At 41.8% G+C, this 55,248-nt stretch overlaps 12 non-coding genes across 12 annotated transcripts; 11 read left to right on the top strand and 1 right to left on the bottom strand.

Annotated features, from left to right (window-relative positions):
• Positions 1–10,045: 10,045 nt before the first annotated feature.
• Positions 10,046–10,117, bottom strand: trnaq-cug (transfer RNA glutamine (anticodon CUG)). The gene has a single exon. It is a non-coding gene; the product is annotated as a tRNA-Gln (tRNA).
• Positions 10,118–10,474: 357 nt separating this feature from the next.
• trnas-uga (transfer RNA serine (anticodon UGA)) lies at positions 10,475–10,556 on the top strand. The gene has a single exon. It is a non-coding gene; the product is annotated as a tRNA-Ser (tRNA).
• Positions 10,557–14,262: 3,706 nt separating this feature from the next.
• Positions 14,263–14,344, top strand: trnal-aag (transfer RNA leucine (anticodon AAG)). The gene has a single exon. It is a non-coding gene; the product is annotated as a tRNA-Leu (tRNA).
• A 14,903-nt stretch (positions 14,345–29,247) lies between these two features.
• Positions 29,248–29,319, top strand: trnae-cuc (transfer RNA glutamic acid (anticodon CUC)). The gene has a single exon. It is a non-coding gene; the product is annotated as a tRNA-Glu (tRNA).
• Positions 29,320–31,733: 2,414 nt separating this feature from the next.
• Positions 31,734–31,815, top strand: trnas-uga (transfer RNA serine (anticodon UGA)). Its single transcript has one exon. It is a non-coding gene; the product is annotated as a tRNA-Ser (tRNA).
• A 3,902-nt stretch (positions 31,816–35,717) lies between these two features.
• Positions 35,718–35,790, top strand: trnat-ugu (transfer RNA threonine (anticodon UGU)). The gene has a single exon. It is a non-coding gene; the product is annotated as a tRNA-Thr (tRNA).
• Positions 35,791–37,122: 1,332 nt separating this feature from the next.
• On the top strand, positions 37,123–37,204 carry trnas-uga (transfer RNA serine (anticodon UGA)). The gene has a single exon. It is a non-coding gene; the product is annotated as a tRNA-Ser (tRNA).
• Positions 37,205–43,461: 6,257 nt separating this feature from the next.
• trnaa-agc (transfer RNA alanine (anticodon AGC)) lies at positions 43,462–43,534 on the top strand. The gene has a single exon. It is a non-coding gene; the product is annotated as a tRNA-Ala (tRNA).
• A 575-nt stretch (positions 43,535–44,109) lies between these two features.
• On the top strand, positions 44,110–44,182 carry trnaa-agc (transfer RNA alanine (anticodon AGC)). The gene has a single exon. It is a non-coding gene; the product is annotated as a tRNA-Ala (tRNA).
• Positions 44,183–44,772: 590 nt separating this feature from the next.
• trnaa-agc (transfer RNA alanine (anticodon AGC)) lies at positions 44,773–44,845 on the top strand. The gene has a single exon. It is a non-coding gene; the product is annotated as a tRNA-Ala (tRNA).
• A 2,359-nt stretch (positions 44,846–47,204) lies between these two features.
• On the top strand, positions 47,205–47,277 carry trnam-cau (transfer RNA methionine (anticodon CAU)). The gene has a single exon. It is a non-coding gene; the product is annotated as a tRNA-Met (tRNA).
• A 2,362-nt stretch (positions 47,278–49,639) lies between these two features.
• Positions 49,640–49,711, top strand: trnaq-cug (transfer RNA glutamine (anticodon CUG)). The gene has a single exon. It is a non-coding gene; the product is annotated as a tRNA-Gln (tRNA).
• Positions 49,712–55,248: the final 5,537 nt, after the last annotated feature.

Raw genomic sequence — 55,248 nt, 5'->3', positions numbered from 1 at the left:
TTCTTGTGAATGCAATATCCTGAACGCCTAGAGGGAAGCACTTTAATTTGGCATACATAACAAAGGCGTCGCGGGTTATGAAACGGATTTCGATTTGGAGGTCAAAGGTCAAGGTTACGTTTCATTTCATTTCTCCTGACCTGGTGAGCTTTGGAGATGTAAAGTTGTGGGTTCAAGTCCATCTGGGGTGATTTCAGCAGATTGGCACAATGGAGGTCCTGGGCCTCTGACCTAGAGGTTGATGGATTGAAACATCCTCTGCTAACGCTGATTTCCATGGTAGGTGAATCATGATATAAATGCTGGAAAGTTGTTGACAGCCCCATAAAAAGTGGCAAGTCATGTTCTGGCAGATTAAAAAATTGACATCCACTACCCTGTCAGGATCCTGTAGTAATGCTGACTTTCAGTGATGTGGTTGGGCTGTTTACAGGTTTGATAATATCCATCGGTTGCTGGATGGGACATCAATACCCCGGTTCTATCAATGATCGCTGGTCTTGTCTTTGTCGATCAACGACTATTTGGGTCACACCTTACACACCTGAAGCATCTCAGCCTAAAATCACGCTGCACCTCAAAGGACTCTCAAGCACTCCCAGCTGTGCTTTTGCAGAAGAGTGCCTTGTTTTCTTTTTAGCTTGGGAAAAGGCTTTAGCTTATGACAAGGTAAACAGATTGCACCATTGTGCTACTCATTAGTGGGTCCACTTCAGTTATGTATTGAAGCACATCCTTAGAGCTAATGGCCCTCATTTATTAACCTGAGTACGACAGGCTTCACGTGAGATCAGAAACGTTCTGTAATGGGAAAATTACATGTAACAATGATTTCATATAATTATTCATAATAATATCTTCAATGCCTCTCAGAGTATTTGGTTCCTGTATCTGTCCTCAGTGTGATCTCTTTGTAGGAGACAAATGGATATGTTATGACTTTGCATTTTCCCACCAAGGATAGATGACGTGGAGCCTGACAAAACAGTGCCTAGAACGGTGTTTATCATAGCAGGTCCCAGGTCGAGACCAGAGCCTATCCAAGAGACAAGATGTCCTTTTTTAGCTAAGATAGAATGACCGGTCAAGACACTTGGACACACGAGGGACAGATTCAGAAATACGTAAGAGCTCCAACTGTCTGCCTGAGGTCCATGATTGTTATGTTTGAGATTAAACTGGTTTCCAAACAAGGGTTGGTTTTCCTCTGGGGGCACTGCATATAAAGAAGTGTATTACTGATTGTATTTACCAGAATGTGTGGTGTCCTTGTTACTCTGTTTCATTGTGAACTGCCATTCTCGTCATTTTGTTTGATTGTTCTCTCGAGAAAATAATTAAACTCTTTCACCGAATATCCAAACTTTAATCCAGTCTCAGCCTGTCTTTATTTTTGTTTCAACAAGGTCTCTTCTTCATTTACAAATTCCTCCCTCGCTGAACAGAACTTCCATAACAAACTTGGCGTTGTCGGCAGGATTTCAAGGAGGGATCAGAACGGGACTCCGCTGGTGACTGATGACAGCTAGCACCCAGGGATCTGAGGATCACCTGCCTCTAAACCTCGCCAAAACATCTTTGAGAGACAGAGGGTCAGAACCGCGGAGGGCTCGCTGATTCCACTCTGAAATCCAAACGAAAAGGAAGCAATTTCAAACAGCGGGGGTAAGTTAGAATTTCAATTTTAACAATTTGAATTGGATACCGAGACACCGTGTGAGACAAAGACTGACCAAGGTTTTCACTGGGATTATTTGGTGAAAGTTTTATCTTGTTTTGGGAAATTTTAGGTTTTTACAAAAACAAGAGAAAAAGGGTTTATTCGTGGGTTTAAACATCCAGGTTGTGAACAGAATAAACCACTAATTGACATCATCTCATCAAACAAGGGAGTAGGACGGGGTGAAGGATAGATTTTGAAATCATACAGAAACAGTCATCGTAGCTGCCTATCTGGATTTCATCGAGCTAAAATCTATCACAGATAAACAGTCATTGTAGCTTAAATTAAGTTACAGCTGTTTCAGGTTTTTCGCAAAGTTTACCGAGAGACTAAACTGGGCCGTATAGTGACGATTATACGAAAAAGAAGTACTTCAATTAGCCTGCTCATTTCATATTTAGACATGGGCAATAAAGGCACAAAATCACACGTTCCTTCAGGCCCGTTGGTTGATGAGATGGTGAAACGATATGGTCCACAAACCTTAGATTGTTTTGCTTATTGGACCACTAAGCATGGCTTCCCTGAGAATGGCTCTTTGAGCACAGGGAAGCTTAGGATGCTAAAGCAAGATTAGAAGAAGAAGAAAAATTATTGAGAGGGGGAAAACACCTCCACCCATTAACAATAAGCACCCAGGATTAATTCAAATAGAGAAAAAACAAGAATGTTTTAGTCAGTGGATGGAAGAAGCCATTGTAGGGAAAGAAAACAGATGAAAAAACTAGTAACTAAGGAGGGAACAGATAATGCTGTTGAAACACAGAGAGGAGAAATGAACACTGTCACTAATGCATTTTCCCTCTATCCGAGTCTTAAAGATGGCGATCAGCTGCTCAAACCACCACCCTACCCTCCTCCAGCACCCAGGCCGAAGGGAGAAACACCGTCCGTGTCTCCCCCAGAAGCAAGCACCAGGAGCGGACCAGATCCCACACAGCCCCCACCTCGCTGCAAGCTCTCTCTCTCTACAAGCAGCCACGGCCTCTCCACCTACATCTGACAATAACAGCAGCATGGGTACCGTCATCCAATGCTACAAATCAGCGGAGCAGGCTGACAAGAAGAGAAACAGAAGAAAAATAACTTTGACAGTGTCAACGTTGGCTGAACAGGGGGGGGGGCAGAAGCAGAGGCAAAGCGAGAGGAAGAGGCAGAAGACGAAGTGGAGGGCAGGGGCCAGCAGTGGACCGACACATGTTTCAACTGCGGAGGAAGAGGTCACTGGGCAGACAAATGCCCATCCCGAAATACAGAAGGGAGACGACAACCGAGGGGTCCCCCAGCTGGGGACCGCACCTACAGCCAGCAACGGGTGGATGAAAGGGAGGAGGGGAACGGGAGTGGTGGAGAGTCTGAGCCAGTCTGCACGGATAAGGGAAGTAAAAATGCAAAACACACTAATAATCTGCTTGCAAAGAAGTAAATGCTTTCACACGCTACAGCCCATAAACATCACACTCTTCCTCACACGATAGGGAGAATTCTAGACGCAATATTGTCACCTAGAACAAAAAAACATTTAGAAGGTATTCCTACTTATGTAATGTTTTATCTGAGGTGTATAAATTGGCTGCTACAATTTTAAAAGGTGCATGGAAGGGATGTAGAGTTGGTTAGAGGCATAGACTGTGGGTTGGGTTTGTGTTTAGAGTGTATGTAGTTGGGTTTTTAGGTGCAACAAATATGTGCTTCAAAATCTTTATTTTGAATCAAAAGTTTCTGGTGGAATTGTTCTGTGCAAGAGTGCAAGTGGAGCAGTTGTCCCAGAAAGATTTTCAACCTCATGATGTGTGTACATAGGGATCTAAATGATTCGGAGCAGGAGAGAAGGGCAACATGTTCGGTTTTGCTCTCTCCTGTGTCCTGTGAATTTGTTAGGTAGAGATCTAATGTTCGGCAGAGGAGTTATCTCAAACTCCTACAGGTCTCAAGGTTGTGAGATTAGAAGTCACAGCCAGCCTGACTCATTGTTTTCACACACACACATCTCAGCTGATTTTTTCAGTGGTGAATCTCTCTCTGGGTCATGCTGCAAGCTGCTGCATGAGGCCAGAGACGTGGTTTAACCCCTTGCTGACTTCATGTCAGAACTAAACCTACATGGCACTTATTTGTCTTATCAGGAAAAGATGACATGTTTGTTGAAGATTTTTTTTTTTTCAAAGAAGATACAGATGAGCTTGAGTGTGCTTATATACTGGCATGAATATAGATGTGCAGTAGAAGTAACCTTGATAAGAAGAGAATGTTTTCAGAATCCAGCACTCATAAGCTCATATCTCTCTTTGTCCAAATCTCACACAGATCAGTGGAGAAACTTGGGACCATGTGTCCTAGACTGTGACCAGCTGACTGACGGACTGAAAGTTTATCCAAACTCCTGTCACACGATGTGACAGCTACGCGCAGTGTGTTCCAGCAGAAAGAAGCTGACACACACACACACAACATTTTGAATAATGTGTGACCGTCTCTCCCTCAGATATCTCTCCGTTGCTGTCCCAAGTGCCGAATCACCTGTGGGCAGCGCATAAGTATGACGTGGGGCTCATAAAAATTGTCAGCTGTCGTCATCACTCCTCGCTCAGACTTCAGGCCCAAAAAACCTCAGTACCCACTGAAACAAGAAGCAATCAATGGAATCAGGCCGGTTTTAACTCTCTTTTAAAAGCAGGAGTTATTGTTCCATGTCCTGATTCACCCGTTCGCACGCCTATTTCCCTGTCAAGAAAATTCGTGATAAGGGAAAACCGGTCGATGGCGTTTTGTTCAGGACCTCAAAGCAGTAAATGCAGCGGTCCACGCACGTGCTCCCAATGTGCCAAACTACACTAAATTCAAGGAATTCCAGTGTGGGGGGGGGGGAGGGCACAATATTTTCCTGTTGTTTATTTGTCTAACGTTTTTTTTCAGTTGTCCAGTGAACAAAGACAGCCTTTCTGGGTTGCCTTCTTATGTGATGGTAAGACCTACACATTCACACGTTTAGGATAAGGATTTTTTATTGACAGCCCAACTGTCTACAACAAAGCACTGAGAGAGAGCCTTGAAAGATTAACTATACACTATTGCACTGTTGTGCCACCTGGCAGCAGAAGGGCACAGAGCTAGTTTAGCCAAACTGCAATTTGTGAAAAAAGAAGTGCATTTTTTTTTGGGTCATGACATTCAGCGTCAGGGAAACATTGTCCTCATCTCGAATTGAGAAATAGTTTTCTCCCAAAACTTGAAACAAAGAAACTAATTATGTCATTTCTATGAATGTGTTCCTATTGTTATGTTTCATCCCAAATTATGCTCAGTTAGTTCAGCTGACATAATACATGGTAACAACTTGTCTTCAGATGACCAAGGGGGACTAGGCGTTTGTAAGTCTTAAAAAAGCTTTTCAAAGCCCTCCAACCTTAGGTTTGCCAAACCCTGAACTTCCATTCACTCAGACAGTGGGTGAACATTTGGCTGCATGACGTTTGTTCTCTTGCAGCCTCACGGTGACAGGCTGGCCTGTTGCCTATTTAGCTCCATTAACATTGTTAGTGCCACATGTATTCTCTGATCCTATTGGAGCAACGACCTTCACATTATCTGCAGCACGTTATCTATGGTTACACAGTGTCTGCTTGAAATGCCTAATGTCACTGTTAAACATTTTACAGTGCTAACCCTGCTTCTCTTATGCCTGTGCCAGGAAAGGGAAAGCCGCATGACTGTTTGGCTGAGTTGCAACACACCTGTGCTCCGCGCCCAGATCTGACTGACACACGGTGCCAAACTCAGATCTGGTTTGTATGTGGATGGGTCAGCCTCACGCTGCCCTGACACCGGACAGGGACAGGTAGGGTTTGCTGTAGTATCAGATTCAGAAACCTTAATTGCTAAACCTCTTCCCAAACACTTCTCTATGCAGGCGGCTGGACTCATTGCTCTCACTGAAGCATGTAAACTGGCTGAAGGTTCGTCTGTTACAACCTACACAGACTCCAGGTACGCCTTTTGAGTTGTACATGATTTTGGGGCATTGTGGAAACACCGAAACTTCCTAAAGTCTTATGATAAGCCCATTTTGCATCACCAATTGATCAGTGATTTTATTTCCATCTTAGCTAGGCTAATAAAAATGCTCTGCACACACACAGTGCAGCTGACTGATCTTTCACTTGCAGAATCAGTAGCTGACGAATACAGTGGAAAAGGGCAGAGTGCACCTTTAAAGAGGATGTCTGGCCGGGGCCGGATTCAACACCTTGCCTTCCACACCATTTGTTCACACATTTTGCAAAGTTGACACATGGGCCCATGGGACCATGTGTCAAAGGGGCGAGTGCCATTATTGTTAACAACAACATGGTACACAAAGGGCTTCACATCATTTGCAGAAAAGGAAAATTTTGTAAAGCGGGCATTTGAACATATCATGATGAAATTTGTAGATCTCACACCGTCACAGGTGAAAAAGTTTTGTTTGATGATGGTTGGTCAAAATGGGTGGAGGTGTTTCCCGCTTCAAAACAAAACTGCTTCAGTGTTAGCAAAAGCTCTAAATGACAGAAATTATTATTATTATATATATAATTAAATTATATATAAGTCGGTTGTCAAGTGATAACGGCATGTTAAGAACAAAACTATGTACATGTGAATGAGGGTAAGAACGCGCAGTAACCTCAGTCCTTTTGAAATTCTCTTTGGCAGACCACCCAGTGTGGGGGTTAGAAGCTTCTAGAGCACCCCTTCCCTCATCAGCTCTGTGCGAGCATGATATGTTAGGGTAGGTGTACAACTGTCTTCTGCTCTCTCTGCCATAAGAATCCAGGTTTCTGCTGCCCTGCCCAGCAGCTGAAGGACCGCTCCACACGCTGCAGCCAGGAGATTTCGTGGTCGTAACAAAACTACAGGAGGAAAAACTGGCAATCCAAACGCTGGCAAGGTCCCTTCCAGGTTCTTCTGGTCACCCACAGCAGTGAAGGTTGCTGAGAGGGGCACGTGGATCCACGCACCACACTGCAGGAGGGTTCCAGGACCAGGGGACAAGCCAGTCCCGCCAGACGCCCGGAAGTCCGTGGCCTGACAGACTAAGTTCTGTGCCACCAACGCTGCAACACAACTCACCAGAAACGAGGCAGTGGTAAAGACTGACTCCGACGGTGTGTCACGTGCTGGTGGACGAACCTCTGACACCAGAAGAAATCCACGGCACCAGAAGCAAGACCGCCTGATCTACAGGCTGGTACTGCATTGACCAGCCACCCACACACACACAGCACACCCTGAAGGGCACAGCAGACTCGCTGTGACGATGGAAGAACACGGGAAGAGAAAAACATGGTGTATGACACAAATGTATCCTTGTTCTCTGTTTTCTGTCTGTGTTTATGGGGGTAGCATTTTTGTTGTTAGACAGATATGATAAGAGATAAATCTGACATCATTTATTCTAACACCACTTCTTCTCCCATTAAATGTTACTACTGATGCACGGTAAACTCGCACACTCAGTTTTCAGTCATCAAATAAAGGGGTAAAATGAGTAGAGCGCTCTTCACCTTTCTCTAGACAGTATTGGAAACCGGGGTACGAGAAATATAAACAAAGCTATAACCTTAAGACAACAGACTTCATGGTAGTAGCTAATGCATCAACTACCTTTCTGTTGCAACCATGCGATTACTTTCAGTCCGAAAATGACAAAATCAACTCAAATGATTAACATTGTGCAAAATAAATGAGTTCTTTCTTCTGACAAAGACAACGCATTCATATTCCAACGTATGACTAGGTTCAATCAGCAAATTTACACGCGATGTAGGGATCAATGATTAATGTTGATTAATGATTAATTGTTTCCCCACTCACAGAAACGGGCTTCACCCATAAAACCACTCGTGCTAAACCTAATTAACTATTTGTGCACTGACTGCACTCTACTTTAAGAGCTTAATGTAAAATGATGAGTTACAGTAGCAAATTTGTCTCAGGAATTCTTCCTTGGTAGGGTTTAGTTAATAACGCACATGATATTGATAAGATACATAAAAGTTTGGAAAATCTGACCGCCGTCATGTTTGCGGGGTTCAGCGATTTTCCTAAAGCCTTGTGAGCTATGCGTAACATGTTACTTCAGCACCAGATGGGTCTAGATTTACTGTTAGCAGCTCAGGGGGGGGCCACTGCCATGTATTAGGTGATCAATGCTGCGCATTAATCCCAGACATTGAAGGTAACCTCACTGACACCGTCCATCAGCTAAACCACCTCGCCACTAGTCTTAGGGCTCAAAATGTCCCTCACACTGTTTTTAGGTGTCTGGGGCGCTTGGATATTTGGGGAGGGGTGGAAGGCTTGGATGGGGAATATTGTGGTTCCAGTAATCTCTGTGATCTGTTTCTGTTTTGAAGCATTTGTTGTATTATCCCATTAATATGAATGATTATTTTCTTTGTTTACTTTTGAAAGGGTTCAGTATCAGGCAGTGCAAGTAAATGATGATGATCTTGGTCTGTTTGATCTGCCCACCTACAAAGACGACGAATTTAACTCAGACTCAGCTTCCAAATTTCAGTAGTTCCTGATTCATAAATTCCATTTTACTTCTCATCTTTCTTTTAGACTAAGATGTAGTGGTAGCTTAAACTAAGAGGTTAAAGTCATCACAAAAAACATTTTTTTTGTCTTTTCAGTAATTTTCAATTGTGTTGTGATTAGTATGTAATCAAAAGGGGGGAATGTAATGGGAAAATTACATGTAACCAATGATTTTCGTATTAATTATTCATAATAACATCTTCAATGCCTCTCAGAGATTTGGTTCCTGTATCTGTCCTCAGTGTGATCTCTTTGTAGGAGACAACTGGATATGTTCTGATTTGCATTTTCTCACCAAGGATAGATGACGTGGAGCCTGACAGAAACAGTTGCCTAGAACGGTTGTTTATCATAGCAGGTCCCAGGTCGAGACCAGAGCCTATCCAAGAGACAAGATGTCCTTTTTTAACTAAGATAGAATGACCGGTCAAGACACTTGGACACACAGGGACAGATTCAGAAATACGTAGAGCTCCAACTGTCTTGAGGTCCACTGATTGTTATGTTTGAGATTAAACTGGTTTCCAAACAAGGGTTGGTTTTCCTCTGGGGGCACTGCATATAAAGAAGTGTATACTGATTGTATTTGCCAGAATGTGGTGTCACTTGTTACTCTGTTTCATTGTGAACTGCCATTCTCGTCATTTGTTTGATTGTTCTCTCGAGAAAATAATTAAACTCTTTCACCGAATATCCAAACTTTTAATCCAGTCTCTAGCCTGTCCTTATTTTTGTTTCAACAAGGTCTCTTCTTCATTTTACAAATTCCTCCCTCGCTGAACAGAAACTTCCACAACAAAAGTCACCATTGTGGCAATGTGCTTGACAATGGCATGGCATTGCGCGTGATGTGAAGGGAATGTGCAATACAGGCCAAATCCTATGGTGAGAATCAAGATCCACCAATGTTTCTGTCAACAATGTCCACCTGAATCCAGAAATGTCCCTGCCAGATGGGAAATAGACTGACAATTGGGTCAACATTGTGCAATTATCTTCAAAATGTCCAACTGAGTCCACAAATAAACCTGCCAGATGGGAAATAAACTGATAACTGTCTTCATGGTCCAAACGTGTCATATATTGCCGTACAATTCCACAATGAGTCCAGATGTGTCCGTTTTGGTTCTTGATCCATGCTATTACCCCAAAAGTGCACAACTAGGCCAAGGGACATTGGACTTGGTAAAAGTCCTCCGCAGAAGTTTTGTCTCTCATCCAAGAGACTTCTTTAGTTTTTTACACAGAAAGGGTTGACACAGTGCCCACTCCCCACCCATATGACAGTTGAAAGCTGTGGGGAAAGGGGGGTTCCAAAGCTAATAGACCATTCAACAAGCAATTATGATGCTCTATACTGGCCCATTCAGGATGAACACTGTATACTCGACTGCAGAGTATACAAGTTCAAATTTCAATGATAGCTTATTTTTATGGTGATTATGAGACTGAATACAAAGTGTGTATCCCTGTATACTCTGACTGCAGAGTATACAAGTTCAAATTTCAATGATAGCTTATTTTTATGGTGATTATGAGACTGAATACAAAGTGTGTATCCCCCATGCAACTCAAAGCCTATCACTTCCAGTCAAAACTGTCAAGTTTGTAGCTCCTTCTGATTACATTAACAACCAGGTGACTCCTCAACATGCCCCCACCAACATAAGCTTACTTTAAACTAGATGTGGAAAGTTGAAAGGTTGAATGTTTTCACCTATGCTGTGGCTTAAAAACAGGTTCCACCGAGATTTGAACTCAGATCGCTGGATTCAGAGTCCAGAGTGCTAACCATTACACCATGGAACCTTCAATAGAGTTTGTTAGGCAGTTTCTTTCATTATATCCACATGTGTGATATTAAAGGCACACAACAATCACAACAATTAAAATATCACGCCCCAATATATTCTCGGTTTTGAGTCCTCGCCCCTACTATTTACGACATGGCCAGACGTAATCCGGCTAAGAAGCAGCACTTTTCACAGGTGGAGATTGAAACCCCGACATCTCAGTTTAATTTGCAGTAAAGTATACACTTAAATGTACCCATATTTAAATAAACACACGGTAGCAAAGTTTATGCAGTGTTTTTTAATTTTACTCGTGTTTTTTTCGTGAGTCAGTGTAAATATTAGTGCAAATCAGTATTACATTACTTTTCAGGTTGTTGTGGCCGAGTGGTTAAGGCGATGGACTTGAAATTTATTGGGGTCTCCCCTCGCAGGTTCGAATCCTGCCAACAACAAGAGGCTCTCTTTAATTGTGGTCACACATCTCATTATAACAAATGGCAGATGTGCCTTCATGGACAATACTATAATATGAAATAGTTACTGGAAGCCACTGATGTATCTCTGAGCAATTTATTTTCATTGTCAATGCCCAGATGTGTTGCAGTTGATATGGCTTTGGTTCCCAGCCAGTAACTTTCTTTGAGTGACGTTACTTGCTTTATTCGTCAAGAAGTAACCAGAAAAGTTACTCTCCCAACCTGGTTATTTAAAACATTAGATCTCTGTTATATCGCACAAATAAGGGAACGTAACAATCAATCAAGCTGCCTCCATGAGGATCTACAGACATAGACATGTTCCACCACCCGCAATTAAGCCTGTCTCCTCAGCTTCTAGACGCCGCTGCATCACCTCGCGTCTGCGTTTGTGACAGTTTCTCACAGTTAGCAAAGCTCACATAAAGCAAAAACTTGTGGCTTAAAGATCGAGCTCCCTGGAGTGATCCAACTCTGGGATTTATCCTTCTGCAGAAGACCATAGAGGCAGCTTCTCCAATTTCTGAGTAACAGGAAAATAGCCTGATAAGCATACATGTGCAGCACGACCTCAAAAGGCCATAAAGCAAATGCTTGTGGCTTAAAGATCAAGTTGGCGCTCATAATACATCAGCCAGGCGAAGTCTCTGTGGCGCAATAGGTCAGCGCAGTCGGCTGTTAACTGAAAGGATGGTGGTTCAAGTCCACCCAGAGACGATTGTTGCTTAAATAACCTGGAGTTAGCCAACTCTAGGATCTATGAGCTCAAAGATAATCCAAGTGGCCTTATATCAGAAGGTACAGTTCTGCAAGCCATGTACATATTCATCTTTGCAGTCATTGGTATGCAGGTCACTTGATGTAATACAAGCAAATACATAAGCCCCACCCAACAGTTTAGTGATAGGTGGCGGCAACTGTATGTCAATGATCAAGCTGGTTGCTGTGACCAAGAAACCACCAGCAAAACGACTGATACATCATCAGTTCCAGAACTTTCTTGGATGCCAAATATTTGAATTCAAAGTCAATTCAATTGACATGTAAGAAAAGGGCAATGCACGTCCAGCTTCTACATTTCAGCATGAGTCAGCTTCCCCAATTTCTGAGTAACAGGAAAATAGCCTGATAAGCATACATGTGCAGCTCAACCTCAAAAGCCATAAAGCAAATGTTTGTGGCTTAAAGATCGAACTCCCCGCTCATAAACATCAGACATATGCAGTCTCTGTGGCGCAATAGGTCAGCGCAGTCGGCTGTTAACCGAAAGGATGGTGGTTCAAGTCCACCCAGGGAAGTTTGTTGCTTAAATATCTGTAGTGAGCCAACTCTGGGATTTATCCTTCTGCAGAAGACCATAGAGCAGCCCAAAGATAACCCAAGTGGCCTTACCTCTATTAGAAGGTACAGTTCTGCAAACCATGTACATATTAATCTTTACGGTCATCAGAGATGGGAAGTAACAAAACACAAATACTTTATTACTGTACTCCAATTGAATTTTCAGGTATTTTTACTTTACTATTTATTTTTTGGGCGACGTTTTACTTCTACTCGAATATCGGTACTTTCTACTCCCTACATTTTACAAAATTGGCTTGTTACTTTAGTTTTGTACTAAACGTCGTCTATCAGGTGTGATTTGGAGTCCATGTCGGAGAATAGCGCGGGCACCCGCCTCACGCCGCGAGCGGGCGCACACGCCACACGGAGAAAAAAGTGAAAAAAAAAAAAAGAGACTAGCTGTCCGGAGGATTATCAGCTGAGAATGTGTGTGTCTTTGAGAACTGTAAGTCATATAACTGATGATGTCAGTTCATGTAAGCCTGTTGTATTGGTCTATAAATCTGGTACATTTAAAAGTTACCTTGTTTACATTCTTCTCCTGTTACCTAGGTTTCACCTGGCTGTTGATTCGATATAATGATGATTGTTAAATGTCCTTGCTCATTAAGATAATGTAATTAATAGTGGGTTCATTGTTATTATTTACTAGCATATATGATTCCTTGTTATTTATTTATTTTATTACCACACACACAGCCATAGCAAGCTACCCCCCCCCCCCCCCCCATGTTTATCCTGATGCTTGATTGTAATAAAGCATCAACAGAGAGAAGTTGTCTCCATCTGTGTTTTAACAGACACACCTGGGGCCAAATTGGAAACCAGAATCAGCTTTAAATCCAGTCCTAATCTAGTCCTCAATAAATTTTAAATAATTTCACTGGAGTTAGTTATTATTTTTGCATCATCAATACCAAATGAATCTAATTGAATGGCAATATTCACGGAATTCTCACAAAATCACAACTGAATTCATATCTTGATACTTGCGTGAGAATCTTATTAACCTGGAGTCCCAGTCTCTGTCATGCTGACTACCTGAAATAAAACAAGGCCACATGCTGATTATTGGGGACTTGATTTGATGGATTTATTCTTCCTGTTTTGTCTCTATTTAAACTCCTAATTTAAAGGTAAAGTCAGCGTCCACTAAAGGTTGTGTTGTTGCTGCTGACAGACTAAGATTATTATTCTAAGTGTGTGACAACATTATGGGATGGATCCCTATAGAGATAGACCTTTTAGTTAAAGAGGAACATCCTTTTAGTTTAGATCCTTTAGTTTCCAACCAGACCAAAGTGGTGATTGTAGGAACAGTGGAAAGATGAACCAAGACGGCTTTTCATATATATATTTTCTTTTTCTATTGACTATAGTTGTGTTTGTTATTAACAGAAATCAACCTGTCAACATTTCTATTCGTCATAAAGTTCCAACGTTAAGTTTTTTACCGCCAGTTCAAAATGGAGCTGAACCCGGAGGAGGATTCCTCCCTAACGGCCGCTCTGCTCTGCTCCGTGCCCCCGCTGTCCGGTAATAGTTAAAGCAGATAAAAACCTAAATAACACTCAAAAGCTTCAAGATAAAACTTACTTAAGAAGCTTCTTCATTCACGTTCAAGAGAAGGCCTGTTTCCAGCCAGACTATGAATTGATTCATGAAGTCCCTGTTATTAGTATGTGGTCAGTCCCATATGGTCTAGTGGTTAGGATTCCTGGTTTTCACCCAGGTGCCCTGGGTTCAGCTCCCGGTATGGGGATTAGTATTTAGGTGGTGAAGGTCTACAGAAAGATCTGTACAATCTCTGACATTGGCCTGTATTGAATCAGAGCTGTAGTTAGGTAATCTAAGTTATATGTGTTTCATGATTGTCCTTTTGTTTTTGAATGGTACATGAACAACTGTGCTCGAATTTCTAATCAAAAAACATGAACTTTCCCATTTTGACAAACTGTTTTGATCCCTTGAGGTATTTCATTGAAGTCTTTGGTCTTGGACAGTTACTTTGCAATCTAAAACTGTATCCTATTGTCTCTAGAACAATAGTTGGCAGTTGGAGGGGTAATGGATCTTTACAGTGAATATGCAAAAGAAGATGTTCACATATTCAGCCCAGGTAAATGTTCAGCCCATATTCACACAGACCTAACCCTACTCATTGGTTACAATATTCTAAAATCAACAATGCCAGAGAAAAATGACAAAGAGTGATAACATTTTTTAGAATGTAAGTATTGGCTTTTCCCTTGCAAACGTTTTGTTCCAATAACATTGACAAGCATACCGTTAGTTACGTTCCTTGTGTTTGTCACGATTTGGGGAAGTGATATTTGCAGGTAGTGTGGCCGAGCGGTCTAAGGCGCTGGATTAAGGCTCCAGTCTCTCTGGAGGCGTGGGTTCAAATCCCTCCGCTGCCAACTGCTGAAATATTACATACATTGGTACACTCCTCGCTGAGGATTGGCTAAACTTGACTTTCCAGCGCCTTGGAGTAGAGTTTACCAAGGAGCCTGAGCATAGTGATACTCCTGTAATGGGCAGATGCCATTCTTCTTGAAGAGGGGAGCAACCCCCCTGGTCTGCCACTCCTTAGGCACTGCCACAGACCTCCACGCAATGTTAAAGAGGTATGTCAACCAAGACAGCCTCTCCTTACAATATTTCTCAACGAATTTAATCAATCCCTGGGGCTTTGCCACTGTGGAGTTCTTTAAACAGTAAAACCAAGGATATTTTTACTACTGTAAAACTAAGTTACAGTAAGGGTATTATACTGTAAAAAAACATGTACAGTTATGATACTGTAATCAGGAAGTTACAGCACGTTGCCAGTAAGTTAACGCAAATTTACAAAAAAAAGTCTAACAGTGTTCAGACAAACATCACTGACTTTCTTTCTTGTAAAAAACACAACTTCCTGGACTTTCTTTACAATATAGTCTGTACATGTCCCTTGCTTCCAAATTCCCATTTTTCATGGGCTGAATCTCAACTATCACTGACTCTGCAGAGAGAGCCAATCAGAGCTGATCAGCAACAGCTGTACTACCTGCATGATGGGTTTTTACCTGGCATGTAGCACAGGAACCAGTTTCTCTTGGTGACTGGAGTGATGGCAGCTGTTTGGGTCTTTGTTGTTTGTGTGCTGACTGTTTGGATTAACAAAGGTTGTTACGTTTCTTCTGTTTCAAGCTTGTATTCAAATATGTAGTGGAGTATAACAAATGTAAAGAGTAGGGTAAATTACACAATTACTGAAGTAAAATTTAGCTGGAACAAGTTCATGATATGTGGTGTCAAACAGCAGAAACATTTCATTAACAACAGTTGCATTGTCCTTAGGCTTGAGTTTGCCAGTTGGCGGCACAAATGAAAGACATGATGATGAGCTGCAGAGGAGAATGATTAGAGGTAAGAACGTTAGTGACAGAATCTTTCAAGAGCTTCTTACGGATACTAACTGAATTTATTTTCTGCCACAGATGTGTCTCCCAATGATCTCTCCATGAAGAGGGCCTTCGCACTTCTCCAGTCAATGGAGTCCAAGTTGATCCAAGCTGCTAAAGAAGGTGAGGAGGTTCTGTGAAACCATATTGGGAAAATGCCGCAACTGTGTTTACAGCTGAAGTTCTTTGTGGCACAATGTAGTAAATAAGGTTAAGTTGTCTGGCTTTTGGAATGGGGATTCCAACCCATGTTTAAACTATTTTGACCATACAATGTGGGTATAAAGCTGGCTTAATTAATCAGACATTCATATATTTATTGAATACAACAATTGGTGCTTACTCAACCTCGGCCTATAGCCACATCTCTCACACCGTATTGTCTAATTTTGCAAGTGTCCAACAGTTACATGAAAAATAAATTAAGATTAAACTCTTTTTATATTGTGTGGCTATTTGCTCTCAAAAGCAACAGAATAGCTAAGGTAGCTTTGTATAGATCGTGGAATTTCCCAAACCAAGTGAATGCAGCACATGAACACAACTGCTGTGCTAGCTTAATCTCAATTCAGATTCTGTAATGTTGTAAGCAAACTTAACTGGCCTAATTACCAATGAAGTCTTTTGGGGCTATAAAGTCTTAAAAGGGAAGTCTTAATACTTGCTTTGCTTTTTAATAAAAAACGAAGAAGCCTTAATGGTCAATTCTTTACAGTATTATTGTCAAGGGTAGTTGGGACTTAACGATTTCTTCATATTTTCAGCACAACTGGAAACCATGAAGTGGAAGCTGAGGCAGCTATTCAAAAACTTGCAGATGTTCAATTGCCCCTGAACGGACCCAACGGCTCGAAACCAACCAGACGCTGGGCGACCAGGCTGCCAACCAGACGCTGGGCGACCAGGCTGCCAACCAGACGCTGGGCGACCAGGCTGCCAACCAGACGCTGGGCGACCAGGCTGCCAACCAGACGCTGGGCGACCAGGCTGCCAACCAGACGCTGGGCGACCAGGCTGCCAACCAGACGCTGGGCGACCAGGCTGCCAACCAGACGCTGGGCGACCAGGCTGCCAACCAGACGCTGGGCGACCAGGCTGCCAACCAGACGCTGGGCGACCAGGCTGCCAACCAGACGCTGGGCGACCAGGCTGCCAACCAGACGCTGGGCGACCAGGCTGCCAACCAGACGCTGGGCGACCAGGCTGCCAACCAGACGCTGGGCGACCAGGCTGCCAACCAGACGCTGGGCGACCAGGCTGCCAACCAGACGCTGGGCGACCAGGCTGCCAACCAGACGCTGGGCGACCAGGCTGCCAACCAGACGCTGGGCGACCAGGCTGCCAACCAGACGCTGGGCGACCAGGCTGCCAACCAGACGCTGGGCGACCAGGCTGCCAACCAGACGCTGGGCGACCAGGCTGCCAACCAGACGCTGGGCGACCAGGCTGCCAACCAGACGCTGGGCGACCAGGCTGCCAACCAGACGCTGGGCGACCAGGCTGCCAACCAGACGCTGGGCGACCAGGCTGCCAACCAGACGCTGGGCGACCAGGCTGCCAACCAGACGCTGGGCGACCAGGCTGCCAACCAGACGCTGGGCGACCAGGCTGCCAACCAGACGCTGGGCGACCAGGCTGCCAACCAGACGCTGGGCGACCAGGCTGCCAACCAGACGCTGGGCGACCAGGCTGCCAACCAGACGCTGGGCGACCAGGCTGCCAACCAGACGCTGGGCGACCAGGCTGCCAACCAGACGCTGGGCGACCAGGCTGCCAACCAGACGCTGGGCGACCAGGCTGCCAACCAGACGCTGGGCGACCAGGCTGCCAACCAGACGCTGGGCGACCAGGCTGCCAACCAGACGCTGGGCGACCAGGCTGCCAACCAGACGCTGGGCGACCAGGCTGCCAACCAGACGCTGGGCGACCAGGCCGCCAACCAGACGCTGGGCGACCAGGCCGCCAACCAGACGCTGGGCGACCAGGCCGCCAACCAGACGCTGGGCGACCAGGCCGCCAACCAGACGCTGGGCGACCAGGCCGCCAACCAGCGCTGGGCGACCAGGCCGCCAACCAGACGCTGGGCGACCAGGCCGCCAACCAGACGCTGGGCGACCAGGCCGCCAACCAGACGCTGGGCGACCAGGCCGCCAACCAGACGCTGGGCGACCAGGCCGCCAACCAGACGCTGGGCGACCAGGCCGCCAACCAGACGCTGGGCGACCAGGCTGCCAACCAGACGCTGGGCGACCAGGCTGCCAACCAGACGCTGGGCGACCAGGCTGCCAACCAGACGCTGGGCGACCAGGCCGCCAACCAGACGCTGGGCGACCAGGCGCCAACCAGACGCTGGGCGACCAGGCCGCCAACCAGACGCTGGGCGACCAGGCTGCCAACCAGACGCTGGGCGACCAGGCGCCAACCAGACGCTGGGCGACCAGGCCGCCAACCAGACGCTGGGCGACCAGGCCGCCAACCAGACGCTGGGCGACCAGGCCGCCAACCAGACGCTGGGCGACCAGGCCGCCAACCAGACGCTGGGCGACCAGGCCGCCAACCAGACGCTGGGCGACCAGGCCGCCAACCAGACGCTGGGCGACCAGGCCGCCAACCAGACGCTGGGCGACCAGGCCGCCAACCAGACGCTGGGCGACCAGGCCGCCAACCTGACGCTGGGCGACCAGGCCAGACGCTGGGCGACCAGGCCGCCAACCAGACGCTGGGCGACCAGGCCGCCAACCTGACGCTGGGCGACCAGGCCGCCAACCTGACGCTGGGCGACCAGGCCGCCAACCTGACGCTGGGCGACCAGGCCGCCAACCTGACGCTGGGCGACCAGGCCGCCAACCTGACGCTGGGCGACCAGGCCGCCAACCTGACGCCTGTTACCTTGTCAACCTGATGTGCCTTTGACATGTTTCTGCATGTACCTACTTATATCTGTGGTGATATTAAACTGAACCAATTTTACCATACTTCTCTGATAAATTCTAAGCTATGAATGATTTAATCTGCCTGGAAGCACAACTGTTTCTTTTTGCCATTACTTTATGCATGCCTCCAAACTAAAACAATTGCACAAAAAGGTGATCACTTTGGGATCAATACTTCAAATTTTACATGTTAAGTTTCTTTATCAGAAATGAGTTTCTATTACAAAAATAACTGGGTTTAAAATTTTATGATTTAAATTTATGAATTTTAGTTTTTTTTTTTTTTTTTTTTTTTTATATAATTATATTTATTGGTTTTCAACGTTTTGACAAACAAACAAATACAAGACAAGAACAAGAGAACATTCCAGCTCTTAAAGTTACATACCTATATACGAGCATATGCGTATAGACACACATACATACCTACCAAAGAGAAAAGAAGGGAAAAAAAAGACAGCAATGGAAAACAAATGGTCTATACCAAAACATTTCAGATGTTTACAATTCGGTCATCCCTCAAATTACAAATCCTCTCCGAAGAAGAACCGAAGTTTCAAAACCTACATAAGAAGTAAAAGGTTCCCAAACTTTATAAATTATTTTCTTTATCGTGCAGTTTGCTCGTCAAGTAGTCCAGAGATATATAGTCCAGTACTATATTTAGCCATTGTGATTTACTTGGTACTTTGTCAGAAATCCAATTCAATATCACACATTTTCTTGCACAAAAAGTAAGCATTCTGTAGAGTTGACGCTGATATTTAGCAGTAATACCGGCGTCTGTTAAACCAAGTAGTAAATACAATGGGTTAAATTGTGTGCAAACAGAGAAAATCTTATCTAATTCACATTTTATTATATGCCAAAAATGTTGAATTTCCCTGCAGGACCAGTAACAATGTGTAAGACTACCAATATCCACTTTACATTTTAGACAAAATGGTGAGAGGCTTGCATTGAATTTACTTCGCTGAGAAGGAGAAATGTGCGCACGGTGTAAAATTTTAAATTGTATGGACTTAACCCGATTGCAAATACTTAAAGACTTTACATTCTTCCAAACCTCATCCCATCCCTCCTGATTTATTGCCCACTGCAATTCCTTTTCCCAAACTTCTTTTAGGTGAAATGTATTTGGTAAGGGGTGCTCTTTCAGCAAGTTGTAAAAGACTTTGAAGTTTTTACCCTGGGGGAAAAAAGCTGTTTTTCACACACTGAAATTGTTTGGTCCACATCGAGTGCGGTTTTTTTCTGTATGAAATCTCTAATTTGCAAATAACGAAAGAAATCCTGCCTCCCAATATCATATTTATCCAATAGTTGGGAGAATGATAATAATGTGTTTCCTTCCATCAAGTCAGAAAGCGTACGAATTCCCTTTATTGACCATATTTTGAAGCCAGAGTCCATGGCGCCAGGTAGAAACATCGGGTTATCACAAATAGGTGTAAGAGGAGATATAATTTGGAACCTGTCCTCAAGTTTTTGGACCATTTGCCATGCCCTCACAGTGTTAATAGTAATGGGGTTACTGCAGTACGTTTTTATAGTATAGTTTTTTCCCAAAAAAAGTAAGTTTTTTAAAGGGAACCTGGACATAGAGCTTTCTATATCAAGCCACAGAGAAGCAGGCCCCCCTGTCCAATCAGCAGCAGCACGCATGTGAGCACTGATCTGATACTTTCGTATGTCCGGGAGATCAAGGCCTCCACTCGTGGACGGGAGGCACAGTGTAGAAATTTTTAAGCGTGGTTTCCTTCCTGCCCATATAAAAGAACTTAGCCACCCATTTAGAGCCTTAATTGTTTTACGGAGAAAAAGAACTGGAATCATTTGTATGGGATATAGAAGTCTGGGCAAGACATTCATTTTTAGAAGAGACACGCGGCCCAACCACGAGAGAGGCAGCGCTCTCCATCTTTCAAGGTCCAACCGAATCCGTTCAAATAAGGGGATGAAATTGGCCTTATACATTTTGTCAAATGAGGGGGTAATTCTTATTCCCAGGTATGAAAATCCTTCTGGGGACCAAGTGAAAGGAAATGGAGCAGGTATAGATGGTTGACGTTTTAATGTGCCTAGTGGCATGACCTCAGATTTGTTGAAATTGATTTTATAGCCCGAAAAGTCCCCAAACCTGTTAATGGTCTCTATGAGATGCGGGATAGAGTCCTCAGGCTGAGATAGAAATATGAGCACGTCGTCAGCATATAAAGTAATCTTGTGTTGTCTCTCCCCAATGGTCAGACCACATATCCCCCCATGGGTCCGCACCGCCTCTGCCAGAGGCTCCATAACCAGAGCAAAAAGCAGGGGCGATAGGGGGCAGCCTTGGCGTGTTCCCCTTTGCACCCGGAAATTTGGCGATCGTAAACCATTAGTAATAACAGCTGAGCAAGGCTCGCTGTAAAGTATTCTGATCCAATTAACAAAATTTTCCCCAGGCCAAACTTTCTCATAGTGTAGAAAAGATATGACCACTCAACGCGATCAAATGCCTTTTCGGCGTCTAGGGAAACAACTAGACCAGGCATTGCACTTTGATTGAAGAGCTGGATCACGTTGAGCAACCTACGCATGTTATTAAAGGAGCAACGTCCCTTAATGAAGCCAGTTTGATCCTCATTGATAAGTGTTGGGAGTAGGATCTCCAAACATTTCGCTAATATTTTTGAAAGGATCTTTAAGTCTACATTTAATAAGGAAATTGGCCTGTACGAGGCACAATCTTCCGGTGGTTTATTTTTTTTTAAGTATTAGAGATATGATGGCTTCCCTCAATGACATGGGCAAGTGACCTTTCGGAAAGAGTCGTTAAACATGTGTAGCAGCGGTTCAACCAGTAGGGTGATGAACTCCTTGTAAAATTCTACAGTAAGAGAGTCAGGCCCTGCTGTTTTTCCAGACTGCAGACCTCCAATGGCTTCCGTGACTTCCTTAATGGTTATAGGACTGTCTAATGTTGATTTTTGGATTTCTGTCAAACAAGGAAGGTTAAAGTTGGAAAAAAAGGTGTCCATTAGCTCTGTAGTGTCATTAGAGATCTGAGACTCGTAGAGATTTTCGTAAAATCTTTTGAAGGTGTTGTTAATATCATCTGAGTCAAAGAGTTGTTTGCCATTCCTGTCGTTAATGAATGCTATATTTTGAGAGTCTGATTTCTTTTTGATCACGTATGACAAATATTTCCCAGGCTTGTCACCGTGTTCATATGGTTTTTGTTTGGCAAATCTCATTTTTTTCTCTGCTTCATTTGTTAGCAGGCAGTTTAGCGCAGAGCGGAGAGTCTGGATTTCTTTGAGTTTCTCCGTGGAGGGTCTAACTTGATAGACTTGCTCAGCCTTCTTCAATTTGGCTTCCAAAATTAATCTTTGTTCTGCTTGCCTGCGTCTTTTACCATTTGTAAAAGTAGTAATGAGGCCTCTGCAATAAGCTTTGGAGGTCTCCCACAGTAATGATGGATCATCGGTGGATGCTGCATTAACTGAGAGAAAATGCTTGAATTCCTCTGCAAAATAAGTTTTAAATTTTCCATCATACAAAATAGAGGAGTCAAAGTGCCACCGTCTTGATCGACTGGCCACAGTTCCAACGTTACATTTAATGTACACAGGCGCATGGTCTGATATTATTATGTTACCGATTGAGCTAGAAATGACTGACGGTAGGAACTGCCTGGGGACAAAAAAATAATCAATTCTTGTATAACAAGAATGTACTTTGGAGAAGAATGTGAATTCCTTATCTGTTAAATGTTGTGTTCTCCACACATCAATATATGCCAACTCCTCACACAAAGTCAAAACCAATTGGGCCTGAGATGAAATACGACATTTGCCAGATGGGGATTTATCAACCAAGGGGGAGAGATGACAGTTAAAATCTCCACCCACAATTGTATTCTTGATGTTCAATTCCACCAGTTTTGTAAAAGCAGACATTAGAAATTTGCCTGGTTGACCAGGGGGGAAGTAGACGTTCATAAAGGCGATCTCCTCCCCAAACAGAATACCCTTCACAATAATATATCTCCCACCGGTATCTTTTATGCAATCCATAAGTTTAAATGGTACATTTTTCCGGATCAGAATGATAACACCTCTGCTTCTAGATGTACAGGAGGAAAAGAAGGCCTGATTGAAAACACCCTGTTGCAATTTTGCATGTTCTTTCGCATCCAAATGGGTTTCTTGTAAAAAAGCTACTTGAACCTGTGCCCTCTCAAGATATGTTAAGACCTTTCTCCGTTTAAGAGGTGTGTGAATTAACATTCCATGTACAAATATTAAGTGCTGACATAATAGCATTTAGCTATAAAAACAAGGCGCGTGGACTCTGACATAGTTTCTTTGGTATAATGAGGTCGAACATTTTTCTCTCCTCCCTCCCCCTCCATACTTCAAAAAGAGCTGGAATAACATGTAACAAACAGTAAAACTAGCTAACTGCCAACAAACATTGCCTAACATTGGCATAACAGATACACTATTTCTCCTCCAAACGGTGAAGAGCAAGTGTGTAGGTCTTCTGACAACAAACAGTCACCTGTTTAGCTAATTCAAGAGCAACAACCAAAAAAAGAAAAAAAAGAAAAGGGGGGGCCGGCGCTTGGATAATAAGAACCATTATTTACCCATTTTACAAAAAGTAATATATAACGACAAGCATAATGTCTCTGCATAAGAATACTATTCATCACAATAATTGAATTCACATAGGTGTATAAAACAGTAAAACGAAGTACCTATGTGTCCCATGGCGCTGACAGCGGGGCTTATTTAAGCATATCCAGAAATCGTTCAACTTCAGCTGGGGTCTGATACACCCTTGTAGTACCACGGTGAGTGACTTTAAGCTTGGCGGGGTAGAGGAGCCTGTAGCTGGCATCCACGGTTTTCAGACGTTTCTTAACGCCATCAAAGCCTTTACGCTTCTGTGCAACAGCCGCTGAGAAATCCTGAAAAATCATCACAGAGGCACCGTCGTGCTCCAGGGGTTGCCCATTCTTGCCCTTTTCCAAAGACGCACGCATGATCCTCTCCTTGTCGCGGTAGTTGTGCAGCCTAACCAGGACTGGACGTGGCCTTTGGCCAGCGGCGGGGACTGGACCTCCGGTGCGATGAGCTCTGTCCACTTTTAGCTTCCCGGTTTCCGTTTGGATGTTCAGCACTTTTGGGAGCCACTTCTCAAAGAATAAAGCGGGATCATTCCCTTCCGCGTATTCCGCAGACTCTCTGAGCCCAATTATGCGTATGTTTCGTCTCCTACCCCTATTTTCCATGTCATCAATGTGATCCGTGAGCTCTTTCACCTGTCTCTCCAGTGACTTCAGCTTGTTAACGACAGGGGCTGTTTCGTCTTCCACGGTGGAGATACGGGACTCTGCCTCTGCGATGCGCCTCTCGTGTTCTTGAAGCTGCTCTCGGTAATCATGCATAAATCTCGATATCGGGTCAAGTTGGTCCCTTAATTTGTCTTCGAAAACCTTCGTAAGGTTGTCGGTTACCGCACGAATCACCTCCTGAAAAGCTGGGTCCATCCTCTCAGAGTCGCAAACCTTTTCGCTAGCCAAACCGCCAGTAGCCTCATTAGCTTCTCCGCTCGATTCCCCTGTCGTCTCCGTCACAACGTTTTTCCTTTGTGGCATGTTCTCAGACGGTCTTAAAAAATAATCACTAATACTCATCGCAAGTTTAGCCGACGAGAAGAGACTGCCTTGTCGCTTTTTGCAGAGTATAAACTGGAGAAATAGGCAAAAATAAGCGCCAGCGCCCCTCGTCCCGACTGTCCCTTAAGCCGCCATCTTGAAAACCCCGCTATAGGCTTTTTTAATAAGTCAATGTGAGGTATGGACTTCTGTGTAGTACGTATTTATTTTATTTCTAGATTTATGGCTGTTGTCTTGTATAACCTGTGTGTTATTTATGTTACATGCTGCTGCACAACAAATTGCCCCCCGGGGATAATAAAGACTCCTTGAACCTTGAAGGGCAACAGAACTTGGTAAAAAGGTCCTCCGCAGAAGTTTTGTCTCTCATCCAAGAGACTTCTTTAGTGGTTTTTTTTACACAGAAAGGGTTGGACACAGTGCCCACTCCCCCACCCATATCTGACAATTGAAAGCTGTGGGGAAAGGGGGTTCCAAAGCTAATAGACCATTCAACAAGCAATTCTGATGCACTATACTGGCCCATTCAGGATGAGCACTGTATACTCTGACTGCAGCAACACAAGTTCAAATTTCAGTGATACCTAATTTTTATGGTGACTAAATGCAAAGTGTGTATCCCCCATGTAACTCAAAGCCTATCACTTCCAGTCAATACTGTCAAATGTGGAGCTCCTTCACATTAACAACCAGGTGACTCCTCAACATGCCTCCACCAATGTACTGTTTTCAGTCTAAATGGCCAAGGACATTAAACCTGTAAGCTTACTTTAAACTAAATGTGTAAAGTTGAAAGGTTGATTTTTTTCACTTATACTGTGGCTTAAAACACATTCCACTGAGATTTGAGTCCAAAGTGCTAACCATTACACCATGGAACCTTTAAAAGTGTTGCAAGTGTTTGCTTGACAGTTTCTTTCATAATATCCACATAATATTGATATGATATGATATTGAAGGCACACAGCAGACTAATTAGGTGGCCAGTTAGCTTTTGTTGAAGGAAATAGATTGAATGCTAGGCACATCAGTTACCTGTGACTCATATTTGCACTTACTGAGCAGACAACCTTACAACTGTATGTTTTTGGCCTTGCTACAAAAGACGTGGAAAGCAGAGCTGTAGAGATTGAGACTTGTTTTGCGCTAATGGCCAATTTGTGCATAAGAAAGGTGGATACAGATGCTCTTGGGCGTAGGGTTTGGCGATTTTAGTACCCCTAAAGTGTCTGCCGGTGCTTAGCATTTTTAGCACCACACGCAAACAATCTGAGCTAACCGGCCTGCTTTTTAACTGTTTAAAAAGAACAGATGTCCAGAAACAATTAAGGCCAAATTGAGCAAAATTGTCCGAGTTCTGGATGAGCTGGATGAGTTGTACACATTGCCAATTCTGAACACTTTCAGACACTGTTGTATCATGTAAGTAAACTGCACAAGTCTTTAAAAAGAAATGTGGCTGTTTTTCATGCAGGTTTGCATCATAACAATGTGGGTGCTATCTCTAAATGAACAATGGCCAACCTACATCCATCTTGTTAGCACCCAAATCTCTGTACTGATCTCCCTGCTTGGATGGCAAGTCATCTGGTGGATTTTTCCCGTCAACAGGAAGCGGATCAAGAGGGAGAGTTGTTTTATTGTACTCACCAGCAATAAAGTTTATTTGTCCACAAATTGCAATAGGTTATCAACCTTTTCAGCGACAAAGAATACCACAGCTCAAGTCCCTGGTAAGGCAACAGCTTGATTGTGTGATATGTAGGAAGTGCTCGCTAACATCATCTGTCATGCTGGTTTGCAGGATGTTCACAGTCTGCTAGTGGCCATGATGAGTTGTGACTTTGAGCTTTTTAACCGTTTTGGTCAATTTAGCCAATTTTCAACCAGTTTGTGCAATAACATTTGGTGTTCTCAGGCATTGTGCAAATTATGGTCTACCCTCCTGCTGTCCAGAAGACCATGATCATGGCAACAGCTTAATGGTCTTCATTTACTTAAACTTCAATCTGTCGTTCAGGAGATTATTTTTTCCACAGCCAGTAGCTTCAGAAGCCTGGGTAGCTCAGTCGGTAGAGCATCAGACTTTTAATCTGTGGGTCCAGGGTTCAAGTCCCTGTTCAGGTGTAGAGTTGACGTTCTTGAACACTTCAGATACTGCCATATCGTTTGTGTTCCATCCATAAGTCTTTAAAAAGAATTGTGGCTGTTTTTCAAGCAGGTTTGCATCATAACAATGTTGCTGGTAAGTCTAAATGTACAATAGGCAACCTACGTCCATCTTGCTAGCTCCCAAATCTCTGTACTAATCTCCCTGCTTGGATAGAAGGTCATCTGCTGCATTTTTCCTGTCACGAGGGCTAAGTGTTGTGGTCTGGTGCATTCCCCAACCTGTGTCGTGTCTTCCCTTTCTTCTGTGTGTCTTGTCTGTCTTGCCGTGAGGGCGTTCCAGGGGATCTAGAGGCGTGGCTTTCCATCTACGTTCCGTCATCCACTCAGCTGTTCCTCATCACTCATCACCCACTGCAATACATAAACCCGGGCTGACCGCCTCTTCAACGCCAGATCATTACATGCACAATTGAGGTAACTGGGCTCCTAGTCATTTGCGCCTGTGTTGTTGTTTGTTGTTGTATTCTAGTACTAACTCTGCCTCTCCTTAGATCCAATCCGTTGTCCCTCCGAGCTGCCTTCCTCCCTCACGCCGACCAGCCACCTGTCTACACCGGTGTTTGAACCCCTCCGCACTCATTAAACTACCTGAACCTTATTCTGTCTGCGTGCATTTTGTATCTCTATGGTTCTGGGTCTTACTAACCGTAACACTAAGAGTATAGAAGCGGAACAAGAGGGAGAGTTGTTTTTTTGCACCCACCAGCAATAAAGTTTACTTGTCTGAAGCTGTGTTGTTTGAATTAGGTTATCAATGTTTTAAGTGAAAAAGAATACCACAGCTCAAGTCCTCGGTAAGGCCACAGCTTTATTGTGGGATATGTATGAAGTGCTGATCTCTATGCTTTGATGGCAAGTCATCTGGTGGATTTTTCCTTCCATGGCAACAGCTTAATCTTCTTCATTTACTTGCACCTCAATTTATAGTTCAGGAGATTGTTTTTTCCACAGACCTCTGTTTTCGAAGCATGGGTAGCTCAATGTTGGTGGTACGTCTAAATGAACAATGGCCAACCTACATCCATCTTGCTAGCACCCAAATCTCTGTGCTGATCTCTCTGCTTGGATGACAAGTCATCTGGTGGATTTTTCCTGTCACGAGGGCTTTTGATCAAACTACGTATAGTGCTTCCGCATGAGGACACTAAGAGTATAGAAGCGGAACCAGAGGGAGAGTTGTTTTATTGTATCCACTAGCAGTAAAGTTTATTGTCTGTAGCCATTAAATTGCATTAGGTTATCAACGTTTTGAGCGAAAAAGAATACCACAGCTCAAGTCCCTGGTAAGGCAACAGCTTGATTGTGTGATATGTATGAAGTGCTCGCTATTGTTATCTGTCATGCAGGTTTGCAGGATGTTCACAGTCTGCAAGTGGCCATGATGAGTTGTGACTTTGAGCTTTTTAACCGTTTTGGCCAATTTAGCCAATTTTCAACCAGTTTGTGCAATAACATTTGGTGTTGTCAGGCATTGTGCAAATCGTGGTCTACCCTCCTGCTGTCCAGAAGACCGTGATCATGGCAACAGCTTTTTGGTCTTCATTTACTTGAACTTTAATTTGTAGTTCAGGAGATTGTTTTTCCCACAGTCCTCTGCTTTAGAAGCCTGGGTAGCTCAGTGGTTGCACATTCTGCTAGATGAGTTGTCCATTTGACATGCCTGTATGGACAAGGACAAATTCAGACACTATCATATCATGTATGTTCCATGCACAAGTCTTTAAAAAGAATTGTGACTGTTTTTCAAGCAGGTTTGTATCATAACAATGTTGCTGGTAAGTCTAAATGAACAATGGGCAACCTACATCCGTCTTGCTAGCACCCAAATCTCTGTACTCATCTCCCTGCTTGGATAGTATGTCCAAGGACATACCACATATGTTCTATAAGCCTTTTCATTGGTTTGCTACCACTCTTAAATAATTCCTTTCATTGTATCAATCTCAGAAATAACCAAAGAATGACAAATTCCATTCATTTGCTTGTGCCAGTGTTCTACCATCTCTCGCTGTATTTTCAGCAGCAGTAGTGTTTTTTAAAACACCTGCGCCGTGTGAGGGTTGAACTCACGACCTTCAGATTATGAGACTGACGCGCTGCCTACTGCGCCAACGAGGCTATGAAAGGCAATGTAATGGTTTGCAAAATTTCAGAAAAACTAACAATTTGGTCGTCAATCTTCACAAAAACAATGTATCTGGAAACCTATGTACTCACACAAAGGCTAAAATTGACCCTAGATGCTTTGTCATGACCCCATGAAAAGGTCAGGACAAAAGACTGTGTGCAAAGGTTGAAGGAAATGTGAGAATATGACCACAACAAAAGAAATGATAATTCAATGATGGTGGTAGTCAGTTTAGTCAGTGGTGAATGTATATGCATGGATGAGTGTGAGGTATGGTGTCAGCGATTTATGCTGGACAGTGTAAAACTAACAAAGATGTGCGGGAGAGGTGCTGGACTGAGAGCACCTCTAGGGCAATCACAGATGCACAACCAATAATAAAACACTACTGAGTGAATGCGTTCAGAAAATGAAGAACATTGTTCAGAAAGCTTAATGAAGCTTCATTTGACCATAACTATTAACCACCTGAACCTGGTAAAAGATATGAGGTACTCCTGCATAGCTAGCCAGTGATTTACCTACTGTAGATGGTGGTCGGCATGCCAACGAGGCTTGGAAATTTGCAGATGGTGATTCAGAGGAGATGTAACAGTTTAAAGTGTAAAGTAACTTAATTTTCTAAATTGTCTGCCTGCAGTGCCTACGAGAGCTCTTCTCTAATATTAACAGGTATGCAACAGCTATTCAACTTCGGAAGGTATTGTTGATCTCAGAAACAACGATAGACGACACCATGGTATCACAATGTCCATGCTTGTGTCTTTGTTATGCAAATACTCTGGAAGTCTACTTTTTAAGAGTATGCGTTCCTCTTTTTCCCTATTGATTTTAAAACACCTGCCTGAGATTTTTGATCTCAGAAATAACAATAGAATCCAGGAGCCATTCCTCACCTAAAACAATATGAGTCATTCTAGTAAGTGAAAAGGAAACTCACATCTACAAAGATAAATTTGATAGCTGCGACTCCCTGATGGTCTAGTGGCTAGGATTCAGCGTTCTCACCGCTGTGGCCCGGGTTCAATTCCCGGTCAGGGAATTATCTGGACTTGACACACAATAAAAAAATCTGTAACTTTACATACACCAATACATCACAAAAAATATACTGTGAATTTAAGGGACATCTAGCATGTGTGAAACCACCTGTGGGAGTGGAACATGGATGTGTAGAGATGGGCTTTCAAACAATGCACATTTTGACATGTCACAGTAGGAAAAGCAAAGGTATGAATAAAAATAAATTATGGCTCAACTCAATTCACATTTTTACAGTTGACATAAGGCATTACAAAGTCAAGAAGCTACAGTGAGGAAAATAAGTAATTGAACACCCTGCTATTTTGCAAGTTCTCCCACTTAGAAATCATGGAGGGGTCTGAAATTGTCATCGTAGGTGCTTGTCCACTGTGAGAGACATAATCTATAAAAAAAATCCAGTCAGCTTCCCCAATTTCTGAGTAACAGGAAAATAGCCTGATAAGCATACATGTGCAGCTCAACCTCAAAAAGCCATAAAGCAAATGCTTGTGGCTTAAAGATCGAGCTCCCGCTCATTGTCAAACGTATCACTTTATAGAGGCGCAATCATGGTCACACAATGCTCATACACGGCATTGGAATGTCTACACATTACAATTCTGAATAGTGATGAATAACCATTGAGTCAAACGTATCACTATTTGGAATTTTAATGTTCAGACAGAAGCTACATGCAAATGACTGAGTGTAATATCGCAACGGTTCAGGAATAAGTTAAACATGTTCTGAATGTATTCTAACAATGATAGCAGACTGCTGAAACACACCACTTTATCTCGAGCGAATACTTACCTGAAAACCATGGATATGCTATTAATGGCGCTGGTTTGAATGAACTTTTGGGTGCCCTGTCCTCCATCTTGACGCAGACAACATGGTGTATACGGAAGTCAGGCAGTTCAGGGACACCTTAAAACAGATGCGTCCCCTACTGGCGGGGGTGTGAAACGATTGTTTGTACACTGATCAAACCACTTGAAGAAATGTGAAATGAATTAAGTTCTGCAAAAATCTTTTTATTTATAAATTCTTATTTTATGTATTTTCATCAAATACAACTAACAAAACAAAATAAAGAATTTAGCAATCAAACTTTTTTTTAAAATTTTAGAAAGCCAATAATTTTAGAGTGAATCTAAATGTATACTTCAAAAAGTCAGAACAATCAAAAACAACCAAACGGGAACGTTGTGTGAAGGTTCAGCGCAACCGCAGGGTAACGTTAAAGTTGGTTGGTTCTCTTAACGTTTAGGGAATGTTCCCTAAACGTTAGTTTTTGGTTTGGTTTGAACTGACCTTTAGAGAACCAAAAACTAACGTTCCCTAATGTTCCCTAATTGTTCTGTATCAGTGGGGCTCAAACTAGTAACACAACGTAAAATAGCTGTTACTGTTACTGTCATTAGAAAAATCCTGAGATTCAGTTGTCAGAAAAACAACCCCATAGATTAGCACTAACTAAAATCAATCCAATGCCAATGCTTGAGTTAGACCAACGTCAAAGTCTTACAGTAAGCAACCTTCTTTCCTCATGATCTTCTCCATAGTACCGATGTTTCTTCTGGCATCTTCTGTGTTGTGATATAGAAGCAGTGGAAGTGGTTCCTTACACAGATGTGCCATCTTAAATACTGAATGCAGCCATTTCCACTCAACTCCACCTTCTTTTTGATCAGGTGTCAGTGGTCTTGTCTATTGTAAGTAATGAATGGCTTCATGAATAGACAACCATCATCCCAATGTATGCCATTAACAGTCTATGAGTGGTCAATTAGAGTCCAATAACTTTCTTTGGGGCAACTCCTTTTTCCTCCAGATAGAGCTCATTCAGCATTAGAAAGTACCAGTTAGTGCTAAATATCTATTCCAAAACTCACATTCTTTTATTTATTTAAGTAGCGGTGGACAAGTGCTGAAATGTACTGCCTCTGCATTTGTAAATTTCTGATGATGAACTCACAACCAAGACAACCCTAAAGATAAGCACTTATGAACACAATAATCATCAGGGTCTCCATTTGAGAGGATCTGAATGTGATTACAATGGCATCCAATGATTTTACTGATCGCTGGGGGAAAAAGAACAAAAGGACTTTTGGGGAATGACTCGCCAGAACCAGGTTAGTAACAAGCACTTCTGGGACATGGAATCACACAAATGGAAAGATAAAGGAGAGAGGAGCTCAGTGTGTCAAAGGAAGTTAGTTGATCATTTCTTTAATGTTTAATTTCAAATACTGCACTGTAACTTTTATTCTTGTGTTTTATCTATTTTTTATTTTTTAACTGTTTTTGTGTAAAGCACTTTGAACTGCCCTGTTGTTGATAGGTGTTGTACAAATAAAGCAGCCTTGCTTTGCCTTGAATAGGTTATCAATATTAGCGCAAATCAGTATTGGACTGGTTTTTCAGGTTGTCGTGGCCGAGTGGTTAAGGCGATGGACTTGAAATCCATTGGGGTCTCCCTGCGCAGGTTCAAATCCTGCCGGCAACGAAAGCCGTCGTTCAATGGTGGTCACACATCGCATTATACCATAAGGCAGATGTGCATGCATACATAACATACAGACATAAGGCAGATGTTCCTTCATGGACAATGTAAAAATATCAAATAGGTACTGGAAGCATCTCTGAGCATTTATTTTCAGTCTCAATGACCACATGTGTTGCAAGATTTGCAGTGAACGTTATATTGTCCAGCAATGGTGGTATAGTGGTGAGCATAGCTGCCTTCCAAGCAGTTGATATGGCTTTGATTCCCAGCCAGTAACTTTCTTCGAGTGATGATACTTGCTTTGTTTGTCAAAAAGTAACCAGAAAGGTTACTCTCCCAACCAGGTTTGATTAAAAATTAGATCTCAGTTATATCGCACAAATAAGGGAGCATAACAATCAATCAAGCTGCCTCCATGAGGATCCACAGACATAGACATGTTCCACCTCCTTCTTTTAAGCCTGTCTCCTCAGCTTCTAGGCGCCGCTGCATCACCTCCTCTTCAGCTGGAGAGTTCGCATCTACTTTTGTGATAGTTTCTCACAGTTATCAAAGCTCACATAAAGCAAATGCTTGTGGCATAAAGATTGAGCTCCCTGGAGTGAGCCAACTCCCCAATTTCTGAGTAACATGAAAATACCCTGATAAGCATCCATGTGCAGCTCAACCTCAAAAAGCCATAAATTAAATGCTAGTGGCTTAAAGATCAAGCTGGCGCTCATAAAACATCAGCAAGGTGCAATCTCTGTGGCGCAATAGGTCAGCGCAGTCAGCTGTTAACTGAAAGGATGGTGGTTCAAGTCCACCGAGGGACGTTTGTTGCTTAAATAACCTGGAGAGAGCCATCTCTAGGATATATGAGCTCAAAGATAACCCAAGTGGCCTTATATTAGAAGGTACAGTTCTGCAAACCATGTACATATTAATCTTTGCAGTCATTGGTATGCAGGTCGCTTGATGAAATACAAGCAAATACATAAGGCCCCACCCAACAGTTTTGTGATATGTGGCAGGCAACTGTATGTCAATGATCAAGCTTGTTGCTGTGACTAATAACCACCAGCAAAATAACTGATACATCATCAGTTCCGAAAATTTCTTGGATGCCAAATATTTGAATTCAAAGTCAGAATCCAATTGACCTGTAAGAACATTACAATGCACGTCCAGCTTCTACATTTCCGCATGAGTCAGCTTCCCCAATTTCTGAGTCACAGGAAATAGCCTGATAAGCATACATGTGCAGTTTTTATTATTTCTTTATTATTGTAAAGTTTGTTGCTCACAGGCTTTGTAATTACTGCAAAGTTAAATTTCTTATAACCGGAGTACCAGTCTGAAATGTCACCTTGACAGTTGATACCAGCAAATCATTCAACAAAACACACAGTGGCGCGAGGCTTCGGCAGGCTACGTTAGATGCAGCGTGTGGGTAAGTATAGATAAACAAAGGCAAGAGAAGCTAACAAATGCCATAGCAACGTGGATAGCTACAGACTGCAGGCCCATTAGGGTGGTGGAGGACATCGGTCTGAGAATCGCAACAACGACGGCAGGTACGAGATTCCCTCAAGACGCACCATCACAAGAAGAATACACGAAGTTGAAGTTGCACAGCAGTGGAATGTGTCAAATAAAGTCACCGCAGTTAGCACAGATACTACGAATAGATATGAAATATGATCGCTGCTGCGAGCCTTCTGCCTTTTAAACATGTACCCTGCTTTGTGCATGGTCTCCAGCGTTCTGTCACAGTGTCTCTGCTTTACAGCGCGTTTGACAGTGTCCTTGCAAAGTACAGAGAAGTTGTGGGGCACTCTAAACACAGTCCAGCAAGGGCTGCAGAGTTAAAGCAACAACAGATGAACGTGGACAGAAGGAGTCGCTTATGCAACACGTTCCAACCAGATGGAATTCAACTCTGGACATGATATATACATTGTTTATGTACACTAAATATTTTAAAAAACTGCTACTTTATAAACAAAATGCTGGTAAGTTTTTGCAGAACTAATGTTACAGCACTTTCGTTCATATGGCAGAACATTTAAAATAAAATTGCACTATATACACTACTTTTGAATTCATTATTTCATTTTGCGATTAATCGCGAGTAATCAGGGAAATTATGCGATTAATCGCGATTAAAACTTTTAATCGCTGCCCAGCTCTAATATATATATTATTGTGCTTTTATTGTGTTATCTATTTATTCTGTATCATCCTTTTGTGCTATATAAATAAAGTGGATTGGATTGGCTTGGATAATGTCAGATGATCGAACCTGGTGTGGAGTGCCGACTAAGATGGCTTCAGTCTTGGAGCTGTTTAGCTGCAGAAAGTTTGGCTTCATCCACACCTTTACCTCCTCCAGGCAGGTGGTCAGAGTGGAGGATGGCAGGGCAGCAGAGGGGGTTTGGTTTGTCCTGAGGTAGAGTTGAGTGTCATCAGCATAGCAGTGGAATGAGATTCCATGCCGGCTGATGACATGGCGAAGAGGGAACATGTAGAGGATAAACAGGGTGAGGCTGAGCACTGAGCCTTGAGGGACACCACAGGTGACGTTGTGCGTCAGGGACTTAGCCTCTCCCAAGGCGACATGTTAAGTTCTTTCGGTGAGGTAGGATGAGACCCACTCATGGACAGAGTTAGAAACACTAATAAGGTAATTAAGACAATGGAGGAGGATGTTGTGGTCCACAGTGACGAATGCTGCAGTTAAGTCTAGGAGGTTGAGAAGAGATGGGGAGCCATCATCTGCAGTCATCAGCAGGTCATTTGTGACCCTGACCAGGGCAGTTTCTGGGTTGTGGCCAGGGTGAAAACCAGACTGATATTTTTCAAAAAGATTGTTTTGTTTGAGATGATCCTGAAGCTGTGCAGCAACTACTTTTTTCAGCACCCTGGAAAGGAATGGAAGGTTGGAGATCGGCCTGTAGTTGGTAAAGACATCTAAGTCTAGGGTGTTTTTTTTTTTAGAAATGGCCTGACAACAGCTGTTTTCAGTGTTGATGGAACATGGCCTGCCTGGAGTGGTTAATGACCTTTGTGATGAGGGGACTTATGGCATGGAGGTTGGTTTTTACCAGGGCTGTGGGGAAAGGGTCTCTCATCTCTCAAGGACCTTGCATAGGACTTCTGGTGTTCTCAGTAGGCCTGCCTATGAACAGTGAGTCCTGAGGCCTTGAGGCGTCGCTCAAGGACACGTCCAGCTGTTTACATTTGCTGGAGTCCGTAGGGGTCCCCTGCTGGAGCTGCTGGATGAAGATGGATGGATGGAAGCAACCCTGTTCAATAGCTCATTGTATTCTTGCAAGACAGGCTTCTCTGTAGAAGGTGCTGTAGCTTAGTGGTTAAAGCGCCTGCCTTGTAACCAGGAGATCCTCGGTCCAAATCCCAGCAATGCTGGGATATGTGGGTCATCTCTTAATGAAGTGTAGGCATGTCATTCTTAATAAGTGCAACAAAGTTACCAGTTGTCTAATTTTTACAGAGCAAAAAGTGACATGTAATGTTGTCTTATATCGTAACATTATATGTGGCCACATTCAGCCCATTCAAAACAAGCTTTAAAAGCATTAACAAATGTGTTCAATCCATTTCCTTTCTCAAAAAACAAGGAATGATTTCTTTCAAAATCTAATATTGTCCACAACCCTGTTCCAGGGTACAAGCGGCCAAAATGCGTTTCCTCAGAAGGGGGGCTGGCATCTCTAACCCAATGGATAGTGGGGGCTTGGAGTAGAGCCGCTGCTCCTTCGCGTCAAAAAGAGCCAGTTGAGGTGGCTCGGCAAAGGGAAGTTTGGGGTCCCCTTCTTGAGCTGCTGGACAAAGATAGATAGATGGAAGCAACCCTGTTCATTAGATCATTGTATTCTTGCAAGACAGGCTTTTCTGTAGAAGGTGCTGTAGCTTAGTGGTTAAAGCGCCTGTCTTGTAAACAGGAGATCCTGGGTCCAAATCCCGGCAGTGCCTGGTTCTCACTTAATGAAGTGTATGCATATGATTTGTGATTCTTAACAGGTGTAACGAAGTTGCATGATTTTCCAGAGGACAAAAGTGACATGTGATGTTGTCTTATAACATTATATGTGGCTGAAAACAGTCTATACCAGTGGAGTGGATTGCTGGCTTTAATAGGTGCAGGTGGGCTGCACGCTGTTAAGTCAGCCATTTTGGGAATCATGGTTTAGACTTCCACCAATGACACTCATCAAGGGTGCAGGTGATGACGGATGGCCTCGCGCCCTCTTACCCATCTCACCCCGGACACAAACTATTCCAGCTTCTCCCCTCTGGAAAGCGCTACAGAGCACTTTACGCCAAAACCAACAAAGTCAGGACCAATTTCTTACCACAAGTCATCACTCTGATGAAATATTTGCACCGCTCTTCTATGGCTTCTGAGTGAGAGTAAGTTTGTTGTTTTGTCTGTTAGTAGTACACAAGGGGGTGCTGTGGCTTAGTTGGTTAAAGTGCCTGTCTAGTAAACCGGAGATCCAGGATTCAAATCCCTGCAGGACCTTGTTGTTGCAGTCATTACCTCTGTTTGTCTACCAAATCCCCATGCTACTCATTAAGCCCTGGTAGCAAATGAAAAAGGTATGTTACATTTACACAGAAACACTACATCAACACAGACTTAAGATGATACATGAAAACACATGAAATTCAGAGCAATGCAAATTTAAGATCGTTCATTCATCAGGTTTTGTGGTTCTGTTTATAGAAACTACATCCTGTTATGTCGCGTGATCATACATGAATTTTCGAGATCCTGTGGGTCCTTGTGACTTCAGTGGCCCGTCAGGTGGGTGTTGATGGACTGCGGATCACGGAGCAGACACGAAGCGGAGTGGATCCGCAGTTGGTGGAAGTCAGGGGTAAGGCCTCCTGCACACTGCCTGTGTGGTGTGAGCATGGTATTTCTGTTGCGTGGCATTTTCTTGGTCTTTGCACACCAGAAACCTTTCTGACATGGCGATGTTGCTGCTAGCCTTGTTTGTACACGTGTGTTTCTCATTGACATGTGATTCAATAACTTGTTAATTATTAATCTGGACTGGTTCAGAAATGAATCAGATCAACTAAAGGGGGTGGATTAACTACCCACATTACACCTGAAATACCCTCAAGATTTGAATGATCCTTTGAAACTGAAGTGCTTGGGAATCCCTATCAGTCATTCAGATCTGCCCAAGGTACTTGTGAGATAGGCTCTATCTTTGTCTGATTGATGGTACCAACTGTAATGGAGTCTGTCAGGCCTCAGGGGTTCTCCGCTGTAAAAACAGAAAATATTTTACAGCTGTGATGGCCGAGTGGTTAAGGCGTTGGACTTGAAATCCAATGGGGTTTCCCTGCGCAGGTTCAAACCCTGCTCACAGCGATTTCCAACTACAGAATAAATAATAATTCAGTGAGATATAGGGGAGGATGACATTTTGAGAAATTACAGTTCATTGGTGGTGCAGATCCCTACCAGTTGGCTCCCTCTTCTTAGATCCATGATGACACAGTGATTCTTCTTTCAGTTGCATATCGCGATATAGTCAACTAATATCAAATAATCAATGTATTAATTTTCATTCCAGCAGCACTGAAGACGTTAAAATCAGGCAGTCAGTGCCCAAAGTGCCAGTGCTAGTGTTTGCTTGGCAGTTTCTTTTAATAATATCCTCATGTATTCTTGTTACCACTGCTGTCGTATTTGTTTGTTTTGCCGTGCGTATGTCCTGTGTTTTTCTTTTTTTGTATGCAAATAGCGCTGTGCCGGTGCTTGCGGATGACTGGTGAAGGCAGCCCACACCCAACTCATGATTGGCTGCAGCTGTTGAGTACGGGATATTTAAAGAAGCAAGATGGCGGAGGTCAGGGGGGAAGAGGCCAGCAGGCATTCCTCATCCTCCTCGCCTCCCAACCGGCCAGCCACACGTTGTCTTATTAAGTTGATGTTGGTTCAGTACTTTTCAGTTTCCTATGTGTAAGGGTGGACCTCTAGAAGTGTTTGGTTTTTCTCCTGTTTTTCTCAGTTTATCGGCACGGCGCCACAGCACGAAGGCGTTGTAGGCAGACACGTCGAGGATGTTGTGGAACACGTCGAGGGGCCAGCGCGCCGTCTTCCTGCGGCAGCTGTACGTGCCCACAAGCTTGTCCCCTGTGTGCGTGTCCAAACAAGAACATGGAACATGGAACGAGATGGAAGAAAAAATGTAAAAACTACACACACACACAAAGACAATTGTACGGCAATGGTAAACAAAAAACCAAAACAAAATAACAACAAAGCAATACAACACCTCAAAAGGGCACCAGCTGCTCGTCCACCGTCATGTCGGCGCCCGGGTTGTAGAGGCGAGCCAGCTGCCTGTCCACGTGTCCCACACCTCTCGTACGGCCTCATTGCGGGACCGGTACACGCCTCCAGCTGAAGAGGAAGTGATGCAGCGGCGCCTAGAAGCTGAGGAGACAGGCTTAATTGCGGGTGGTGGAACATGTCTATGTCTGTGGATCCTCATGGAGGCAGCTTGATTGATTGTTATGCTCCCTTATTTGTGCAGTATTACCAAGATCTAATTTTTTATCAAACCGGGTTGGGTAAGTAACCTTTCTGGTTATTTTTTTACAGACAAAGCAAGTAAGGTTACTCAAAAAAAGGTACTGGCTGGGAATCAAAGCCATATCAACTGCTTGGAAGGCAGCTATGCTCACAACTATATCACCATTGCTGGACAATATAACATTCACTGCAAATCTTGCAACACATCTGGTTATTGAGACTCAAACATAAATGCTCAGAGATGCATCGGTGGCTTCCAGTGCCTATGAGATATTACAATATTGTCCACGAAGGAACATCTGCCATTTGTTATAAAGGGATGTGTGACCACCATTAAATCATGTGTTGTTTGCGTTGTGTGAAGGTACGGCGCAACCGCAGGGGAACGTTACAGTTGGTTGGTTCTCTTAACGTTTAGGGAACGTTATAACCCGGAGGGAACGTTCCCTAAACGTTAGTTTTTGGTTTGGTTCGAACTAACCTAAACTTTAGAGAACCAAAAACTAACGTTCCCTAACGTTTTCTAAACGTTCTCTAAACGTTCTGTGTTAGTGGGGTACTTATCGCTGTCAAAAGGTATGGTGTTATGTTTGACAATGATACTCAATACAGGAAACATGACAATGCATAATATTGTTTTTTATTCTTCAAGTTTGTCTTTTTGTCGTTAATGGCCACAAGTGAACAGTTCCTTTCTGCCTTTGACCGACACATTTCGGCTTGTTTTTCCAGCCCCTGAACATGAACAGCAGAGCAGAGGGGCGCAGCGGGAGCGTGCTGGGCCCATAACCCAGAGGTCGATGGATTGAAACCATCCTCTGCTAGTTGCTGTGCTTTGTATCAGCAGTAAGTATATTTCGAGTCTGTTGATGTTTAACAAAGCATCTGTTGCTGCTAGTGTCTGAAGTGAAACGTCTCCGCCGGCTGAAAAGTAAACTTAATAGTTTGTAAAGTTCATTTCATCCATAAAAATAGAAACTACACTGCTCATACCTGCTGTAACACCCATTAAAACTGGCGCATAAAACAATAAATACATTACACTACAGTTAATAAATACTGTAAATAGAAACATGTACGTTTAAAGTGCTTGTTGTGCTGTCTACCAGTCAGATTACCACAGGAGGTAATATTGTTTGCAGCTCTTTTGAAGACTCTACTATAATACCTGCTGGAGATGCCAGGTCCTCATACATGGAAAGCATGCGCTCTACCACTGAGCTACATTTTTTTACTTTTTTCTGAGATAGACTTAGACTTATCTTTGTTAATCCTTTTGGGAAGACTCCCGCAAGGATATTGAAATATCACTGAATAAAAGAAGAAACCTGGGTAAAACGTGTAATGTTAATGTGTATAGGGCTTCAAATCTGTAAATGCAACTGCGGTGGCTGGAAATCAAACCTGGGCAAAATGCTTGCACTGCCATGACATAATTCATAGTCAAAAAGTAACAAACCTGTTGCCTTTCTGCTGGACAATACAACGTTTGCTGCAAATCTTGTAACACAGACTGAAAATAAATGCTAAGAAATACATTGCTGGAGACGGGTGGCTTCCAGTAGTTATGAGATAACACAGTAATGTTATTGAAGGAACATCTGCAGTTTGGTATATGAGTCATTGATGAATCAATGGTTTGCTACCACCCTTAAAGAGTGCCTTTTGTTGTCTCAGTCTCAGAAATAACTACAGAATCAGTGTTCAACCACTTGTCACTTTCTTTTCACCATCAGTTGTGTTTTTTTGTTTTTTAACACACCTGCCCCACATGAGAGTTGAACTCACAACCCTCAGATAATGAGACTGACGCGCTGCCTACTGTGCCAACAAAGCTATGAAAGCATCAACAATGGTTAGGAAGATTTCTGAAATACTAACAATTTGGTCTTTAATCTCAATAAAAACAATGTAGGTGGAAACCTAGTATGTACTCACACAAAGGCTAAGATCGACCCTAGATGCTTTGTCATGACCTCAGGAAAAGGCCAGGACAAAAGACCGTGTGCAAAGGTTGAAGGAAATGCGAGAATATGACCACAACAAAAGAAATGATAATTCAATGATGGTGGTAGTCAGTTTAGTCAGTGGTGAATGTGTGTGCATGGATGAGTGTGAGGTATGGTGTCAGCGATTTATGCTGGACAGTGTAAAACTAACAAAGATGAGCGGGAGAGGTGCTGGACTGAGAGCACCTCTAGGGCAATCACAGATGCACAACCAACAATAAAACACTAGTGAGTGAATGCGTTCAGAAAATGAAGAACATTGTTCAGAAAGCTTAATGAAGCTTCATTTGACCATAACTATTAACTACCTGAACCTGGTAAAAGGTATGAGGTACTCATGCATAGCTAGCTAGTGATTTATCTACTGTAAACTCTGTCTCCCCCACCTCTTTTTTTTTTATCCTTGTTACGTCTCGCCAAGAAATATTATGCTTTTGGGTCATCCGTCGATCTCTACATCCAAAATTCTTTATTAATCCCCAAAGGGAAAATCTGGAAAGAGTGATCCTTTGAGCCAGATTTGAACCAGCGACCTAAGGATTTCAGCTTTATGCTTCTACAGTCCTCCACTCTACCAAATGAGCTATCGAAGGATGATAATATATATACTTATACATCCCATTCTTGTGAATGTGATAACACAGGACCCCCTGGAGGGAATTTCTTCAGATTTTGCAAACACTATCACATGAACTCGCAGATCAATTGACGAGTATCCCACCCAGAAAAGAGATTTTAGACCTGGAACGAGCCTGGAACGTTCATTCAGATGATGAGGGAAAAAGCAAGTCAAGAACAGGTTTTAAAGAACTTGCCACAGACAGTGAACACAGCAGTAGATATGTCTACTGTGTACAAACACATGGTAACTTTACATGTGTTGACAATAAAGATGCTCACAAATCTCTGTACTTGCCATTAAGTTCCTTGCTCACATTCATGTCCTCTTAAATACAAAGAATTGCTAAGTTCTTTATACCTAATATCATGTCTCAGACATTTGTTCCAGATTAAAACATTCGCTGTCAGAAGTGGGATTTGACCCCACGCCTCCTGTGGAGACTGCAACCTGAACGCAGCGCCTTGGACCGCTCGGCCATCCTGACTGATACAACAGACATCCAGTAGGACCTATCTCAAAAATTATAATATAGTAAATTAAACATGTCATGATATAGTAGGTTCTCAGTCATCCATGTCATAGTTAACAAGGGAAGGTTTCTCAACTGTCAGTCCAAATATGTGGGCGTTCATGGAGACATGGAAGAAAGTCACCAGGGTGGCAATGTGCTTGACAATGGCAATACATTGCGCAGGATGTTAAGGCTATTTGCAACACAGGCTAAATCCTATGGTGGGAATCAAGATCCACCAATGTCTCTGTCCACAATGTCCACCTGAATCCAGAAATGTCCCTGCCAGATGGGAAATAGACTGACAATTGGGTCAACATTGTGCAATTATCTTCAAAATGTCCAACTGAGTCCACAAATATACCTGCCGGATGGGAAATAAACTGATAACTGTCTTTGTGGTCTAAACGTGTCGAATATTGCCGTACAATGTCCACATTGAGTCCAGATGTGTCCGTTTTGGTTCCTGATCCATGCTATTACCCCAAAAGTGCACAACTAGGCCGAGGGCAACTGGACTTGGTAAAATGTCCTCCGCAGAGGTTTTGTCTCTCATCCAAGACACTTCTTTAGTGTTTTTTTTTACACATAAAGGGTTGGACACACTGCCCACCTACCCACCCATATCTGAAAATTCAACGCTGTGGGGAAAGGGGGGTTCCAAAGCTAATAGACCATTCAACCAGAAATTCTGATGCACTATACTGGCCCATTCAGGATGAGCACACATTTCAGTGATACCTAATTTTTATGGTGATTACGAGACTGAATGCAAAGTGTGTATCCCCCATGTAACTCAAAGCTTATCACTTCCAGTCAATACTGTCAATTTTTGAGCTCCTTCCTATTACCTTCCTATTATTATTATAATGATTATTTATTCTCAGTGTGACTCCCAAGACATATGAGAAGTGTTTTAGAGAGGAAAATGGCTTAGGTTTTACTGCTCTGTCTGGTATCAATACATATCTGTAAGATTCATGTTCCGTTTTATTTATTTGTCTTTAAGGTCCTACAACCATTTTTAACATGCAAGTGACCTCACTGCAGCCCAAATCTTCTAATAACCCAGTTTGTCCTAAAAAATGATGTTCACATCTTGACTGTAGACAACAGGGTTGATGTTTACAAGCTTTTTTTATCAAATAAATCCAGACGGACAATGAACTGTAAAAATGGACACAAGCTGCATTGTCCAGTGATGGTGGTATAGTGGTGAGCATAGCTGCCTTCCAAGCAGTTGCCTGGGTTCAATCCCTGCCGTTGCAGTAGTTTTCATTGTCTGGTTACTTGCTTTATTGTCAAGAAGTAACCAGAAAGCTTACTTCCCAAACCCGATTTGATAAAACATTAGATCTCTGTTATGGTACAATTAAGGGAGCATGTCAATCAATCAAGCTGCCTCCACGAGGATCCACAGAAACGGGCATTGCACTACGATTTGCACTTTGCCCGTGTCTGGTAACTACTAATAACCAATTGAAAAGTTTATGAACATTTGTGCAAAGAGGTAAAATGCTGCTTTTCAGGTTGTCGTGGCCGAGTGGTTAAGGCGATGGATGCAGGTTTGAGTCCTGCTGTCAACGAAAGGCATTGTTTAAGAGACAACCAACATTATTTCGGCATAACCGACATGTATTTTTCTTGCTTTACAACTTTTTAGGAATATTTCAACATACTTTTAAGGAAGTGACTATGACTTTTTATGTTTTTGTCGACATACTATACTATGACGTTTCATGAATTTTTAACATACTATACTATGACTTTTTATGAATTTTTGACATATTATACTATGACTTTTTATGAATTTTTGACATATTATACTATGACTTTTATGATTTTTTTGACATACTATAGTATGACTTTCATGATTTTTTTTGTCATACTTAACTACAACTTTTTATGAATTTTTGACATACTATACTATAATTTTTCTTTAAAAGGGGAATTAGCTCAAATGGTAGAGCGCTTGCTTAGCATGCGAGAGGTAGCGGGATCAACACCCGCATTCTCCAGAGGACTTTAGATTCTTCTTGTTTTGCAACAAGAACCATAAATCTGGACTTGTTACGACATACTATACTACAACTTTTTAGGACTATTTCGACATATTATACTATGACTTTTTGTGACTTTTTATGAATTTTTTGACAACTATACTATGAATTTTTATAAATATTTGTACAACAACAGTATGACTTTTTATGTTTTTTTGAAATACTTTAGCATACTTTACTTTACGACATACTGCACTACGACTTTTTAGGAATATTTATACATACTATACTATGACTTTTTATGACATTTTATGAATATTTTGACATATTATACTATGACTTTCATGATTGTTTTGACATACTATAGTATGACTTTTTATAAATATTTTGACATACTATAGTATGACTTTTTATAAATATTTTGACATACTATAGTATGACTTTTTATGAATTTTTCGACATACTATACTATGACTTTTAATGACATTTAATGATTTTTTGTCATACTATACTATGACTTTTATGAATTTTTTGACATACTACACTATGACTTTTATGATTTTTTTCAACATACTATGACTCTTTTTGTAAAGGGGGAATTAGCTCAAATGGTAGAGCGCTTGCTTAGCATGCGAGAGGTAGCGGGATCAATGCCCGCATTCTCCAGAGGACTTTAGCTTCTTCTTGTTTTACAACAAGCACTATAAATCTGGACTTGTTACGACATACTACACTACGACTTTTTAGGAATATTTCGACATATTATACTATGACTTTTTATGTTTTTGTCCTATGACTTTTATGACTTTTTTGAGATACTAAACTATGACTTTTTATGACATTTTATGAATTTTTGACATGTTATACTACAACTTTTTATGAATTTTTGACATACTATACTCTGACTTTTTTTGAATATTTGTCATATTATACTATGACTTTTTTTGAATATTTGTCATATTATACTATGACTTTTATGATTTTTTGACATGTTATAATATGACTTTTATGATTTTTGTCATACTAAACTATGACTTTCATGATTTTTTGTCATACTATACTATAACGTTTTTAATAAATATTTCGACATACTATAGTATGACTTTTTATGAGTTTTTCTACATACTATACTATGACTTTTTAATGACATTTAATGAATTTTTGTCATACTATACTATGACTTTTATGAATTTTTTGACATACTACACTATGACTTTTATGATTTTTTTCAACATAATATGACTCTTTTTGAAAAGGGGGAATTAGCTCAAATGGTAGAGCGCTTGCTTAGCATGCGAGAGGTAGCGGGATCAATGCCCGCATTCTCCAGAGGACTTTAGATTCTTCTTGTTTTACAACAAGAACTATAAATCTGGACTTGTTACAACATACTACACTACGACTTTTTATGTTTTTGTCGACATACTATCCTATGACTTTTATGACTTTTTTGAGATACTAAACTATGACATTCATGATTTTTCCGTCATACTATACTATGACTTTTTATGATTTTTTTGTTATACTAAACTATGACTTTTTATGACATTTTATGAATTTTTGTCATACTAAACTATGACTTTTATGAATTTTTGACATGTTATACTACAACTTTTTATGAATTTTTGACATACTATACTCTGACTTTTTTTTGAATATTAGTCATATTATACTATGACTTTTTTTGAATATTTGTCATATTATACTATGACTTTTATGATTTTTTGACACGTTATAATATGACTTTTATGATTTTTTTTGTCATACTAAACTATGACTTTCATGATTTTTTGTCATACTATACTATGACTTTTATAAATATTTCGACATACTACAGTATGACTTTTTATGAATTTTTCGACATACTATACTATGACTTTTTAATGACATTTAATGATTTTTTGTCATACTATACTATGACTTTTATGAATTTTTTGACATACTACACTATGACTTTTATGATTTTTTTCAACATACTATGACTCTTTTTGAAAAGGGGGAATTAGCTCAAATGGTATAGCGCTTGCTTAGCATGCGAGAGGTAGCGGGATCAATGCCCGCATTCTCCAGAGGACTGTAGCTTCTTCTTGTTTTACAACAAGCACTATAAATCTGGACTTGTTACGACATACTACACTACGACTTTTTAGGAATATTTCGACATATTATACTATGACTTTTTATGTTTTTGTCCTATGACTTTTATGACTTTTTTGAGATACTATACTATGACTTTCATGATTTTTTTGTCATACTAAACTACGACTTTTTACAAATATTTTGACATACTATACTATGACTTTTTATGATTTTTTTGTTATACTAAACTGACTTTTAATTACATTTTATGAATTTTTGTCATACCAAACTATGACGTTTATGAATTTTCTACATGTTATACTACAACTTTTTATGAATTTTTTACATACTATACTCTGACTTTTTATTACATTTTATGAATATTTTGTCATACTATACTAGGACTTATATGAATTTTTGACATGTTATACTATGACTTTTTTTGAATATTTGTCATACTATACTATGACTTTTTATGAATATTTTGACGTACTATACTATGAGTTACTACGAGGCTTTGAATTTAATTAATTTGTGGATGAAAATATATTTCAAACTGAATCATTGTTTTTTTTGACACACACACACACACAAGCACACGCACACAAACAAGCACACCCACACGCACACACACTTTATGAATAAACCTCAGATAGTTCAACCTGTTTTATTAGGAAGTTGTTTTACACTCTTTCAAAGTAAAACATTCATGCAACAAAACCTAAATAAGGTGCTCGGGTTTGAAAACTGATGCAAACAGAAAAATAAAAATAAAACTGAGTTCTTCTGTTCTCCAACAAGAAATAAGGAAGAATAAAAGGATCTGTCTCTGTCTTCATGATATCGGGTTGGCAATAATGAGCCAATCCCTTATTAAAATTTTTATCAACACCCTTCACTCTTTGCAATTTTGCTCTGACATTGTTTATTTTAGAAAATTGTAACCAGCATTAAGTGAGGAGTTTTAGGTCTGTGTGAATGTGGGCCGAGTATTTACCTCGGCTGAACTTGTGAACATCTCTTTGGCATATTCACAGTCTGATCAAGTCCAGGTGCTGGAAAATCTGTGATTCACGTTTTGAGGGAATGGGATCTGCATGTGCTTTCTTACCAGAAAGTTTCTGGAAGTCCAAATGGCATCTTTAATGGCGGCCAGGGTGAGCCACTGATTTGCAAAGTTACATGCTGGTATCTGTTTCTTTGGCCTGACGGATGGACAGACGACCCAAAAGCATAATACTTCTTGCCAAGACATAACAAGAAACAAAAAAAGAGGCGGGGGGGACAGAGTTAAGCCCTGACACAATAGAGAACTACAGACAAAAGTTATGAAAAAGTACCAAGTGTGACCAGAAGAATTGGAATAAAACTAGAACTTTAAAGTACAAACCTTTCTTCAAGAAGTCTTTATTGTGCTCACATTGAACCTCATTTCTGAAACGTGCATACGACCTAAAACCGGCGTAGGACGGGCGTACGCCGATTCCTACGCAAAGTTCGGCAATGTATGTGGAGTGCATAGGTCTCCACATACATTGCTTTTATTAAGATTGAAGACCAAATTGTTAGTTTTTACGAAATTTTCCCAACCATCGAAAGTGTTTTCATAGCCTCGTTGGCGCAGTAGGCAGCGCGTCAGTCTCATAATCTGAAGGTCGTGAGTTCAACCCTCACACGGGGCAGGTGTTTAAAAACACAACTGATGCTGGAAATACAGTGACTTTCAGGTGGTTGAATACTGGCAATACACATGAATGGAAGTTGTGATTCTGTGGTTATTTCTGCGATTGAGACAACAAAAGGCAATCTTTTTTTTTTTTAAACGATATTTTTATTCAAGAAAGGTAACACTGTATAGGATGCATATAAATAGAATATCTTGAATTGGTTTAACATTACTTTGTCAATCAAATCCCATCCACCCACCCACAACAACCACTTACTGCCATTAAAATAATTAAGGATAATAATAATAACGATAATGAAAATAAGTACATAATAATGAGAAGAAAAAAAAGAAAAAAAGGAGAAAGAAAAGGGGGGGGGGCACTCAACACTCTTACATTATACATGCCTGTAGCTACACATGGTTGAAAAAAAAAAAAAAAAAACACATCAGGGCCCTGTTGTCTTACGGGAGAGTATTGAGCTTATCAAAATACAAAATCAACGGGTCCCATATTTTGTGAAATTTACTAATTGAACCTCTGGTGAAGTACTTTTTTTTCTAATTTCAAGAAAAACATTAGTTCACTGAGCCAGACAGACCTTTAGGTGGATCAGGAGATTTCCACTGTAAAGCTATTCTTCTACGGGCTAACAAAGACGCAGCAAAGCAAAAGCATTCTTCTTATCAGTGGGCAACAAGATCTCATTAATCAAGACTCCAAAGATGGCCATGTCTGCAGAGGGTTTCACTTTGGTATCAAAAGCATCATTCAAAATGTTGCAGACTTATGACCAAAAATCTCTTAGTTTAGAACAGGTCCAAAACATATGCGACATATCTGCTGGTGTAGAATTGCAGCGCTCACACCTATCTTGAATGTCAGAATAAATTCTTGATAGTTTGGATTTTGTGCAGTAAATTCTGTGAAAAACCTTGAACTGTATCAAGCTAAGACGGGCACAGGATGAAGTGCCATTTACTCTAGTCTGAGCGCAGTCCCAGACTGCATCAGTGATGTCCCTCCCTAACAAAAGGCAATCTTTAAGGGTGCTAGCACACCAATGACTCATCACAGTATAAAAAAACGCAGATGTGCCTTCATTAACAATGTTGTGTTATTAGGTACAGGAAGCCACACGTCTCCATGAATGTATTTCTTATCATTTATTTTCAGTCTGAGTTACAAGATTTGCAGTGAACGTTGTATTGTCCAGCAGAAAGGCAACAGGTGTGTTACTTTTTGACTATGATTTATATTGTAGCAGTGCAATCATTTTGCCCAGGTTTGATTTCCAGCCACCACAGTTGCATTTACAGGTTTTGAAGCCATATACAACATTAACATTACATGTTTTACCCAGGTTTCTTCTTTTATTCAGTGATATTTCAATTTCCTTGCGGGAGTCATCCCAAAAGGATTAATAAAGATAAGTCTATGTCTATCTCGAAAAAAGTAAAAAAAAATCTGAAAATCTAACCCTCAGTGGTAGAGCACATGCTTTACATGTATGAGGACCTGGCATCTCCAGCAGGTATTATGGTAGAGTCTTTAAAAGAGCTGCAACAGATATTACCTCCTGTGGTAATCTGACTGGTAGGGTTATAGAACGTAGTGGTAGACTAAGACCTCCTGTGACACAAACTAAGAGGTATGCTTTTTTCTTTTATACCTCAGACTATCAGACAGCAAAACAAGCACTTTAAATGTAAATGTGCTGTATTTATATAGCGCTTTTCCAGTCTTAACAACTGCTCAAAGCACTTTTACATCTACAGGAAACATTCACCATTCACACACATTCATACACTGTGGCCGGGGCTGCCATACAAGGTGCCACCTGCTCATCTGATAAACATTCATACACATTCACACTCCGATGCACAGCACCGGGGGCAGGTTTTTCTTTTTACATTCAGTGTTTTGCCCAAGGACACTTCGACAATGACTGCATGGGCAGGGATCGAACCACCATCCTTCCGATTGGCAGGCAACCGCTCTACCACTGAGCCACGGCCGCCCCGTACATTTTTAACAGTTTCTATTTTACCATATTTATGTACTTGCACTGTAGTATATTTGTTGTATTATACTCTGGTTTTATGGGTAATACGGTGGGTATGAGCACTGTAGTTTCATTTTATGGACGAAATAAACTTAACATGTCATTAGGTTTACTCTACAGCAGGTGGAGACATTTCACGTCAGACACTTGCAGCAACAGACACTTTGTTAGACATCAACAGACTGGAAATAGACTTAAGTTGGCCAGTAATTGTTGCTTTTTCATCTTTGTTGTTATTTTGTGTGCCTTTAATGTCACACATGTGGATATTATGAAATAAACTGCATAGAAAACCTTTCTAGCAAGTTTAAAGGTTCCATGGTGTAATGGTTAGCACTCTGGACTCTGAATCCAGCAATCTGAGTTCAAATCTCAGTGGAACCTAGTTTTTAAGCCACAGCACAGGTGAAAAAGATCAACCTTTCAACTTTCCAAATCTAGTTTAAAGTGAGCTTACAGGTTTAATGTCCTTGGCCATTTAGACTGAAAACAGTACGTTAGTGGGGGCATGTTGAGGAGTCACCTGGTTGTTAATGTAATTTAAGGAGCTCCAAATTTGACAGTATTGACTGGAAGTGGTGGGCTTTGAGTTACATGGGGGATACACACTTTGCATTCAGTCTCGTAATCACTATAAAAATTAGGGATCACTGAAATTTGAACTTGTGTTGCTGCAGTCAGAGTATACAGTGCTCATCCTGAATGGACCAGTATAGTGCATCAGAATTGCTTGTTGAATGGTCTTTTAGCTTTGGAAACCCCCCTTTCCCCACAGCTTTCAATTGTCAGATATGGGTGGGGGAGTGGGCACTGTGTCCAACCTTTTCTGTGTAAAAAAAAACACTAAAGACGTCTCTTGGATTAAAGACAAAACCTCTGCGGAGAACCTTTTACCAAATCCAGTTGCCCTTGGCATAGTTCTGATCTTTTGGGGTTTAGCATGGATCAGGAACCAACACATCTGGACTCAATGTGGACATTGTACGACAATATTTGACACATTTAATCCATGAAGACAGTTATCAGTTTATTTCCCATCTGGCAGGTGTAATTGTGGACACAGTTGGACATTTTGAAGATAATTGCACAATATTGACCCAATTGTCAGTCTATTTCCCATCTGACAATCAGAAAGGGTGATGCAACAAGAAATTACCAGTCCAAACCATCGTGGTAAGCCTCACTGGGTGTCCAAACTAAAATGATAAGAGGCAACTTGGTACACTCCTTACCGATGTTTATATCTGTATTCACAATGCCCTTTAAAACACCAGCCAATCACAAGTGTTACATGTGAATAATCATTGTGTGATTAATCAGGAAGCTCACATAAAAGATGTTGCAAGGTTACCAAATGTTTAACTTTACAACCCGTAAGCTGTTGGAACCTTGGTCCTTCCTTCAAAATGTGAATTGAAGATATTCCAGTCCCAGGACACGTAAAGCAGAGCAGAGTGGCGCAGCGGAAGCGTGCTGGGCCATAACCCAGAGGTCGATGGATCGAAACCATCCTCTGCTAATTGCTATCTGGTCTACCACTACGTTCTATAATCCTACCAGTCACCATTACCACAGGAGGTAATATCTTTTGCAGCTCTTTTAAAGACTCTACCATAATACCTGCTGGAGATGTCATGTCCTCATACATGTAAAGCATGAGCTCTACCACTGAGCTAAATCTCCTGAAGATTTTCAGATTTTTTTACTTTTTTCGAGATAGACATAGACTTATCTTTATTAATCCTTTTGGGATGACTCCCGCAAGGAAATTGAAATATCACTGAATAAAAGAAGAAATCTGGGTAAAACATGTAATGTTAATGTTGTATATGGCTTCAAAACCTGTAAATGCAACTGCGATGGCTGGAAATCAAACCTGGGAAAAATGCTTGCACTGCTATGGTATAAATCACAGTCGAAAAGTAACACACCTGTTGCCTTTCTGCTGGACAATACAACGTTCACTGCAAACGTGGTAACACAGACTGAAGCAATTCTGGGACATGGATGCACACAAATGGAAAGATAAAGGAGAGAGGAGCTCAGTGTGTCAAAGGAAGTCCCCCGGCAGTCTAAAACTATCACAGTGTAATTAAGAAAGACAGGGTAAAGAGAGGAGCCTGGTTGGGCTAGAACTCTCCCCTGCTGGATTGAGCTGTACTGCACCGCCTTCCTCTAGTTTTATATTGTGTTATGTTTACTCTTAAATGTGATGAGGGTGTCTGCGTAAACTTAAGTACACAAGGTCAGACCAGACGTGAGAATTTTTGCAGCCTACGCTCACGTTCAAATTGATAAATGACGAACTTTGGGTGGGAATCGGCGTACGCCCGTCCTACACCTGTTTTAGCACATTTCATAAATGAGGGCCCATGTCAACACAATAAAGATTTCTTGAAGAATGGTTTGTCTTTTATAGTTCTAGTTTTTTTCCAATTCTTCTGGTCACACTTACTCTCTCTGGTTGCACTATTTCACATCTTTTGTCTGTAGTTCTCTATTCTGTCAGGGCTTAACTCTATCTATCCCACCTCTTTTTTATTCTTGTTATGTCTTGGCAAGAAGCAATATGCTTTTGGGTCATCCGTCCATCTCTACATCCGAATCAGAAATTCTTTATTGATCCGCAAACATAAAATCTGGAAAAAAATGCTCCTTCGAGCCGGATTGAACCAGCGACCTAAGGATTTCAATTTTATGCCTCTACAGTCCTCCGCTCTACCAACTGAGCTATCGAAGGGAGATAATGAATGCCTAAGCATTTCTTGATCTTTCTCTACAGAAAACAATTAAACTTTCACCGGAGACTAACTTTGATCAGTTTGCAGCCTTCAGTCTTTACCTCGCCAAACATCTGTGAGAGAGAGAGGGTCAGAAAGCTCCCTTGATTCCACTCTGAAATCCAAACGACAAGGAAGCAATTTCAAACAGCGGGGTAAGTTAAAGGTTCAATTCTGTTGGATAATTATTTAAATTGGACATTGAGACGGTTTGTGAGACAAATATTGACTGTGATTTAACTGAGGGATTCGGTGAAAGTTATCTTTGTTTTGTAAAACTTTGGGTTGTGTACAAAACAGGAGAAAAGAGAAGGTATTTTTTTTTCAATTCTTCTGGTCACACTTGGCACTATTTCACAACTTTTGTCTGAAGTTCTCTATTCTGTCAGGGCTTAACTCTGTCTACCCAAAATCTTCTTTTTTATTTCTTGTTATGTCTCGGCAAGAAGTTATTATGCTTGTGGGTCGTCTGTCCATCTCTACATCAGAATCAGAAATACTTTATTTATCCATGAGGGAAAAGAGGGTTCCTTCGAGCCGGATTTGAACCAGCGACAAAGGATTTCAACGTATGCCTCTACAGGCCACCGCTCTACCAACTGAGCTATCGAAGGGCACCAACATGTATGAAAGCATTTACTATTCTTGTGAATGTGATGACACAGGACCAAATTTTGCAAAAACATTCACAAGAACTCATAAATCAATGATGAGATTTTGGGGGTCAAAGGTTCAATGTCAAGGTGACTGCGTCTTCATGTCTGTCCATCCGATTCTTGTGAATGCAAGATCTCTGAACCTCTAGAGGGAATCACTTTTTTTTTGGTATACATAACCACTTGGAGTCGCGGATGAACTGATTTCGATTTTGGAAGTCAAAGGTCAAGGTTACTGTTTCATCACATCTCCAGAACTGTACATGTATTTCTCCTGAACTGGTGTATTTGGTTATTGTAAAGCCCCAGTGGCCTAATGGATAAGGTACTGGCCTCCTAAGCCAGGGAGTGTAGGTTCAAGTACTGTCTTGGGTGATTTTCAGAGTGGCAGAGTGGCTCAGCGGAAGCGTGCTGGGCCCCTCTTTCATAATATCCACATGTGTGATATTAATGGCACACAACAATCACAACAATTATTGGCCAACTTAAGTCAGTTAGTTAGCTAAGCGTTCAGAGAATGTGGGAAAAAGCAAGCCAAGAACAGGTTTTAAAGGACTTGCCACAGACAGTGAAGACAGCAGTAGATATGTCTACTGTGTACAAACACATGGTAACTTTACATGTGTTGACAATAAAGATGCCCACAAAACACTGTATTGGCCATTGAGTTTCTTGCGCACATTCATGTCCTTTTAAATACATAGAACTGCTTTATTCCCAATATCATGTCTCAGAAAAACAGTAGATGTCAGAAGTGGGATTTGAACCCACGCCTCCAGTGGAGAATGCGACCTGAACGCAGCGCCTTGGACCGCTCGGTCATCCTGACTGATCCAACAAATGCTTTGTAGGACCTGTCTCAAAAATTATGATGTAGTAAATTAAACATGTCATGATACAGTAGGTTCTCAGTCATCCATGTCATAGTTAACAAGGGAAAGTTTCTCAACTGTCAGCCCAAATATATGAAGCATGGAGACATGGAAGAAAGTCACCAGGGTGGCAATGTGCTTGACAATGGCAAATTCCTAAACGCATGCACACCACTGTATGCATGTATACCTGCAGCATTTCAAATGAGGCCAAGAAAAAAAAGAAACAGAGCCATATTCACACAAAAAAAATAATTTACAGCAGAGAAAGCCCCATTTTAAGGACACAAAGCAGACCTACAATGAAAGTGTAATTGCACTGCTTTGAAAATAGTAAGAACCTTCTTCATTACAAACTGACGGTGCAGTACTTGATCCACATGGATCCACTTGCTGTCCTCGGCTGTTCCTCTCTCTGTCCCATTTATGTTTTCTTCCCCTATCACTCTCTTCTTCATCCTCCTCCCCCTCTTCTTATCCCTCACCTCTGGAATATCCCTCTCTCTGTGTCAGAGCCCTCCTTTCATCACACGCCCTCTCTCAAACTCCCAGAACTCCTCTGGCTCTCCCTCTTCCTGCTCTCCAGTCCCTGATTGTTTCTCTCACTGCTGTTTTTTCTCACTTGTTGTTTACTAGGGCTCTATACCGCTTCCTCGTTTCATGATAAATATTAGAAGAAGAAAAAAAACGTAGGGGTATGCATTACATTTCCTCCCCTTACTCAACCTGGCATAAAGCCTGTCGATTACTTTACACAAAACGTAGTTATTTGTTAACGCAATGCAACAGCAAAGACGGATGAAGTTACGTGTTCAAAGTACTGACGTCCCGTACTCAAGTAGAAGTAGACTTATTGTGTAACAAATACTCTGGTAAAGTAGAAGTACTGATTTAAACTTCTTTACTCAAATACAAGTACAAAGTACAGGCTTGGAAATTTACTTAAAGTATGAAATAAAAGTAGCCTTGCTGATGTTATAGAGAGCCGGGAGAAACTTCAGTGGACATTGAGAAAAGGCAAGGCCCAGCTTTTTTTATAGCACATTTGAGCAACAGGGCAATTCAAAGTGCTTTACACAAAATCAGTTAAACAGATAAAAACACTAGTTAAAACAGTTAAAATCATAAGCATAAAAACCGGTTAAAACTCATGAATAGACAGTTAAAAAAAATAGACACATAAAACACAAGAATAAAAGTTACAGTGCAGCATAAGAAATTTAAAGAAATGAGCAGTCATTTAAAGAAAGGCAGCATCAAAAAAGGAAGGTCTTCAGCCTTGATTAAAAGAACTGAGAGTAGCAGCGGATCTACAGGTTTCTGGGGTTTAGTCCAGATATGAGGAGCATAGAAACTGAAAGCTGCTTCACCCTGTTTAGTTTGACTCGGGGACAGAAAGTAGACCTGTCCCAGATGACCTGAGAGGTCGGGGGGGTCATAGTGTAGTAGCAGATCAGAAATATATTTTGGTCTAAAACCGTTTAGTGATTTTATAAAACTAGCAAGAGTACTTTGAAATCAATTCTTTGAGACACAGGAAGCCAGTGTAAGACTCAGAACTGGAAGTGATGTGATCCAGTCTCTTGGTCTTAGTGAGGACCTGAGCAGCAGCG

Source organism: Etheostoma spectabile, unplaced genomic scaffold (genome assembly GCF_008692095.1).
Source record: "Etheostoma spectabile isolate EspeVRDwgs_2016 unplaced genomic scaffold, UIUC_Espe_1.0 scaffold00001516, whole genome shotgun sequence".
NCBI lineage: Eukaryota > Metazoa > Chordata > Actinopteri > Perciformes > Percidae > Etheostoma > Etheostoma spectabile.
The sequence above is the reverse complement of the archived record's forward strand: the minus strand, read 5'-3'. Positions and strand labels throughout refer to the sequence as shown.